Source organism: Panthera tigris, chromosome B4 (assembly GCF_018350195.1).
Source record: "Panthera tigris isolate Pti1 chromosome B4, P.tigris_Pti1_mat1.1, whole genome shotgun sequence".
In the NCBI taxonomy this organism is placed as follows: Eukaryota; Metazoa; Chordata; class Mammalia; order Carnivora; family Felidae; genus Panthera; species Panthera tigris.
Window position 1 is genome coordinate 61,426,737 of NC_056666.1, and position 60,948 is coordinate 61,487,684.

A 60,948-nucleotide genomic window follows, 5' to 3' on the forward strand; every position below is an offset into this window, starting at 1 on the left:
TATGCCAGAGATTTTGGTGGAGGTGATGAAGAGCATTCAAGACAAGGGAAGGGTAGAAATGTCATTTTTCTATTGATCAGGACATGAGTAATGAACAGTTATGTTTCTTTATGTAACTGTGCATGTGCACACACAAGTGTACATGTGGGTACATATACTATGTCCCTATCTTTAGAATTACTGCATAAAAGAACACAACGTTGTAGAAGTAGAGGAGATTGGAATGAGAAATATAATTTTTCTATTTGATTTGTGTTTTATGAAAAACATTCTAATCTGAAGAGTCTATGCAGGTTAATTTTATTATAAATCTGACACATGGTTAGTTACAAGCATGTCGTTAGTTGTTTCTTGGCAGTTTCCTTATTTTGACTATAAATTCAGTAAGTTCAAGGCTGTATACCCTACTTCACTTGCTTATCCTATGTGCTAGTATGGTATAGTTTAATGTAAGTCCTTGACAACTATTTGTTGAGTGAATGTGAGAGCTCCCTGCTTTAATCAGAAAAGACTGCACAAAGAAGGAAGGGTTTCAGCCTGGCAATTGTTACAAGTATGGGAAACAGTGAGGGAAAAGACTAAATTTAGGACCTGGGACTTTGACCTTGGATCGTGAGTATGTTTATATGGCTAAGCTGTCAGTCATGCACAGAGGATGGGTGAAAACTAGATGGTGCTTGCATTACAGTGATTAAGGAGACTGTAGCTTATAATAGAATTTAGGACCAATGGTAATGTTATGGAAGCTATAGATGAAGAGATGGTTTTAATAAGAGATTTGTTATATTATGTAGGAGAAGCCAGCAGGATGTATGAACTCTGTGTGAAGTCCTCAGCAGAATTTAAAGACTCCCTGGGTTCACATCTCAGCTCTGCCATTTACCAGCTGTGTACCTTGGGGTAGCTTATGCAAGCTCTATTCCCCAGGCTTCTGATCCATCAGTGGTGATAATCATATTTACCTCACAGTGTTATTGTAAAGGTAAAATGAGTTAATATACTTCAAAATCAAAGGATAATTATTGCACATATGAAGTGCTTAACAAATGTTTACTTATTATTTTATTACATGATTTACAGAGGATCAAATGGCCCTACCAGCCCAGAAATTTCTTCCATGGTTTACTCTTAGCTCCCACCTGGCTTAAAATTCTCACCATGCAAAATTTAAGTGTAGAGAAGGCAAACTCTGAAGAAAGGTTTACAGCCAGCCGCTTTGAAAATGTACATAAATTACTTGAAAAGGGGAAAAATCATTAAATCATTATAAAGTGGGTGCGGTGGTTAGTTTTATGTGTCAACTTAACTGGTCAATGGGTGCCCTGATTTCTAGGTGTCTTGGGGGGTGTTTCTGGATGACATTAGTATTTGCATTGGTGAACTCAGTAAGGTACATTGTCCTCCCCAAAGTGTGTTGGTAGCATCCAATACACTGAGGGTTTGAATGGAACAACAGGTGTAGCAAGGAGGAATTAGCTTCTTTCTTTAGCCCTGCTTTGCTGCTTGAACTGGGATATCTCCTCTCATCGTCTCTGACTCTGAGCCTGAGATTTACAATATTGGTTTTTCTGGTTCTCAGGCCTTTGAACTTGGAGTGAATTATACCACATGTTTTCCTGGGTCTCCAGCTTACAAATGGCAGCTGTGGGACTTTTCAGGCTCCATAATCATGTGAGCCAATTCTTCCTTATAAATCTCTTTCTCATCATTTGACCAATGAGAAAAATAGATCCTCAAGAGGGGAAAGTTACCTCTCAAAACTTATTGATGAACCCAAGATTATCATTCCATGTATCTACCTCTTAGTCACTTTTTTATTCCACATCTACATCAAATCTTCTTCCATTAATATAATCGCAAAGATGACAGCACACTGGTTGACTCTTGAAGGCCTTCAGAGAAGACCCTCAGTAGCTTATGGGCAAGTAGGGAACACCCTACCTTCTAGGCAAGGGGCAAAACAAATATTATCAATCAAGGAGCACCTTCAGATAATGAAGAGGAAGAGAGGAAGAAGGAGGAGGAGGAAAACATTTGCTTAACTCAGAAGGTTTCTTTTAATATGTGAAAAGGTGAGAGGTGCCAGATAGAGGTGATTACTGCATTCCCCAGGGTATGGTTGAGGGGATGAAAAGGAAGAAATGGGAATTAAGAGAGGTTGGGATGGGGAATCTGGGGGCTCAATCAGTTGAGCATTCGATTCTCGATTTCAGCTCAGTTATGATCTCAATGTTCAGGAGTTTGAGCCCCGCATTGTGCTCTATACTGTTAACATGGGGCCTGCTTGGGATTCTCTCTCTCTCTCTCTCTCTCTCTCTCTCTCTCTCTTTCTCTCTCTCTCTCTCTCTCTCTCTGCCCCTCCCCCCACTCAAACTCTCCCCCCCTTTCTCAAAATTAATTAATCAATTAATTGGAAAAAAAAAAAGGTTGGGATAACTGAGTCTGGCTTTCTTTGGAGATTTGCAGAGCATCTATTCCAGAACTTCACACTTGGAGGGAAGTAAATGCCCAAACCCAGTGAATGTTCTAAAAGAAAGCATCCCTTGATAAAGAGTCTAAATATCTGTTACCCTCTCAACAGAAATTGGAATTTAATGGGATTTTTTTCCTTTTTAGCAAGATCGAATGTCATACAAGAAATCTCAAATCATGTGTAGCTTTTCTCCTGAGAAATCTGAGGGTCTTCAAATTTTCATTTCAATAGTTGATGATTGCAGTGTGACCCCAGAATAGCATGACTGTGAGTAATGGTCTAGGACATCACAATGTTTTGACTTGATGCTTTTTTCTTTTCTATAATATGCAAGCAACATGTTTTATTGGTAAAGTGGATTTTAATTTATGTTTATTCTTTGCCACTAACATATTATAAGACTAGTAGTTTTCATAATTTGAGAGTCAGGACACCAGATATTTGCTATGTAATTTTTTTTATATACTCAAATGCCTTTAGACAAAACAAGAACCTAATTTAGCCACCCACTAGCCATGAAAGCATCTGGGGCACATAATATTTTTTCCATGGGGCCTGGATGACTGCTTTCAGTGCTTGTTTATTTGATCTGGGAAAACCCAGCTCACAAACAGCATCTGGATTTCAGAGAAGGTTCCTATATTTGCCCCCAAATTCTCCCTTTCAGTCAATGGTATCCAAGTGACTCATCGGCAAGGTCAGAGAGTTGAGTTGCTTAGCAGAGACTAAAATGCAAAATTCTCTGGCTCATTCCTTGTAACCACCAAGCCCCACGATCTTCTCCATGGACGTGTGGCATGGGAACCTGCATGAGGTTTTGCCAAGACCACCAGAGACTGGGAAGAAAACCAGACCTTGTAGCCAAAAGTGGGCAACACAGTTCTGACAAGGGTAAGAGGGATCCTGGAGAGGTTTTAGAACTTGTTTGCTTTATTTAAAGAGTTCCCTGCTAAGAGCAGAAGCTGGGGGGCAGGAGGGGGAGGATAGAACTTTTTTTTTTTTTCATTAAAAGGTGTGACTGAGAACTTGCAATTTTTGATGACATGTTTCTCCCTGAGAGATCTTCACTACTGGCAGTCCCATTTAAGTCACTGATGAAAAGCTGTGGGGCACCATTTTCTGAGGTCTCCAAGAGAAACCCAACAGTTTTAACTTAATCCAGTTTCAGTGGGGGCAAGCATCTTGCAGTAAATGAAAAAATAAACAGCAAGTAGTGCTTCTTGAACATGTGAGCAAAGGTGAAACAAGGCTAGGCCATGTCAGTGTCAGCTTGACCTGTACAGCCTCTTATCAGCTTGAGGATTACAGCTTCCCTGGTTTTTGCCCAGATCCTTCATTTACTTTATTGAACAACCTCTGGAAACAGGACACCTGTCTAGCTCAAATTCCCTACCACTGTGATTTTTTAGCAACACCAGATTTAACTCCATAGCTGATTTATTGTATTGTTATTGAATCATCAAGACATACTTCAGCAGAAAAGGAATATTCAAGGAACATGGAGACTTCTGTTATTTTAACAAATGCATAATAAAGTTAGACAAAGGGAAGAAATATCTACTCATTTCTCAAACACTCACTAGCTGGTGACCCAAGATAATGTTTAATTCTGGGCTTCTACATTTTTTATCTTTTATTTCTTTCTTTTCTTAAATTTGATTTTTGGCATAAGGAAGAAGACTCCAGTTATTCTACAATGTATGAGGTCAAGCTCTAGTTATACCTACAAAACATTGTAAACCTGCTAAGAACTGAAAAGTATGATTATGTTTAAAAGAATACACAAAATACAGATTAATACTTACACAACAGTAATTACATAGGGTCATATCCTCAAAACAAAAAGAAAAAAAAATCCAGCTTTTCCCTTTATCTTATAAGTGGCACAACGTAATATTTAAATGTTATTAATTTCCTAAAAAGAGAGTCAATATTTAAATCCCTTGACTTCTTCCATAGACATGTGCTGGATTAGATTCCCTTACTATTCTTACTTTTTATTTTTTTTTCTCTCTTTTTTTCTCCATCTTTTCTTTCTTTCCTCCCTTTTTCTCTTTCTTTATCCATGAGTTCACACCTTTTACTCTAGGACATCATTTGGTTTGCTTATAATTTCTTTTGCCTTAAATAACAGTGCTTCTCTTGTCTTCATGTAACATTATATTCTTGAGACTCACAGCTTTCTTTGTCATCTTAAAATGAATTCATTGTTACAGACCAGACCTATGCTTGATTTATGTATCCTACAGTTTTGAAGAAATGTGCATGGCATTCAGAAATCTTTTTAGAATTCCTCTCAAATCTTTCCAATGTTTTTATGGTGAAACACTATCCATCCCCAAACTAGCTATCTCTTGTGACAGCCATGGTCCAACCCTGAAGGATAATACTGGCAATGAAAAGGTAGAGGTGAATGTACCCAATTTTGCCTGTAAAGAAATCCCACACCACATTTCCTTTCCAACATGTTCATAAAGTCTCATGATCAGGGGAGGAAGCATTGTAGATTAGAACAATCATGGTCTTTGGATTAGATAAACCTGACTTCAAACATTGGCTGTGCTACTCACTAGCTCCATAATCATGGTTGAGTTCATCTCTCTCTGCCTCAGTTTCCTTCTAGAGTCTACTAGATAATATTGTGGTAAAGATCAGTAAGAAATGGCATGCATAGTATTAATGTTACATAGTATGTCACACAGTATGTGCCTAGTGGTACTTTAATGTCATAGGCAAATATTTTTCACTGATGGTAAAATCAATACCAAAACTGCCACCTCACATAAGTCACATTAGCTTAAATAGCATAAGAGAACATTTCTACAGTTTCTACAGCTTTAACTCAACGCTGGTATTATGTTTTTCCATGGAGAGAGGGTCTGGATTTGAGTCTTAGCTGAATTAATTTGATTATAGACTCTGACTTTGGGAGGTCTGGTACTTCACTCTGGATGTGAAGCTCTTTTCTAAATAAAGTCCACTCCCTACAGTGGTCACTGGCTGGTTGATGGCAAGGCAACATTAGTCATCATAAGCACATTGTCTTTGTAAAGTGATCATCGACGGGCTCTTTTGTGTTACTTCTGTAACTCCTCGCGAATAATTACCTGAGCTCATTTATAAACCAGGTCTAGTCTAAGTGAGAATATCATAAGTAGAGCCCAGAAATTTGTATTTCTCCTGTTTTTCTAGGGATTGTGAATACATTTAAGAATCATAATGAAAGCTATATGTGATGTGCATCACTTTTCTCATCAGCTCCAGAACCTTCCTGGGTCTGTATTTTTGAAGTCTACACAATTCATGAAATCACAAATGCTGAGTAAAACTAATCTTTACTGGTCATCAGTGCCTTCATGGAAGTGAAGAACATTAGTGAAAAAAATGTCTATTTGTATCTTAGAGGGAAGCTGGGTGGGGGGGATGGGTGAAAGAAGTGATAGGGATTAAAAAGTGCACTTGTGATTAGCACCAGGTGTTGTATGGCAGTGTTGAATCGCTACATTGTACACCTGAAACTAATAGTATACTCTATGTTAATTAATTGGAATTAAAAACTTTAAAAAAAGAAAAATAAAACTGAATGTAAAAGCAATTACCTTGAATTTAAATGGCTTAATGCTCAAAACTTACCGGCTGGATTAAATTAAAACACACCTGACTACTCTTCTGATTTTCAGAGACACGTTTGAATATCATGGCACAGAATAGTTGACACTACAATGATGAGGATATCATATCAAAGAAATACTAACCAAAAGAAAGATGGTACATCAGGCAAATTTATTTAGTATTAAAATAAACTTTAAGAAAAATAAAATATTATAAAAGATTAAAAAGGATGTTCATGGTAAAAAGGTCAATTCACCAGAAATAAACATAAACTATAAATTTCACATATCTAAGAATATAACCTCAAAATATGTAAAGAAAGATTGATAGAAACAAAAAGAAATAAGTGGAGGGAGATAATAGAGGGAGATTTTAACACACCTCAGTAACAGATATAACAAGCAGACAGAAAAACAATCAGGAAGGATGTAGAAGAGTTTAATAACATGATTAACCAATTTAATTAGTTGATATATAGAACACTGTACCTGACCACTGGGAAATTCCCATCTGTCACATATTCCCATGTGGAATATTTAGAAAAATTGACTGTTAGAAATGAGGGGAGACAGGGGCGCCTGGGTGGCCCAGTCGGTTGAGCGTCCGACTTCAGCTCAGGTCGCGATCTCACGGTTCGTGAGTTCGAGCCCCGCGTCAGGCTCTGGGCTGATGGCTCAGAGCCTGGAGACTGCTTCCGATTATGTGTCTCCCTCTCTCTTTGCCCCTCCCCCATTCATGCTCTGTCTCTCTCTGTCTCAAAAATAAATAAACATTAAAAAAATTAAAAAAAAAAAGAAATGAGGGGAGACATGAAACCAATTTCAAAATATTTAAGGCATACAGAGTATAATTCCTCACTGTGCTGCAAGTAAGCTAGGAACCAATGATAAAAAGACAACAGGAAACTCCTCTTATGATTATAAATTAAGAAATACACTTCTAAATAATCCATGGACAAAAGAAATCTCAGTGAATATTAGAAAATATTTTGTTCTAATGGAAAGTCAAAATACAACATTTCAGAATCCGAGTCAAAAAGTTATAATGAAGGGCACCAGGGTGGGTCAGTCGGTTGGGCATCTGACTTCGGCTCAGGTCATGATCTCACAGTTTTGAGTTTGAGCCCTGTGTTGGGCTCTGTGCTGACAGCTCAGAGCCTGGAGCCTGCTTGAGATTTGGTGTCTCCCTCTCTCTAACTTCCCCCACTTGCACTCTGTCTCTTTCTCTGTCTCTCAAAAATAAATAATAAACATTAAAATTTTTAAAATTATAATGAACATTCAGCAATATTTTGATCTGACTGAAAATAAAGCTACATATCAAAATTTGTGAAATGCCCCTAATGCCCTATAATTTTTTAGAAAAGAGGAAAGGCTGAAAATCAATGAGCTAGCATACACGTTAAGAAATTAGGGAAAGAACATCCATTTGAATAAAAAGAAAGTAGAAAGAAGAAAATAATAAAGATAAGAGAAATTAATGAAATAGCAACAAATAATAGAAAAGACTAATAAAGAAGCAAGTTTCATTGAAAAGTGTCATAAAATTAACAAATGCCAGCTGAGACAACACAACCAGGAGAAGAGAGAAGGTCTTTGATAAGCAATATCGAAAATGAAAAAGGGGGACAGCACTGCTAAGGATCCTGCCAATATCTGACAAAATCGTCAGATGCAATGACATGGTGTCCAAATTTGCTTTAAAATAATCCAGGGAAGGGGCACCTGGGTTGCTCAGTGGGTTGAGCATCTGACGTCAGCTCAGGTCACAGTCTCACAGTTCTTGAGTTCGAGACCCGCATCTGGGTCTGTGCTGACAGCTCATAGCCTGGAGCCTGCTTTGGAGTCTGTGTCTCCCTCTCTCTGCCCCTTCCCCAATCATGCTCTGTGTGTGTGTGTCTCTCTCTCAAAAAATAAGTAAACATTTTTTAAAAATTAAATAAATAAACAAACAAAAACAAAAAACATAATAATAATCCAGGGGAAGAAGGTAAAGGGAAGAATATAGATTAAATTATTTGGCATGTGTTAAAAATTGTTGAAGCTGAGAGATCAGTACAGTCCTTTCTAATTTGGTATATGCTTAACATTTTCCAGGGTGGGTAATGAAAGGAAGGAAGAAGGGGAAGAAGGAAGGGACTGAGGGAGGAAGGGAGGAAAGTAGGAGAGAATTTAGCAGAGTACTATTTGTAGAATGACTGCATGTCTAATTTATAGCTTTTGACCTGGTATCCCAACTACTTCCTATTTCACCTGAGTTGCCTTTTGTAATGAAGTATTAATACTTGTAATAAAATAATCCTGGATGGACTGCGTAGATCTCTTCTTTGTACTTTCACCTTCTGCTGTGGCATTATCTAGTGGCATATGAAATGTATGTTCAGTGAACAAAGTTCTCACTATCAAACTAAAGATACTAACTGATAAACTGTCATTCTTGTTAATCTTAACTAGACACAGCATGGCAGACACCTCCCTTCACAGGCAGCAAGCAAGGTACCCACTGATTAAATTAGTGCATTCTGTAGAACGGCAGCAGTAGCTGATGCTGGGCTCCAGGGAAGATAGAGACTGGTCATCTGACTGTCCCTGTTAGCTACTTGGTGTTCTAATGCCATGATTCATGCTAAGACTATAGGATGCATGAACCCACTAGGGTGTTAGAGGTGAAGTCTGTGAGCAAAGTGAAAATGTGCAGGTTACATGAGGAATTTATGTGGGAAGATAGCTGTGTAGTCCTGCTAGAAGGGGTATGGACTAGAAGAATCTAAATTCTCTTGCTATAATGGTTTTGTCATTCATTGAATGCAGTAAAATGTATAACTATATGCTTCTTTTACTGCTAGGTAATGCTTTTTTATTTTTTTTTTAAGCTTATTATTTTGAGAGAGAGAGAGAGAGAGAGAGAGAGAGAGAGAGAGGAATGGAGGGAGAGGCAGTGAGAGAGGGAGAGAGAGAGAATCCCAAGCAGGCTCCACATTGTCAGGGCAGAGCCTGATGCATGGCTCGAACTCATGAACTGTGAGACCATGACCTGAGCCAGAATCAACAGTTGGATGCTTAACCAGGCACCCCTGGTTTTTTTTTCTAAAGAACATTTTTGAATTTTAAAAAAGCATATTTGGTAAAAAGTACCTGAATTTCACTTTATCAAGGATGCCACTGATAAACATGGTAACTACACAAAATATTTGTTTACATTATCAGTTATCATGGGAGTCCAACTGTTATTCCTGACTAGACACAAAAAAGACAGAGACACAAATTTGCTAACGTATCACAATCTTACTTAAAAATTAATATTTACTTTGAGATTATTTCTGAAGACAAAAGTTAGCAAAAGCAGCTGCAGAAGGTACATTTATATATTATTCTGTGAAGCATGACTTTTCATTTAGATCAAATGACTGTTCTAAATTAATTTCACTCATTTTGTTAATATAAGATTTCTTGTACACATATGAAAGTGAAGTAACAGCTATGAATATATTGCCTCCTTAATATTTTGGCTCTTTAATAACTCCTTAATAATTCAACCTCAATGACCTATAATGCTTTTGAAGTTCTTCAAAAACATGACTTCTAAAGTCTGGTTGTATTTTTCTCAAAATCAGTTGTAAATCTTTAATGAATATATTCAAGAAATGGAGCAACAGAAAGCTTCAGCTCTTAAGATTTATTAATTACAATTAAGTAAAAAAAATACTTTCAGGGAAAGAAATACAAATGCATCCCTTCAAAAATGAGGAGGAACTGGAGAAATCAACTACGAGAACTTAAATGGTGTGCAAGATTTAACATTAAAATGTTATCATTCAGATTTGTGATATGTTAACTTGTCATGAGAATCTTTTGATAGGCCTACTATTTGTAATTGGGTAAATTTACATTCTGAATGAGGGTAGAATGAAATTGAAAAGGCCCACAATTTTTCAGCTTCTAAATTTCATGAATGCACAAAGAATCATAATTGTAGACCACTTGCTTAATGAATTTTGCCTTGCAAAAAATGTTTTTCAGAGAAATTTACTTTGAATTGAACCAAAGAGACATAATCTATGAAAATATATGGACTGAAATATTTATATATTTCATTATGAAAAAATAATGAAATTTATTCTAGGAAATTACTATGAGCTTTAAGGTACCTCAACACCTGGAGAGAAAGTATGCTCTCAATTAAAAATATCTTGATCAAGTTGTAGGGGCACCTGGGTGACTCAGTCAGTTAAGCATCAGACTTCGGCTCAGGTTATGATCTCATGGTTTGTGAGTTCAAGCCCTGCATAGGGCTCTGTGCTGACAGCTCAGAGCCTAGAGCCTGCTTTGGATTCAGTGTCTCCCTCTCTCTCTCTGCCCCTCCCCCACTCACATTCTGTCTCTCTCTCTCTCAAAAATAAATAAACATTAAAAAGCAATTTTTTAAATATAAAAAAAATCTTGATCTACAAAGAAACATCAATTGAGATTGTCAACAATTGCAAATTTATAAAGATAAAATTCAATTTTGAAAACACTGCAGGAAATTATATGAAAAAAATTAAAAATAGTAAGACAATAGTATAAAAAATATATTCTTCAGAAAAATATCAGTGATACAATAATATCAATGATAAATACATCCAAGAAACTAATTAAGTGACATAAGTATTTACTAAAAACAAATATGTCATTTTATAATGGTTAGGTAACCAGTATCAAACTTTTGTTGTATTAATAAAAATAAGTAAACTATAGAAAGACTTTTATCTTTGAAAATAGATATAACAGCAAAATAACAAAGTCAGTTTCAGGTAAAGAAATAAGTACTTCAAAAATTACCCAATTTTAATCATATGCACTTCCTTTCTCCCTCTCAAAAGTGTTCCAGTAGGATTACAAATTATATGGTCACTATAATCATAAGCAACTTAAAGAAAATGAACTTGGAAATTTACATAAGTGAACTTCGAAAAGAAATTCAACTTACTAAAAAATATATTATTACCAGAAATGAAAGAAGAAATCAAAGACATAAACAACACTATAAGCATTAAGTAAATAAACTCAGTGGGTAAATATCTTTACTTGAAGAAAACTCCGGGCCGAAAAGGTTACCAATAAATTTTAGCAAACATTCAGGAAGGAATAATGCCATTTTTACACAAACAGAGAAAAAAAAGAGGGGCAGTGGAAGAGCTTCCTATTTTTATTTTGTAAGACCAGCATAACCTTTTTTTTTTAAATGTTTATTTGTTTTTGAGAGAGAGAGAGAAAGAGAGAGAAGGAGACAGAGCATGAGGGGAGGAGGGGCAGAGAGAGAGTGGGAGACACAGAATCTGAAGCAGGCTCCAGGCTCTGAGCTGTCAGCACAGAGCCGGACATGGGGCTCAAACCCACAAACTGCCAGATCGTGACCTGAGCCGAAGTCAGATGCTTAAACAACTGAGCCACCCAGGTTCCCCAACCAGCATAATCTTTATAACAAAACTTGACAAAGACATTCTGGGAGGGAAAATTACAGACAAATCTAACTCATGAACATAGAAGCAAAATTCTTAAACACCATATTAACAAGCCATGTCAAGTTAATACATCATGATCAATTTAGGTTTAGACCAAAGAAGCAAAGTTGTTTTAACTTTAAAAAATAAGTCAGTATACTTCACCACATTAAAAGGATTGTGGAGGAAAAAAAAATATGGTTATCTCAATTTTTGCAGAAAAACATTTGAAAATATTCAATGTATATTTGTGATTTCTAAAAATTCCTAGTGAGCTTAAGTAAACTTTCTTAATCTGATCAACAATGTCTACAGAAAACCTTCAGTAGACATCTTCCTTTATAGTAATAAATTTTGAAAGCTTTCCCTTTGAGATCAGGAACAAGAATAAGAGGCGCACTCTCACTACTCAAAATCATCATGGAAGTGCTAGAAAGAGAAGTGCTGTCAGAAAAATAAGTAAGAGGTGTAAGGATTGAAAGAGAATAAACAAAATTGTTATTCACAGATAATGTGATCATATAGAAAATGCAAAGTAATAAGCCGTTTTTCAAAATTTCTAGGTAAAAACCAGTATACAAAAAATCAATTGTGTTCAATTGCAACTAACAAAATCGGAAGGTGAATTTTTAAAAATATGTCATTTTCAATAGTATCAAATTACCAAATTTCTAGGAATAAATCTAAAGAAAGCCCTGTAAGGCATCCACACAGAAATTTATAAAGTATACAGCACAAAAATCATAGAAAACCTAAATAAATAAATAGATGGGTATATCATGTTTGTGGAATGGGAGAATTAATATTGTTCAGATGTCAATTATCCCCAAATTGATCTTAATGATTTAATGTAATTTCCTACCCCCCGCAAAAAAAAAATCCTAAAGCATTTTTTAAATAACTGGTGGGTCTTGAAAAGCTGATGCTAAAATTTAGATTAAAAGATTTAAAAAGTGAAGGCTATTAAAGAGCCATTTGAAGGAAAACCAGGTAAAAGGATTTGCTCTCCCAGATGCCAGACACCAAGACGCATTATAAAGTGGAAGTAATGAAGACAATGTGATATAGGCTCAAGGATCACCAAATAGATCTACAGAAAAATGAGACTACATAGGCCCACCCGTATGTAGACATTACAATGAAGACAACAGTGTTACTATACAACCACAGAAAAATAATAATCTTTTCAATAAATAGTGTTGGGACAATTGGACCTACATACAAACTGAAACATCCTCTACCTCAAATTATATGCAAATATCTATTTTCCAGAGATTATAGATCTAAACATGAAAGGCAAAGCAATAATGTTCTGAAGTAAAATATAGGAGAGTATATGCTTTACCTAAGGGAAGGAAAGATTTCTTAACCAGAGCAGAGCAGAAAAAGCATTATCCTGAAGGAAAAAAACACAATAAATTGAACTATATTAAAAATAAAATATTTAATTTTTCAAAAGACATCAAGAGAGTGAGAAAGGCAAGCCACAGAAAGAAAGACAAAACTTACAACCCTCAAACAAAGGGCTCATATCCAGGATATATAGAGAAGTCCTACAAGTCAATAAAAAGATGGTCTATTTGATAGAAAAATGATTGAAGCAATACTTCACAAGTGGCCAATAAACATATAAAAATGCTCAACTTTATTGTCATCAGGGAAGTGCAAATTAAAACCATAAAGCAAAACCATTATGCACTTGCCAGAATAGCTAAAATGAAAGAGATTTAACAATAGCAATTGTTGATAAGGATGTAGACAACTGGAGCTCAGTGCTGGTGTAAGTGTAAAGCATAGAACCACTTAGGAAAACTGGTAGTATCTATTAAAGCTGAACATACACATATCTGTAATCCAACAATTCTATTCCACAGAAATTCAGGCACATATGCACCAAAAGACTGGTACAAGAGTATTGTTACTATCATTATTCACCATAGCTCTAACTGAAAACTTTTCAGATCTCCAGCTATGGTATATTACTCCCTGGGAAATGTATTCCTCATTGAGAACAAATGAGCTACAGTTACTTGCACAACTTAAATGAATTTCACAAGTATATTGTTGAGTGAAAAAAAGTCAGATACAATAGAATATACGCTATAATACTACACTATGCACTGTATTACTATAGTGTAGCATTAACAGGACACTCACAGAGGAAATGAGCAGATAGTTCAAGGTTTTTAAAAGTAACTCAGAAAAAAAAATCAGACTATTTGATCATTGAGTAAAAAACACTATTTCTAATTGATAAATCTGAAGTCGAACTATAGAAGTTTTTACTGGAGGGAATTATGCATGCTTGGTTAGCAGACTTGGAGAAAAAAAGAGTGTAATAATATTTTTGTGTCATAGTGTGTGGGTCCAAATCTTGATTGCACCATTTACCCAGCTGTGGGATTTTAGGCAAGTTACTTACCTTCTCTGTGTCTCAGTTAATTCATCTGTTAAAAAAAGAAAGAAAAAAAGCTGATAATATTTACCTGACAGGATTGATTGTTGAAAGAGTTAAATTATACAATATAGGCAAAATAAGTAAAGATTCTAGTATTTAACAGCCACTTACTGACACTCAATTAGTGGCTGATATAATTGTTATTATATACTTGGGTCTTCTAACAGTTAAGTTCTTGAAAAGGAAGAGAAATAATATTCCCTGAGTCTATTATGCTTCAGGTACTGCATCATCCTATTACTATATTAAAAAAACATTTTTTAATGTTTATTTATTTTTGAGACAGAGAGAGACAGAGCATGAACGGGGGAGGGTCAGAGAGAGGGCGACACAGAATCTGAAACAGGCTCCAGGCTCCAAGCTGTCAGCACAGAGCCGGACGCGGGGCTCGAACTCAAGGACCCCGAGATCATGACCCGAGCCAAAGTCGGCCGCTTAACCGACTGAGCCATCCAGGTGCCCCATTAATTTAATCCATAAAATAATGCTACTGAGTAAAGATAGTTCCTAATAGAGCATTTTAGGGAAACATCATAGGAGAGATTAAATAGCTTGCCCAGGCTCAACCAGCTTATTTTGGAATAAAGGCTTCTTTTTCATAAATATTTTGAATGTCATTTGGCAGTAAACTTGACATCTTCTCCAAGTGTATCTGCCCTTCTGTTTTATGAAGTAGTCTCCCCCCCCCACCTTTTTTCAGAGTCAGAAAAATTCTTAGACTCCATTTCTTTACCTGATATCACATTTCTTGCCTATCTGAGTAGCCAATACCTCCCCAATCTCTAATCATTTCCCTGTGGATCCAGATCTACAATTAGACAAATAGGTAGAAGGTATGAAATGGATAGAAGGGGACATTCTGTCAATGGTTTTTTACATGTGTCCCTCTAAGGGATAACGGTAAATGGATTTACACCTTAGGAGGAAAAGTTAAACTTGTCCAACCCTGATTTACCACCACCACCACCACCCCCTCCTAACATACACCATTTTGCTGTTATTTGGAGATTGATTTAGTCTCTAATTAAAACTTAAAGCTTAAAGAATAATGAGTTTCTAATAACCCCAGGAGCCTACAAGGGAGTCAAATTCAATGAAACAGTAACCAAGAACAAGAAAATGTGGACTGGAGGGTCCTTTCCATTTCTAGCAAGAAAAACAAAGGCAATATTTTGCTTCCATCAGAAGTAAGGGACACAAGCTTGAGGGAACAAATTCTATAAAGTGTTAAGGACCATCCCAGTGGTGAGGTAAAGGAAAACCAATCATGGCAGCCACTCCTTGGCTGAGGCTGCTCTCCAGAAGGGCTGCCCAGTTTTCCTGTGGTAAAAGGGGAAAGGAACTAGCACATATCTTAGGAGCATAACCATTAATGGACACTGACGCAGTGCTCTAAAAATGAATGGGCCAATTCTGACTGATTGAAGTTCCTAAAATTTGTAACCATGGAGAGTCTAAGATGCCAATTGTCTAGACTTCTCTCTCTGTAAAGGAAATTAAATCATGCCATTTATCACCTAAATTATATAATTATTTTTTAATGTAAAATAATAATCAAAGTTGTATTGGTTTTTGGTTTGTTTACTTACTTTAATTCTTTATTTTTATTGAAGTATCGTTGATACACGGTGTTACATGAGTTTCAGGTGTAAGGATGTCTTGTTGATATAGATGTAGGCATGGGAAATGAACTCGTTTTCTCTATAACTAGTTTGGCCACATCATTATAATAAAAACTTATAGATAATCAGGTAGTTTAAACAAATCAGACCCCAAAATCAACATTTTCAAAACAAATAGACCAGTTGGTGATTATTCATCTCACAAAAGTCTGTTTTTCTAAAGCATCCACCATAGGATTTCTTTTTTAAATAGAAGAGCTGTCTGGTGCATTTAAAGTAGGATTAATTTTTTTTTCTTTTTTTTTTTACACCAGGGACTCAAACCAAGTGAAATATCAGGTCGGTCAAGTTGGGTTTGGAGAGTATTTTGATGTTCTGGTTTTGTTCCATTTCAATTGCTTTAGAAAAATTTATAATGTCAGTCATAGCTCGAACTGACTCACAGAGGCTTTTTGGAGGGGGCAGGGTTGAGAGTGGGGAGACCTGTGGTTTGTTCACAATGCCACAGAAAAGAATAATTCAGAGTTTTAATTTCTTTCAGACTTGAATCTATAAATGGAAGTCCTCCTGCTCTTTAGCTCATAGTTTGATTTTGGTAAACACTCTTAATTTACATATAGTTTTTCAGAAAAGAAAACTTATTTGCCTAAAATAAAGTAAATCTGAAACACAAACTAATCCTTCTAACTTCTGTAAAAATAGAAGCCAACAAAAAACCTGCGATTTTTATAATGGTATTAGGTATATGTGAGTGGTACTCGATCTTTTCTGCTAAACTGAACAACTCAAAGGCCATTAACATTTACCTATAATTCCTGTCTTCAGTCTCTTCCACCTTTTGGCAGTTTTTTTCTAAATCATTTTTATCTTTCTATCTTTTTTTTAAGTGTACATCAAATTTGCAGTTAATATGTTAGTAAAGGCTTAACCATTTCTGGGTATATGAAGAAAGCTCATTTTGCCAGTCTCTCTCTGTTCAATTCTATGCCATAGACTGACTTAACTCTTTTCCTCTCTTTTTTAAAAAGGTAATTCACATATATGTTTTACTTCTATATCATTTTCAGATTAGCTTGTGTCAATTAGTCATTCCCTATTTTGTATTTCATTGCTTTGATTAAATACTTGCACTTCTTTCCATTAACCATCATTCCATTATTAATATTATGCATTTCTCTTTTTAAAAAGCAATCTTCTGAGATATTATGATCAATGTCTTAACATAGCATCATTTAGAAGTCTTTTGAGCTAATTTCTACATTTATCCTTCATGTCATTGGAAAGAAGATGGAGTGACAGCAGCCCCAAGATCTATGTGATAACCACCTGTCTTACCCTCACAAGTCACAGATCAGCCTTGTTTGAATAGAAGCGTCCCTGCTGAAGAGCATGGATTCTGGAGCAAACAGACTTTGGTGTGAGTCCCAGTCGTGCTATATTGTCACCATGTGACCTTGGGACATTTACTTAACCTGTCCAAAGCCTCAATTTCTGCCTCTGTGAGGGGATCATTGAATTACTAGGAGGAATAAATGACATAAATGTCATCTCTATGGAAACTGCTAATACGAGGTACATCCTTAACACTATTTTTATTATTTTTACTGTCATCTTCTTTTGCCCTGTGGGTAAAGTGTTATGAGAATATATAAGTCTGGTAGAGAGGAAATTGAGAAATTCTCTGGGGAGCACATGAGCAGAGAAGTCTGACTGTCTGAAATTTCTGGGAGATTTTCAAATCCTCTGCTTCTCCAAGAGATGCATTTGTTGACACTGACTTACCAAAGTGGATGATGTAGAGCATAAGACAGAATCATTATAATTACCATCATTTAAAGTCATTAATTCACAGTCATTTTCAAAAAGTGCCATGCTAGTTCCTACCCTCTCCAAGCACAACTGATATCATATACACTGACAAGAAAAAGAAAAAGAAAAACCAACCAGAGCAGCATTGCTGGAGTAGCTATAGGAGAGAATAATCAATACATACATTCTATCAAGTAGTTTGGGAGGTGGGGGATGAGTATAGCATATGCAAGGAAATCCGTAGGCATCTGTGGTTCAAAAAAAGACAATCTTCTTCTTTATATGAAAAGAGTGTCTTCAAGTTTTCTTAGTGTGATGCTCGAGGGTTGTTGGTGCCAGGAAATCACATTGCTTTATGTTGAATAAAGACTATGTGTGTACAGGACTGTGGGTCCCAATATGAATCGTTATGCCTTAGAATAAAGCCTGACTATTTTCTGCATATTTAACCAGAGCCTCCCATGGAAGCTACTCAACTTTTTGGGAAATGTAGTAGTATTTAGAATTCTATTTAACAAATTTACTAATTACTATGCTAAGCATTCAAGAGCCATGGTAAAAGGGACTTCAATCTAAAGTCTTAGACACTGTGCTTAGTTTCTACTTGCTATCACCAGGTGACTTGCTGGTTATAGTTCTATTTTCTGAGTCTTAGTCATCAGGTGCCAGTCATTCTGATAACGTGTTCCATTTTCCTTGGAACCCACTACCTGCCTTCTCCACTTCAAGATTTCACTCAGAGGGATTTTAATTCAAATTCTGTTTTGGGGTGCCTGGCTGGCTCAGTCAGTAGAGCACATGACTCTTGATCTTGGGGTTGTGACTTTGAGCCCCATGTTGGGTGTAGAGATTACTTAAAAATAAAAACTTTAAAAAAAATCCTGTTTTATTGTTTAATGAAAAGGGAAATAGTATCAACTCTACCTTTGTTCTACTATAAGAAGTAGAATAGTGAGAAAGTAAAAATGCACATCCTATCTTTTATAGTCACAGTTGGCCCTTGTTTTAACTTCCTTCTGTTATTCTTAATACCCTATAATGCTGCTTTTGAGAAATCCCTACTTTATTTTCCTAGACTAGATGTTATGAACTCTTACATTACACGTAAGAGTTTGTCTATACATGTCCATGATCTTGGGATGCCCTTCTCCCCTGTGTTTTGACATCTATTCATGCTTTATATTAAAAAATAAATGTATTCTTTTAGAGAGAGAATTCCATGACCCCTTCACACTCCCCTAGCTAAGTAGAATCAATAGATTCTAGTAGGCATTTCTACTACACTTTTTTTCTTATTTTTAATTTTTTTAATGTTTATTTTTGAAAGAGAGAGAGAGAGTATGGGAGGGGCAGAGAGAGAGGGAGACACAGAATCTGAAGCAGGCATCAGGCTCTGAGCTTTCAGCACAGAGCCCAGTGGAGGGCTCAAACTCACAAACCGCAAGATTGTGGCCTGAGCTGAAGTCGGACACTTAACCAACTGAGCCACCCAGGCATCACTACTACACTTTATTTTTTTAATGAATGTATAGTTGGCACACGAGTGTTACATTAGTCTCAGGTACACAACATAGTGATTCACCATCTCTATAAGTTATGTTATGCTCACCACAAATGTAACTACCATCTTTCCCCAATATCTATTATAGGTATTGCTATTACAATATCATTGAGTATATGCCCTATGCTGTACCTTTCAGTCCCATGACTTACTCATCCCATAACTGGAAGCCTGTACCTCCCACTCCGCTTCACCCATTTTGCTTCCTACACTTTGTATATACACCTGTCTTATTTATTTTATGTTGCTTGGGCTATGCTAATACCAGTAGGAGCACTTATGGGTGGCAGTGTCAGCTCAAGCAGGGACCAGTAGAGGAAGCACCCCTGAAGGCCAGCAGTAACAGGATCTCAGTGGATTTTGACAAAGCCAGGAGACATTACCACAATGAACTGGTATAGAAGCAAACAAAAATTGTGTTTGCAACATGGGGGTCAATGATTTAGTGAGTGGGTCACTCCTGGGTACCAATGATAAATTGAAAGAAAATAGAGCCAATGAAAAACTCTTTTGTAAGAATCATTTTGATCCTATGTTAACCCCTGGAAAACAATAGATGTATTTATGAACTCATTTTTCCCTTTTAAGGTGCAATTCTTAGAGGCCAGGAATGTTTTTTCTTTCCAAGTCTGGGTTGTGGTCTTGCACATAGAAGTTGCTCAGAAAAATCTATATTGAATCACATTATCTCAATCAGCTTTTCTGAGTATTAGATCAGAGTATTACTTGAAAAAATTTTAGGAGTCATTCACCATAAGAAAAAGATCAATGGTGATTTTCAATATTTCTCAGACTTTAAAATATGCTTTGGCTTACATTCTGAACAGACCAGAAGGCAAGAACATTTGAGGTTTGACTTCTCTTTCTTCCTGTGCACTGATAAAACTTAATTTCCTATTGTCAGTTTCTTGTCATTTCTCCCAAAATTGCTTTCAGAAAACATAGCTGTTTTTGGCATAGCTCTTGGTACACAGAACTTTTCTATTCAGCTCTGAGCTTAAGAATCACTTCATTAAATAATAATAATAATAATATACCTAATTTATATATCACTTTACACTTGTAATACACAGACCCATATTCTCTCATATGACTCTCAAACCAACCCTCTTTAAATAAACACGGTAACTATTATTGAATCCATTATCTATGTGGAAGCTGAAATCATTAGAAGCCAGTAAGTCAGAGTTCAAACTAGGTCTTCTGTCTCCATATTTATATTCTTTCCACTGCACTAGAAAACATCACATCCTGGTACTTTTCCTCAAACTTTGCTCTGGGAACATCTAGAAAGCACTTGTGAGCTCAGGTTTCCTATTCACCGCCATCTCTCTTTTGACCACATCCCTTCAAACTCTGCCCTTTGCAGATTTTGACCTCTGAGTGTCTCTGGACTTACATAATGGATTTGTTCTTCCCAGGGTAACCAAGTAAAATATAACAAATACAAGGAACAGAATGGGCAAACACAAGTATGTATTGGCCTATTAAATCATCTATTCCCAAGAACAATGGTTCACAGAAATTGGAGATGGAAAAGACCTATGAGGTCATCTTATCCACCCCCATGCCAAAGCAGGTTCAAGCCCAGAAAACTGACAGCCAAGTTGTCATTTCATTTCCAGCCCTGCCTTTGAGGCTCTAGATTGTATCTGCTGCTGGAATCTTCTGGAGGGGAAACAGCAAAGTGATCTCCAAGTTGGAGCATAACTGGGGTCCCAAGGGCCTTATTGTACTGTGCAGAGGACAGTGCACTTGGAATCTATCAATCCTCCCCTATCAGATGTGGTTCTGATCAGCAATGATTATTGCAGAAGCTTTCACAGGTAACTGGCTGAGAATGGAAGTCCAAACTAATAAAAGGCCCACAGGCTCAAATCCTTTCTGGTCCAAAGTGACCAGTGGGAATGTCATATTGCAGGCAGACAGTTTGAGTGATGAGAAACCCTGCCAAAACCAGTGCTTTGATTTTTTTTCCTCTATCATTTCCTAAATAATGTCTGAGGCAGATCAGTCAGGCAGCTGGAGTGCTGGAAGTTTTGAGAGACCCCTAAGTGTCCCCTAAAAAATCACTATTTGAAGAGCAACATTAACATATAGAAGCATCCTTTATATGGACCTTCTTATTTTAACCCTGTTCTTATTTGAAAGAAAGCAGACACATGTTATGAAAGCACAGGGAGAAGAATACTGTGCTGACAGCTTTACAAAGAAGGATAATAACCAAGCTCAAATCCAGTCATTCACAAGCCATGTGACCAGTGGCAAGGTATTTCCCTCTTCCCTTATAAAATAAGAGTGTCAACCCATGTTGCATCTAAGATGTTTTCTAGGTCTAAACTTGACCTAGAAAAGTCCCAGATAACTATTTATTTTCAACAAAGACTGGGAAAAAATGACTCCCCTTTTTCTCCGATTTCTCAAGATGCCCTCAACCTACCTAGGTGAAGAACTTGGAACATCAAGAAACTGGACCTCCCTTTTATGCTTTGGTTTTCAAAACCCAGTCACATTAGTGCCTTCTATGAAGAGAGATTTTAGAAAACAAACAGTAAGTTTAGAAAAACATGGTGGAGCCCTGTATGTGTTTGAATTCCTACTGAAGCTTTAGGCTGGAATGAGCTCCAAAGTCAGCATCCTGTCTCTATCCCCGCCCCCTCACCGTCCCTTCCTGGGTCCCACAGGCCTGTCTGTGCCACCTTTGGGAAACACTTCTCTCTTTTTTAATTATTATTATTTTTAATGTTTATTTATTTTTGAGACAGAGAGAGGCAGAGCATGAACGGGGGAGGGTCAGAGAGAGAGGGAGATATAGAATCTGAAGCAGGCTCCAGGCTCTGAGCTGTCAGCACAGAGGCCGATGTGGGGCTCGAACTCACAGACCGTGAGATCATGACCTGAGGCAAAGTTGGAAGCTCGGTCGACTGAGCCACCCAGGTGCCCCACCACTTCTCTCTTTTATACCCCAGGCATTCTCAAAGAACTGCTCATCTAAGTACCCGTCTCATTAGAATATTGTTTGTGGCTTCAGTTGCATTAAAGACTTATCTCTTTAAATAATCAATCTTCAGCCAAAATTGTGTATCTAAACTCAGCTTTGTTTGAGGGCCAAGTTGTAAAAGTTCCTTCTTACTTGTCCCATTTCCCTTTTCTTGTCATTTTTAGGTCATTGTTTTCATTACACAAACAATCTTTGTTTCCTTCTCTGAATTGCTTGGCCCTCCCTGAGGACCAGCCTCCACCCCACTTCATCTCTGTTTCCTTTCCTTGTGCCCCACTCCTATGGCCCTACCGTCCCTTGACCATTTGTCAACAGGTGAAATCTTAAATAAACTATCAGGAAACCTCAGGGCTTAAGAATTTCAGGAAAGATTCACCTCAGCCCCCTTCAGGCCCCAACTGATGATCAGGTACAAAGTAGAGTCTGCCTGTCTCTTCACGGGCCAACAATTGATAAAATAATATATTCCATTTGCACAGATTATTTTTTATGTTCTCACTTGTTTTTGTTAATAGGAAAAAGAGGATAGAGTATTGAGAATGAGAAAGAAGATGGAAATGGAAAAACTGAGCAAATGTTTTCTCAGCTCATCTTTGAGCAAATTAAGAAAAGCTGAATCAAAGTATAACTTGCCCTTTACTTGAACCTCTGAATTTGCTCAGGGATAAAAAGGACTGACATAATTGTATCAGAGTGAACTAGTGAATGTTCAAAGTGGACAAAAATAAGGCAATAAAGTTCTGTATGAGAAGCCAGAGTTGGGGAGTGATAGCTCTGGGTACAAAGAGGGTAACCTACTCCAAGTATCTATTGATGTGCATTTAGAAGGTTTGAGGTGGTAGAAGCTAACATCGTTAATGGTGTTGCAGGAGGGAAAATAGCAGAAAAGCATCTGGCTTTTGTGCTCCAAATACCCTCAGTACCTTTGGTGGCTCTGTTAACCTTCTCAGCACCATTTCTTAAGAAAGTGTGAAAGCCCAGTTACCCATTGTTCAGCAGTGAGAATTAAGCTTGATTCTCTTAGGATCCTCTTCCTTACTTGCTGCTTGGTTTGACTGCTTTAATTGAGTGTGTGTTTGGGGATTGGAACTGGGAAAATGAGATTTTCTTTGAACATCAACTTTTAGACCTGAATACTTGAAAAGAGGAGGAAAAATCAGGCAAGTATTATAATCAATAACCATTCACAGATACACAGACAAACAGACACACACGCACAATTTCATCGTGGTCTGGTTGAGGGAGACAAAGGCAAGCTGAGGGCAAAGCACAAGCTAGCAACCCTCCCCTCCCCCACACCCCCAGGTGGGACTTCTGTGATATTCCTCAGGCACTCTGGCTGCCCAAGAACAAAGGAAAGGAAAAAAAAAAACAATGATTAACTAATAGAGGTCATAGTCCTGCAGGACAGGAGTCTCCATTGATGAGGTTTTTGAGGTGATAGTGAGGTTCATGGGGTCCAGAGCTGACAGTCAAGAAAGAATTCTTGAAGACATTTTTGGTGACAAACGGTGATTTTATTAAAGCATGGGGACAGGACCCGTGGGCAGGAAGAGCTGTCCCAGGACCATGAGGAGAGACTGGTTTTATACTATGGAGTTAGGGGGAGGTAAAGTCCAGGGAAAGTTTCTAGTGAGATTTTCATATACTAAAGAAGACTCCCAGGATACTAGAGGCCTAGCTATTGTCAAGCTAAGGTTGTTTTTACCTCTAGCAAAACATTAGCATTAAGACAATAAAGAGTTCCTGGATAGGGGCGCCAGGGTGGCTCAGTTGGTTAAGGGTCCAACTTCAGCTCAGGTCACGATCTCACAGTTCATGGGTTCGAGCTCCGAATCGGGCTCTGTGCTGACAGCTCAGATCCTGGAGCTTGCTTTGGATTCTGTCTCCCCCCTCTCGCTGTCCTTCCCCCACTTGTGCTCTGTCTCTCAAAAATAAATAAACATTTAAAAAGTTTTTTAAAAAAAAGAAAATAAAGAGTTCTTGAAGAAATGTTTTACTCTGCTAGCCTTAATTATTTATCAAGGGTTGCAGGTTATAAGGAAACTGAGTTCTATCTGCCATTTCCTTCTGCCTTTGTTCCCCACATCACTATGGAGGGGTGATAGAGACTTAGGTCCTGCAGGACTATGATCTCTATCAGTTAACCATTTGTATTTCCCCTTTCCTTTGTTTTTGGGCAGCCAAGAGTGCCTGAGGAATATCACGCATATCCCACCTTGGTAGGGTGGGGTGTTTGTAGCCTGTCAGTTTGCCTTATGCTCCCTCATCATCCATCATTTACAAATTACAAATACCTTAGTAAATTATGAGAAAAAATCAATCTTATCAATAGCCTAATCTCCAGAAACCCATAGATCCAGTTTCCTAGAGCCCTAACATCACCCTCCCCTCCAAAGTGATGTTGGGAACAAAGGCAAGAATGAAATGGTAAATAAAATTAAATTTCTTTATAACCTGCAGCCCAGTGACAAATACTTGAAACAGAATAAAACCTTCCTCCAGGAACTCCCCACTGTCTTAGTGTTAATGACTTACTAGAAGAAAAATAACTTTAGCTCAGCAATAACAAGGCCTCCAGGATCTTATAAGCCATCTTTAATGTATGAAAATCTTTTTGGAAGCCTCCCTTTTGCCTTTACTTCCTCTAACTCCATAGTGTATAGCCTCTCACTCCTCACAACCCCAGTGCTGCCGTTTCTGCCCATGGGCCCTGTCCCATGCTTTAATAAAATCACCTTTTTGCACCAGGACATCTCAAGAATTCTTTCTTGGCCATTGGCTCCTGATCCCCATCACTCCAAAACCACATCAGTCTACTTGATATTCAAAGGGTGATGCCTGGACCAGAAGCATGAGCTTCACTGGGCACTTGTTAGAAATGCAGAATCTTGGGCGCCCGTGTGGCTCAGTCAGTTGAGCATTCTACTCTTGATTTCAGCTCAGGTCCTGATCCCAGGGTTGTGGGCCCACATCAGAGCATGAAGCCAGCTTGAGATTCTCTCTCTCTCTCTGTCTCTCCCTCTCTCCCTCTCCGTCTTTCCCTCTGCCCCTCCGCTCTCTAAAGAAAGAAAGAAAGAAAGAAAGAAAGAAAGAAAGAAAGAAAGAAAGAAAGAAAGGCTCCACCCTAGACCTATGGGCTCAGAAACTACATTTTTTTTTTGAGAAGCACAGTCCTACAGCCATCCGTAAAAGGAGAAAGAGGGGCACAATATAATGACACAGAAGGGAGACGTGTGATTGGGGAGACTATCCGGTGAACGCTGAAGAACATTTGCCTAACCCTATTTTCAGCCTGTCTCGAGAATAAAGTAGGACAGCAATTAACACATTGCTCTTTGCTGTTTTTAAGGCAAGTCTGAATATGTCATTATCATCCTAAAAGTTCAATCTGAAATTCCAATAGTGCCTCCAGCAGACAATGGTGTTTCACACACACAATTGTAAAAATCACCCAGGGAGGCTTTCCTCAAGCAATATAACTGGGTCTCACATCATGGCACCCAGTCCAATCAATGTTGTTTTTCTAAGAATAAAATAAACATTTAATTAAACATAAGCATAAGCATAAACACACATCTGCTCTCTAGTTGCTAACTGAAGCAATAATACATGATTTCGTGTAAAATGAAAAGAAATGACATTGGTATCTCTTTCAGTAAATAGTTTTCAATTGCTGTTTAAGCTAATTGCTTTATTTCCATAGAAACAAAACTTACCACAAGCCTTTCCTTAAAGTCAAAATAGCCTTCCAGAACTCCATGGCTTCAGCAGCACTTTGAAGCTCGAGGGCTGTCTGGCAGAACCTCTCTTCTTCTTGCTAGTGATACCATTCAGTTTACACTCTTCTGTGCTCCAGATACCCCCACGGCTCCCTTATGCTCCACTGGGGCTTTGCTAGTTGGAGAGTAAGCTTTCACATACCAGCCCCTATCATAAAAGCCCCCTCTCCACCTTCGCCTATTCTGCAGGCAGCTAGTTCCTCTGATGAAACCAGACATTCCAGCTTTCTTTTTCTCCCTCCAAGACTCCAAGCTCACCTTGAGATTTTCCTCAGAATTGATTTCTGCATTTCCCTTGCTTTTCCAGAGACTTCAGAAATTGGCTTTTAATTAAAGGAGACGGATCATTTTCCCCTCATGAACATTTTTTAAATAGGTTTTTATATCAACCTACAGACTAGTTTCTCTACATGATGATACAAACCATGCTTGCTTGAAGTAGTCTCCATTGGCACTGCATATTGAAATGGCAAATTATAGGGAAATGTTTTTGTGTGCGTTTTGCTTTATTTCAACATAATTATTTGCTCGTAAAATACATGAGAGGGAGAAAAATTTCATGAGCGTATTTTCAAGATCAGAGAGCTCAGCAGCAGGATTGGGATCATCTGGCCTGAAGATAAAATTTCTTATCCCTACAGAGGTTAATAATATGTGCCTTGGGGGCACCTGGGTGGCTCAGTCCATTGAGCATCTGACTTCAGCTCAGGTCTTACAGTTCTTGGGTCAGGCACCACGTTGGGCAGTACAGAACCTGCTTCAGATTCTCTGTCTCCCTCTCTCTCTGCCCCTCCTCTGCTTGTTCTCTCTTTCTCTCCCTCTTTCTCTCTTTCTCTCTCATAAATAAATAAATATTAAATAATTTAAAAAAAAAAAAAAAGAATATGTGCCCTGGAGTTTATGTCATGGTTCAAAGCCTGACTTTGCCAAACTATGTTGGCAAATTGGGCAAATTACTTACATGTGTCTTGGTTTCCCCATGAGGACAATAAAAGAACCAAGTTATTAGTGTCATTGTGAAGGCTGAGTTAATACACATGAAACACCCTGAATACCTAGCATATAGCAAGCACCACATAAATAATTACTATTATTAGGTGCAGACTACCAGGGGGAAAGAATGAAGCAATTCTCCCAATATGTTCAGTGCTATACTTGAATTCACCATAATTCTAGGCTTTCCATAATGTAATTTCTTACTTTTTTTAAATTATCTGGCAGCCTTGCCCTCAAGAAGTTTGAAGCATTTCATGTTATCCCCCTACCAATTATCAAGGTAATATATGCATACATCCTTTCTGGAATATGGCAAACCTGAGGAACAAATACTATAGCTCACTTAATTATAGAAAAAAAATGAAGGCCAGCCCCTGCCCATCTCTTTTGATGCCCAGCCAAATATTCTTTCAATTAAAAGACAGAACTTTAAAGCTAGTTCAAATCTGTTTTAACATTGGAAGGGTGGAGAACTTCTGGTTTCTAGCTTTTCTATTATTTGAACTTGCCTACCAATAAATAGTCCCACTGCTGGAAATCCCCTAAAAGGCTAAAAGAGAGATGACAGAGGCCTGCATGTGACTCAGAGGGCCTGAGCTAAGCCCATCCTGCACGACAGAAATCGGAAACATGCCCAGCCTCGTATTTCCCTACTTACCCACATAAAGGGGGCCAGGTCTTAGGTAACTGGGTGCATAGTATATGGCTGAAAACAGAAATATTTAAGAAACAGAAGAGAACCTACATCATCTTCTAAAAAAGCAAACAGGATGAGAGAAAAAAGAGAAATGTCTTTACTCTCTCTGGGAATTCTTGGTTTACTGGAAAAACTGAACTGCTCGGAGGCCGCATTGCTTTGGGTCCCTTATTCCCTTTCCAAGGCAATTGTTCTGTGCAGTGTGATCCACGTGCCCCAGAGTCAACCTTAACAAGTAGGCGATTCCCAGGAAAGGTTTTTGCCCCCCACTCCTTGCAAACCCTCCAGATTGTGGTGCTTCTGTGAACTGCATTCAAACTTCTGCCTTCAGTGAATGGAGCTGGAAATCTTTTGAGAACATGTTCCCTGGAGGGTGATTCTGAGACTCCTTGCTTCTGGTGTCAGCCAAGACCAGAGAAACAAAGCAGGAGCTGCATTGGAGAAGGAAAGAGACTGACGTATAGTTGGGGAACTGTCTCCATTACTAGCAATTGGTCCAGTTAACATCGGGAGTAGAGGCTTCAGTTGGTTCTCATTTAATCTGAGTCTGTTTTATTGCAATATCCTGCACAAGCAATGGTGCTTTGTAATCAGACCCCCCAAAGCACAGCCAATTGTTCTTCCTTATGCTTTGCTCAGAGCTGAAATACTCCGGCAGGGAGGTGAGGCATGTGCCCCAGTCGGGGTTTGGACAACCCCTGCTTTGGTTCTGGGTTGCAGCATGCCCCATGTGCTTCTTGCTTCCTCGCCTATGCAAACACCACCACAGTCTGGGAAATGGGTGTCTGCCTGGCTGTGAGTCTGCTGTTGCCATCCCAGGTGGGCCAGCACTGTAGGTTTGGACTCACTCAAACACCTCAGAGCACTTCTCAACTGTTTTGGGTTCGGTGAAACCCTAAAGTGTGTTTGGCCTGCTCATTCCCCTCCTTTTCTCAAACCCCTGCGTGCTTCGAGGGAAATTTAATCCATATGTTTCTGATACATTTACACTTAACTCATCAAAATATTGTTTTGTGAAAACCACTGGATGTCCAGGGCACTTTAGGAGTGCTTTCAATGGAACTTTTGAAAGCTTTTTTTTCTTAGAAACAGGAAGTCACATTTGTGCCAAGAGTGAAAAGAACTCGAACCTCAAAAAAAAAAAAAATGGAATTCTATCTGGAGTTCCAAATCCACAGGTTTCCAGGGGGTTCTAAACTTGGCAAACCATTGCCTGGTTTGCGAGCCGAGGGCCTATAAACAGAACCTAGCTAGCATTAGGTTCCACATTCTACCCGTTGAGCACACCCACTTCCCTGCTACAGTATGTGAAATATAAAATGTTCTCGGGAAGGGGACCACGGTGACAGTGCTCCACAGAAAAGAAACCCTTAAGTGTTTTGGTAGGACCAGCAAAACCAGTGCAGGAAGATCTGAGCTGCATCCGTGCCTTGGGGTGAATTTGATTGTTGCAAGTGCTGGGTAAATTATAGGTTCCCCTGTCTGCCTAAATCCTTGCTTTTTAAAAATAGAAAGTGAGAGATTTGGGCCAAAGGTGCTTTGTTGCTGCAGAGCCCAAAATGAAAACCAGGGCCAGGAGCTTCAGTTGTAAAACCAGGAGTTTATAGCTGCAGGAGAGAACAAGGCTTTCCCCTCCCAGGGCTATAATTACTATTACTTTGCATCAAGGTCTTGCCAAGGGGACAGCTCGCAGGCTCTGCCCTCTCACCCTGCCTGCTAAGGGTTTCATTTTCCTGCCCAGGGTCTCAAACTGAAGCCCATTAGAGACAAGGTTAGTCATCTGGTTTCTCCCAAAATTCATCAGTCCTCTGCCAGCTTTGTACTTTAAGAATCTCATAAAAGCTATCTCACTATTACTGTCCTGACATGATTCTCTACAACCACTCCAAATTAAATACTTTTCATCACAGTGAAACACAACTACATTTTTTTGCTCAGATCTGGGACAGATCTAGCTATTTTCCTCTAAGACCCAAGGTGAAGGAGAGCTTATATCCCATGTTTGCACCCCTCTTCTTGCAGACTGGCTTCCCAACCCAATGCCTCAATAAAGAAGCTTCATGGCAATCTGCCTTCATCCGGAGCCACCTGAGAGTGACCAGAGAGGCCTCAAAAGTTCCTATGAGCTCATTCCACTGAACTTTCCTATAGTTTAATGGACTGGATGCTTGTGTCCCCCCAAAATCCATAGGTTGAAACTCTAATCCCAAGGTGATGGTTTTTGGAGATGGGACCTTTGGGAGGCCATTAGGTCGTTGAGGGTGGAGCCTTCACAACTGGTATTAGTGCCTTTATAAAAGGGACCCAGAGAGATCCCTCACTCTCTTTCCACCATGTGAGGATGTACTGAGAAGTCAGCAGTCTGCAACCAGAAGGAGGGATCTCTCCAGCACCTGCCCATGACTATGCTGGCACTCTGATCTCGGACTTCCAGCCTCCAGAAATGGCAGAAATTTATTCTTACAGTGTAGAAGCTGCCAGCACTTCATTATAGCGGCGTGAACCAAGACACATGGCATGAGAGGCAGGTCTTCCCCAAGCAGCAGAGTACTATCCTCTATCTTTATGATACAGCTGCCAGCCCCTTCTGACAGGAAGCAACTTCTTCTTTGTTGTGTCTCGTCCCCACCCCATGCGTGCATTCAGATATATATGCATTGTCCACAGATGCTTTGCCACCCATCAAAAACTGTAACATTCCACATGTGTCTCCCTCATTCAGAGCATGGCCAGAGGAGCTCTTTGTCAACATCATTCCCCATGTCTCCTTCTCCAAAATTTGGACACTTTAATGACTCTGGCACCACATGCATGCACTGAGTTCTCATTTAGGGATGTGCATGTATTAAACTACACACACACACACACACACACACACACACACACATGGTGTGCCTACTTACAAACAATATACATGCTATGACCACATCTGGACTGGGAAAGCAGCTGGCTAGATGGAGATGCTGGAGATGCTGGAGAAGGTCCTCAGTTTGCTTCAGTCTTGGCTTCATCCCCCATACACAGGGCCCCAGTGAGTGCACATGGAGAGGAAAGGCCCCGTCTAGGACTCCAGGCACCTTCCTGTTTGCTTGGCTGCATTTGCACAATCTCTCTAAAAAATCAACTGTCTCCCCTTTCAGCCTCCCCCGGGGGAAGGTTCTGGCAGTCCATGGGAGTACTGTGTACAAGGTCTGTGAAATGAAAAAATTCCCAGGAAAACAGTTTTGGCCCAAGCCACTTTCTGTTAACCTTGGGTATGCACTTTTGATTTGAAAGCAGGAAAAAAGAAATGCCATATTGTTTCCTCTCAACTTCTCTTACCTTGCTTGGCATGCCATTTGCCAGTTCAGACCACCTATCAAGCAGACCTGCCTTGGAAGAAAAGGCTCTCTGATGACAAGAAAATCCAGAAATTTGTGAAGCAAGAATGCCCTCTAATGGAAATGCAAAGGACACCATATAATTCACAAACTTATTTATCTTACCTGGTGCCTATTTTTAATCGAACTGGCAATAGCACTGCTCCAGACTTTAGATCTTGGGCTCACAGTAACATTTATTTGCACATGATTCTAAAAGAATGAATACTTCAGATGATCATAATAATGTCTATCTCTAAACCCTGGGATCTCATACACAATGTTTTGAGAAGCTCTTTGGTGTTATTCTGGTCTTCTATGCCCTTCCAGCCTCTGTATCCAGCAAACTATCCAGTCATGCTATGGTAAAGTAGTGCCAAAAAACCAACAAAAACTATTCTACAAGTGTCTAAGTGTGTATAGGTTTTGTATAAAGATAGTTCCTCTTAACAATTTCGCTTATATTTCCATTTAAAAATGTTTCCCTTACTCCGCATCCATGATGGTTGAGAAGTGTACATCCATGCTTAGTTTCTTCAAGTTCAAGATGGAGTACCCAATTCTTTCAGACTCATATCCATCTGGTAAATGTCTATTTTCTTTCATAAAGGCATATGTTTGCCATTGAGACAATATCACTTGGCCCAGAGCACCTCAAAGGCCCTCTTGGTCATACAGTGTTGGAGGATATGAGTCTAAACATAGCTGTGTCAGGCAGCATAGGAAGGTTTTGTTCAGACTTGCTGACTGCACTTACTGAGAAAAACCCACATAGGCATTTCCCAGAAAGACTGATGATTAGCTCAAATTGAACCTAGGATAAGGCTAAATCCTTCTGGGTATTACATATCTATTTCCTCTCTTAGCCAATTAAATAATTAATACTAAGTGGTGCAAGGGCAGTATTCTTGGCACTTAGCAGCCCATGTCTTAAAGGACTTCCTATCTAGAGTTATTTAGCCATGATGATGGCTCAGGCAGTAGACAGGATCTAGCCAAGGTAGGACTTACTCTACATACCACCCAATCAGAATCCCAGAATCCAGGCCATGGGTGGAAATGCTGACCATGGACTTCTGAGGATGGAGTTTTCTGAGATAAAAGCTGCAGAGATCAGTGTTGGCAATTTAATGTCATCAGAATCAAACCACATAGACACTGCTGCCTTCCCCCAGTAGGGCAGAAAATTGCTGTGAGGCTTATGGGTTGGTGGGTATTCACTTGACTTCTGACTGGACTAGTCAAACCTGAGCCAGTAGGAGTGTCTGCTCTACTCTCAGGTTTTGATTACTGGTCTGGTCTCTAACTTTTGTGATTCAGAACATCAAACAGCTTGGGTAGGGGGCTTCTTTGGAAAGATTACTATCTAATCTTTCCTGTAAAGATAGATCTCTTGCCAAAAGTCTTAGGCATCTAAAGCCATTGCTGGAGGAGGTAAGGATGAAGACTACAGTATCAGTGGGACCTAGTTACTTAACATTAGTGCACATGAGCAGAAAACATGAACTAAGCCACTGCCATTAGTACACATGAACTAAGCCACTGCCATTACCATAACTACATCTTGGCTGACCTGAGGCAATTGCTTGCCTGCCATATGCTTCGGTCCTTCCAGCTCTAAAATGAAAACAATGACTTCAACTCATGGGTGTACCAAATGGTTAAGGAGACCAATTGCCTCCAAATGAGTAGACAATTTGCATTTTGTTGGTCAACTTAGAGAGCTTTGGTCTTGAAACATAATAATGAACATGATATTCCATCATTCTCAATTCTGCTGTTGTTGATTTACACAATAGGGAGGCACATAACTAACTAGTTCTTGTGTCTACCTAAGTCTCTCGGGAAGGACATTACCCTCTCTGGTTTCTTCTGTTGAAAATCACTCAAGTTGGAGTGATTTGCTTTTGAATCAAATAATTCTTGTTTAAACACTGGCAGTGTTTTTCACTGAGAAGACCCTATTTCAAGTTCCACTTTACTTTCCAAACACCTTTCTAGCAGGATAGGTCCTCTAAAATCATTATCCAAAAGTTGAAGTATCCATGAACAGCCAACACCACAGTCTGTCATTTGTTCTGGTGTATTTTAGAGGGCTCTGAGTCTTTGCTGAAAAATTTCATCTTGTTGTGATATGAAATTCTGCCATCAGAACACATTTCACTGAACTCAACATTACATTCTCTCTCTGTATTTTAAACTGTAAATGCACCAGGCAGGGTGATATATCAACCAGCAGGGTAAAGTTGTAGAGAGGAGAGAATGCATTTTGTTTGACAGCAAACTAGAACCTCCTTGGTCCCTTCTTATAGGCCTCCCCTTGCTTTAAGATAGCACAGGGGCAAAGGGCCTGGAGGCCCAGATGGAAAAATATCCTAAGGCTCCAGCAGTGAACAAATTACATCTTTGCCCTGGCTGAGGCCTTAGCCCCCAGGGCAGAGTCCAACATGGAAGACAGTGAGAAGCTGGTCATCGACAAAGAAGGCATAACATAGATGCAGTGCTGTAGGTGAGGACTGCAGGTGATTGTTTGAATACAATGCAGGCTTGGGACTTAAGAAGCAAAATGTAGGTGGCCTGGCCTCAGAAGTACATAAAGAACCATGTGGCAAGATCCTTAGATGACCTCTGCCCAAAGTTAACTCAATATGGATCCAGCAAAATGTTATTCATCCCTCATTTTTAAGAGTGACATAGTCACTCACCGACTCCCAAAGGCCTGGAATTAATCAAACATCAGAGAGAACAACAAAAAATTGTGTTTAAGTAATACCTGGTGATGGTCTATAAAGCTTACAGTGGGGAGCCCTCCAGTGGCCATTGGAAAAATTGAACCTTGATCAGTTTGGGCATGAGAAAGTCTCTTAGAAAAGATTCAATCAACATCACAGACTTGCCTATTAATTATCCCCAGTCATGTAACAGCATCTAAGACTAAGCTGAAAGAGATCTCAGAAGAGGAAAGAGAGTCTTGCTATCCTGAGGATATGGGTCACAGCCAGGAAAGAAAGTTGACATTGATATTGGCTGCTGAAGTTTGTTCTGGTTTGTCCACTTGCAAAGTGCATAGCTTTGGGTTCTTTATGCCCCTCTCTGCTCCATCAGCTCCCTGCATTGTTTCTTTCCTGTGGCCCTGTTATGAAGATTCAGTGAAATCAGGACTCAACCACTAGCACACAGAAGGTATCCTAAGAATGCCAGTTCTGTCCACTTTCCCCAAGATTATAATTTATGGTTGTACCACTAACGTTGGACCTTACAGAACATAACTGTTTTCTTAGTTGTCTACTTCTTTGATTAAGAGATGTCTTCTCAGCTAGCTTGATGACTGGATCTTCACACTTCGTTGCATCCACTAAGTGGTGTCTATCTGGTACGTGGTGAGCACCAGGTGAATGTTGGTTATGTTTATATATATAACAAATATTACCTCAGAATCTACTGCATAAGGTACTTTTATTTGGATTGACCTGCATCCCCAGCAAAAAGAGGCACTCTCTTGCTCTCTTTTTTCATTGACCTAAAAACAAAATCTCATTTAAGGAATTTTGGGCTAAGATAATGATTCTTTCCAAGGACCAGTGTGGACACTGAGGGATTAAAATTAACCTTCTGCTACAATGGATGAAATATTTCTATTCATCAAAAATCCCTTGCTTCAGAGACAAGAAGATGAAGATACTCTGAGAATGCCAATAAAGAGGAATAGAGCATATAGAACCAGCTCTATAAAAGGTTGACAGAACAAGTAAAAGTAGTAAAAAGATGAGAAAGAAAGAAGGATGGAACAGCAGGACAGATAATCTCAAAGTTCTGAGCATTATTGCCCACTCTCTGCATATTAGTATATTATGCCATAGACCTTGAGCGTGACTCATTGGGTAAGTGTCAGGCCTGGCATAGAACTGAATAGGTTAGGGGCACCTGGGTGGCTCAGTCAGTTAAGTGTCTGATTTCAACTCATGTCCTGATCTCGCAGTTCTTGAGTTCAAGCCCCATGTCAGTCTCTGTGCTAACAGCTCAGAGCCTGGAGCCTGTTTTGGATTCTGTGTCTCCCTCTCTCTCTGCCCCTCCCCCATTTGCACTCAGTCTCTCTCTCTCTCATAAATAAATAAACATTAAAAATTTTTTAAAAAAGAACTGAATAGGTCAAAGTTCAGAAGGTGATATGATTAAAAAAAAAAAAGAAGAAGGTACAATATGAATGAAAATGTCCATAAGTCTCTGGGGTCGAGCGTGTTTTCACATTATTATTTGTATGTGGCAGATTGTATTTTCTAAATATTGTCACAACAATATCTCCCATCTCATTTGTTCTTCTGCAATGTGACCTTGCTGTACCCATCAAGGGGTATAGTCTAATTACCCTTCCTTTGAATCTGGGTGACTTGTGGACACTTATAGTGATACATTATAACAGAAGTAACACAATAAACTTTCAAGGCCAGGTCACAGAAGACAATGCAGCTTCCATTTTGTTTGGTTAAACCTTGCACTTGGAACCCTAAACTTTCATATAAGAAAGCTGATTACACTCCCAGCTCCACCCTGAAGAGGCCACATATTGGTGCTCTGGTCAACTGCCAGTCCTGTAAGAGTGAGCCATCTTGGACATCCAGCCCAACTGAGCTTTTTTAAGATGACAGAAGCCCCAACCAACATATACCTGCATAAGTGATTCCAAATAAGAGCTTACCCAGATGAACCCTGTCTAAATTCCTAACCCACAAGTCATGAGCACAGTAAAATCATTGTTTTAAACTGCTAAGTTCTGGGATATTTTGTTATGCAGCAACAGTATCCAGAACAATATGTGAAGTGGGTGGCTGATCATTCCCATTTTAAAAGTGAGAATGGCTTCAGATCATTAACATGCACTAAGTACTGGGAATTGGTACAAAGAGACTTAAGATGTAAGCCCTGTATTAATGACCTCTCAGACTACTAGAGAAGATGACTTGTAACGAATATGGTATGTGGAGTCATGAATAATATGATCAAAGCACTACAGAGATGAGGAGAACAAGATTGTTTTAATTCGTATGATCAGAGAAGGATTCTTACAGGTGGTGACATTTGAGCTTGACTTTGAATGATATGATAGACCTCTCTTGAAGAAGAAATAATATAAACCAAGATCTAGAGATTGGGAGTAGGAAGTGTTTTTGTGATAGTGAAGTCTTCAAGCAACTGAACATTAGCCCTTTGACTTCCCACTCCCTTTCTGATTATTGTTTACTAATATCTAAAGTTAAGTTGCCTATCAGGAAACCATCTGAACAATTTATTTCACCAGGAACAGCAGCAAGACTTTGAAAATGCCCAGAACTACCAAGAGACACTCCTTACAACATCTCTAAAGTGAGGTTTTTAGGGTTTTAAAAAGAAATTGTGTGTGATATGTTAGAAAAAGTCTTTGCAGTTGTCCTTGGAACATTCAAAAGAGAGCTAAAAAATTCCCATTGCTCTACTCTGTTCAGTATTTTATACGCTAAGTGTTTATTTAAAAAGTAGCATAAGTCAACCTCGAACCAATGGCAAATATTCCTTATATCCCAAGACTTGATATCTGAGATATTCCAACTGTTTGTTGTTGTTTTAAGACCATGGTTTTAGGCGGCGGCGGAGCTGCAGGCCGGGAGCCGGCGCGGGTCTCTTGGTAAGTGAAGAGCCGCGCATGGCTGAGCCCGCCACCCGCCGTGGAGCCATGGAGATGGGCGCCGAGATTAGCCACAAGATCCGGAGTGCCATTAAGGGGTAATTGCAAGAATTAGGAGTTTATGTTAGCTTCACGGTGTATTAGATAAACTTCGTTCTGTTACAACTGATCCCTCCAGTCTCAAGTCTTCTGATACCAACATCTTTGATAATAACGTGTCTTCAAACAAGAGCAGTTTCGGTCGGGGAGACAAGAGAAGGCCTGAAGCTGCAGTGCCACCCCTCGCAGTTGCTAGCACAAGATCTGAGAAAAGAGATTCCAGGGTTTCTACTAGTTCACAGGAGCAGAAAACCACTAATGTTAGACAGAGTTATGATGATGGAGCTGCAACCCGTTTAATGTCAACTGTGAAGCCTCTGAGGGAGCCAGCACCCTCTGAAAATGTGATTGATATTAAGCCAGAACCAGATGATCTCAATTTTGTGCAGGAGAATCCCTTATCTCAGAAAAAACCGACAGTGACACTTATGTATGGTTCTTCTCGCCCTTCTATTGAAATTGATCCACCACCTGCAAGTGGAAATGCAAATAGTGGTGCTCATTTAAACAGGTTGCAATTTCAGCAGCAACAAAACAGTATTCATGCTGCCAAGCAACCTGATATACAGAACAGCCGGGTATATGAAACAGGACGTTTGTGTGAACAGGAAGTGATTAACAGCTTAGAAGAGACTTCTAGTCCCTTATTCAGAAACAACTCAGAAAAAATGAGTATTGAGGAAGAAAACTTTTGGAGGAGAAAGTTGCCTGTGGTAAGTTCAGTTGTTAAAGTAAAAAAATTCAATCATGATGGAGAAGAGGAGGAGGAAGATGATGATTGTGGGTCTCATACAGGAAGCATCTCCAGCAGTGTGTCAGTGCCAGCAAAGCCTGAAAGGAGACCTTCACTTCCACCTTCTAAACAAGCTAACAAGAATCTAATTTTGAAGGCTATATCTGAAGCTCAAGAATCTGTAAGAAAAACAACTAACTATTCTACAATCTCACAGAAACAGATACTTCCAGTTGCTCCCAGAACTCAAACTTCTCAAGAAGAATTGCTGGCAGAAATGGTCCAGGCGCAAAGCAGGACCCCCAGGATAAGTCCTCCCATTAAAGAAGAGGAAACAAAAGGAGATAATATAGAAAAAAGTCAAGGAGCTCCACAGAGGCAGTTGTTATCCCGACTACAAGTCGACCAAGTAATGGCAGAAACTCTGCAGATCAGTCAAGATTACCATGACATGGAATCCATGGTCCATGCAGACACAAGATCATTTATTATGAAGAAGCCAAAGCTGTCTGAGGAAATAGTAGTGGCACCAAACCAGGAGTTGGGGATGAAGACTGCGGATACCCTTCGGGTACTTTCGGGACCCCTTATGCAGACACGAGATCTTGTACAACTAGATAAACCTGCAAGTCCCAAGCTTATAGTGATGCTGGATGGTGTCCCCAGCCCCCCAGGATACATGTCAGATCAAGAGGAGGACATGTGCTTTGAAGGAATGAAACCTGTAAACCAAACTGCAGCCTCGAGCAAGGGACTCAAAGGTCTCCTCCACCCACAGCAGTTGCAGTTGATGAGCAGGCAGCTTGATGACCCAAATGGTAGCTTTGCAAATGCTGAGATGAGTGAACTGAGTGTGGCCCAGAAACCAGAAAAACTTCTGGAGCGTTGCAAGTATTGGCCTGCCTGTAAAAATGGGAATGAGTGTGCTTACCATCATCCTGTTTCACCTTGCAAAGCCTTCCCCAATTGTAAATTTGCTGAGAAGTGTTTGTTTATCCAAATTGTAAATATGATACAAAATGTACTAAACCAGATTGTCCCTTCACTCATGTGAGTAGAAGAATTCCAGTACTGCCTCTAAAACCAGTTACAACACCAGCACCACCTCTCGTAGTCAGCTGTGCCGTTATTTCCCTGCTTGTAAGAAAATGGAATGTCCCTTCTATCATCCAAAACACTGCAGATTTAACACTCAGTGTCCCAGACCTGACTGAGCATTTTATCATCCCACCATCACTGTACCGCCGCGACATGCCTTGAAATGGATTCGACCTCAAACCAGTGAATGACACGCAGTGCTACTTGGGAGAAGATTGTGGAGTTTGAAAGTTTCCATCTACTGATGAAAGATACTCAGCAGAACTTGTCAAACCCTTGAAACTTGGAATATATATTGCTTTCATAATATGAAGTTTATTGCCTATCTGAAGTGTCTAATTTTTCTAGTTTGTAAGTTTATTAAGTGGTTTTAACATTGGGTGTTTTTTGTTGTTTGTTTTGACTGTGAAAAGACAGTTTAAAGGAAAAGCTAAATTCCATTAAAACATTTGAGGCTGGTTTGTAAAAAAAAAAAAAAAAAAAAAAAAAAGACCATGGTTTTAAAACTCAAGCCAATCTTTATTACGTATGTGACCTTTTAACTTTGAAAAATAAGTAATTCCTTCTCTTCCCTTTTTCCTCTGCCACCCTTGAAAATACCCCCTTTACTACTTATGAACTTACAGCCATATCCTAGATGTAAGGGTTTTATTTTTAGTATTGAAGGAAACATTATAAAATAAAACTGGAAAATGCATGAGAAATAAGCAAAGGCCATTAGTTTTTTAAAAACTATTTAAATGTCATGGCCTTTAATGCCTATATTATAACGAAAATTGTTTTTTTATGCAGTGACAGCAATTTGGGGAAAAAACACATTTGGGAAGAAAAAAATCTAAACAAAGCTAATATGTCTCAGAACACAGTGACTAAGAGGCAAGGGTATCTGAGGGTCCATCAGCTAGAGCTGTTCCAGTTTGGCAGCTACTAGCGACATATAATTATTTACATTTCAATAATTAAAGATAATTAAAGATAAATAAAATAAACAATTCAGTTCCTCTGTTACACTAGCTTCACTTCAAGTGCTCAGTAGCCACCTGTAGCTAGTGACTACCATGTTAGATGGGCAAATATCAAACATTATATCATTGTGGAAAGTTCTATTGAACAGCACTGCTCCAGAGAGTCAGCCATTTTCTTTCATCGATATTCAGACAGAGTGTGGAAATGATTTGGAATGGAAAGGATCTAATAATTTTTGAATCACAAAGCACTACGTTTCTGCTGGAAGACCACATTAACATCACAACAAAAAGCCTTATTTGTACACTAACTTTTGAAGAGGAGTTGATAAGTCTGAAATACGACTATAAAAATTTATTCATTTTGAAAATTTTCATCAATTTTTAGCTTGTAAGAATCCAAATAGGTGCTAAGTCAAGAAGCCAGTTTGAATTTTGAGGGCAGTTAGAAACTATAACTTTATAATATGTATGTTGAGTAAGATGAATATTTGTTCAGCTTCCCATATATCTACCCAGACACTAAGTGAAAAAAAAATTGAAAAACAGATTTGTTTTTTTCTGAAATTAGTAGTAATATTCAATACATAGACCAAGTTATATGCTTTATTTTATATTTCAGCTTTCCTCAGCAATACATTTCATTTATTAATTTATTCATTTACTTATCAACAAATGTTTGACCATTACCTGTAAGTTTATATAATAAATTTTCTCTTCTCAAAAGATTTCAGCACATCCAAGAGACAGCAACCAGAATGGGGAAACCATGGCAAGAGGGAACAATTGAAAGAACTAGGAGTGTTTTCTCTTACAAAAAGAATTCTCAGAGAGCATACTGCTTTCTTAATACATGAAAAGGATTTTCCTGTGGAAAAGGCTTGAGACTAGTTCTGTGTAATCCTGGTGGAGAAGTGAAATCAGTGTGAGAAAGCTACAGAGAAACTGATTTGGAATCGATGTTAGTTCAAAACTAGCTAAAGACAGAATGGACTGCTTTAAAAGAAGTGAGTTAAAAGTCATTGATGACATTCAATCCAAGCTGGGTTTGTCAGGGATGTACTGCAAAGACTCCAAAGATCACAGGTATGATTTTACAAGGTCTTCTTTGAGGTCTTTTTCAATTCTGAACTTCTGTGATGCCAAGACTAATCTGCATCGCAGAAGCCTTTTGAATCATAATAAGTTGTTTTTTGATGTTCACTGTTAATGATTTTTGCCTAAGGCTAATGTATGTAATAGGTAGTATTTGTAGAATGATCTATTTTTTGATGATGTTCACTTTTATAATCTAGTCACTCTATTCATATATCAAATTCAATCAAAATGTCTTCAAAAATATAAATGATAAGCATTAAACATATTGTATTAACTGCAATTTTAAATCAAGAAAATAGAATGAGTCACATAACATTTGACAACTCTGGGAAGTTTACCACACTTGGTCAATTTTTTTAAAGTTGTCAGGTGGCTAACAAAGTGATTAGTTAATAGCGGATAGAAGTTGGTCAGCAAGATGAAAGACAATGTCTAATTTGGGCAGAAGAAAACCTGAAATGTTATCTGAAATACTGATAATGCCACAAATTATTTACTTGGCGTTGCACAGAATGCATGTCTCTCCAACTTCTATATAGCTACTGACTTTATTGAAATCTCTTTCAAAATGTTAATAATTATCTCCATTTGAAAAACTAAATCCAAAACCATTTCTCTTTTAAGTGGCAGACTGAACCAGAAATCGAACTTAAAATTATGGGTAAATTTTGGAATATTCCAAGTTTTGTCAGAATCTGTGAAACCTTTTTTTTTTTAATGTTTATTTATTCATTTTGGGAGTGAGTGAGACGTGAGTTGGAGAGGGGCAGAGAGAGGGAGAGAGAGAATCCAGAGAATCGCAAGCAGTCCCCACACTGCCAGTGCAGAGCCCAATGCAGGCTCAATCCCACAAACTACGAGATCAGAGATCATGACCGGAACCAAGGTCACAAGTCAGGCGCTTAACCGACTAAGCCACCCAGATACTCCTAGAATCTGTGAAACTTTTTAAAAGTTATTTTGAAACAAACACACTGACAGAGGAGAGGAACATGTTAAGCAATCAAACTGAAGCAGAGACTTTCCATTTGACTTATGAGTATTATCAGAGTTCTGTCAGAGTTTCTTAATATCCTTGTCTGTGCAGTGTATTTACTTGGAGTGAGTTTCATTCAATGGTATGAGCCATGAAAAAGTGTAATCTGTGCATTTTAATTATTTCATAATTGCTTAGTGTCATGTTAATAATTCTTATAATTATTAATTCATACTGAAAATGGTCTTTGATATATTCATCAAAAAGAAAGTTTTAATTTTTTTCTTCTTATAAGTACTGGTAAAAGAGAAGTAAAATTAAATACATAAATATCCATCAAAGGAGGAGTTTGATTAAAGGCACCCATGTTTTAAAAAGGAAGCTCCACAAAAATAGTACCCTATCTTAATTGAATAACACACATAAAAAAAATGCCACTAACAACTGTCTTCATTTAAATGATCAGTTTCATCTGAACTTTTATTTGTGTATGGATTTCTTGTCATTCATAGTTCAACAAATGCATCTCCATCTAACTAAAAAGCTTACACAGAGTAAAAGATTCAATCAAAAAAATGAAAAGTTAATTTTGGGGATAGAAGAAAATATTTGCATATATCAAATAAGGGGTTAATATCCAAAATATATAAGGAATTGATGCAACTCAATAAGAATCAAAAAAAAATCTGATTTTAAAATGAGCCAGCATTACTAATCACTAGGGAAATGTAAATCAAAATCACAATAAGATATTACCCTATACCTGTGAAAATAGCTGCCATCACAAAGATGAGAGATAAAAAGTGTTCGGGAGAATGTGAAGAAAAAGGAACCCTTGCGCACTCTGTGGGAATGCAAATTGGTTCACTCACTATGGAAAACAATATGGAGTTTACTTTAAAAATTAACAATAGGACTACCATATGATCCAGAAATTCTACTTCTTGGTGTATATCCAAAGGAAATGAAAACAGCACATTGAAGAGATAAATGGACTTCTGTGTTTATTGCAGCATTATTCATAATAGCAAAGTAAAGGAAACAACTTAAGTGTTTGTCAATAGATGAATAAAGAAGATGTAACATGTTGTGACATGTTCTGACAACATGGATGGACCTTGAGGACAAAGAAAAACAAATATAATATGACATCACTAATACAAATGAATAAACAATTGATATATGCAGCAAAATGTATGCATCTGAAAGTAATCATGCTCATGAGGCATGCAAGATGGGGAAAGAATATGAGTAAGGAATTGCAGTGGGGCCTATGAAACTTTCGATCATGGTAGATATTTTCATTATCTCTACTGTAGTGATTGTTTCACAGGTATATAACATATATTTAAAAACAAAATTGTAGCACCTTAGATATATACATTTATTTTATGTACATTGTACCTCAATAGAGCTTGGAGAAAATCTCACAAATACCAACCCCCACCTCCAGCTATTAACTCCAGCTATTTTGATTTAATCACTTTTCCAAAACTTTTTGAAGCGTTTATTCACTATTCTCTCATCTTGATTACCCTTTCCTTATGTTATTTAGGATTTAAACTTCTTCAAAGATCCAGCTCAAATTTTTTAGTTTTCATAAACTTTACCTATGACAACTAAACTAATTGGTTCTCATAAAGACTGAGTCTTATAAATTATTTTGTATATGCACTGAATGCTTTTTGTTATATAGACTTTTTTTTTTTTTTTACTTTTTTAAATTGACGTATAGTTGACACACAATGTTATAATAGTTTCAGGTGATGCTGAGTGCTTTTTTTTCATGCTAAATAAATCATTCCCATAGTGAACAACACCTTATATTTAAGCTCCTTTTAAAAATATATCTTTTAAACTGAACTGCTTCCTGGCAACAATATGGTTAAATCCCACAGACATAACATTAAGCAAAGAAACTGTACACATAAGAGTGCATACTGCATCATCCAAAAGTTCAAGAAGAGTCAAAACAAATCTATGGCGATAGAGGTCAGAATGATGTTATATTTTGGGGTTACTGACTGGGCAAAGTAAAATGCTATGTCTGGGTTGCTGAAATGTGGGTGTAGTGCATATGTGTGCTTTGATATCATAAATGCACTTTTTCTTTGTTACAGTTGTTTGTACAAGTGTCCAAATAAGAACCACATAACATGAGCCGTTATTTTGTCTTTTAAGTCTCTTCCACTGGATCACTGACCTCTAAATTTTGTACTGAAGAAACCAGACTGTCCTATGGGGTTCCCACAGTCCAGATTTTGCATTGCATCCCCATGATGTCAGTGAACATATTTCTTTTCCTCTGCCTGTCCTATAAATTGATTATTAGCTCTAGGTGTTCCATCAGATGCACTTTCAATTTCTTTGGCAACCTGGGTGGTGATATGTTCCTCCTTCAGGAGTTATAGGAGTTCTGTTTTTCTTTGTTTTTTTGATTTTAGCAGCTGTTGATGATCAATGACTAATTATTGGGGATGGCAAAATGATGACATTCTAACTCTATTATTCCTTCATTATTGAGAATATTATTGAATTTCAACGGGGAAAAATCACCTTTCTTTTTTCTTGGGTTTCCTTTCTTTTCTTTTCTTTTTTTTTTTTTTTTTTGAGAGAGAGAGAGAGAGAGAGAGAGAGAGAGCAGTGGAGGGAGAGAGAAAAATCCAAGTAGGCTCCATGCCCAGTGTGGAGCCCTATGTGAGACTCGATTCCATGACCCAGAGAGGATGAACTGAACCAAAATCAAGAGTTGGATGTTCAACCAACTGAGCCACCCAAGTGCCCCTCTCCTGGTAAATATTCATATATATTTCCCATTCTGATTGCAATCATCCATGGATGGCTTGGATCAGAGCAGACAGGATTTGGTCAGATTCAGGATAATTGCAAAATAGCTAATATTTATTGAACTCTTGCTCTTTTGGGGTCTTAACTCAAAGAATATATATAGCGATAACTATGTGCCAGGCACTATTACCAGCACTAACTTATTTTCAGTTCCTTTAATTTAATTATCACAGTAATCCTACTGAGTCGGTATTTTTGCTGGATACAGATTTCCTTCCTTCTTGCATACTATAAGGAGTCCAGCTCCTGGCCAAAATCCCATGCATGCTATTCAGGCCCAACCATAGGTAATTACAAAGACTTTACCTGGCCGACCTCACTGGGAAAAGTTGCTCTCTCCACACCAGAGTTAGTCGCAGAGTACATTGCGTCTCTGGAAAGAAGTGCAGGCAAGGAAGACCCTGGGCCCCTCTGCTCTTATGCATCTTTGTATTTCTAGTCGTGGCAACTGCGTTTAGAGACGTGTTTATGTGGGGCTCTCAGCCTAGGCCTTCTTCAGGCATTTCTACTTGAGGCCTCCTTACCAAGAGGAGGAAAGACTTGAGGACACTTTTCCCCACTCTGAATCCGTCCTTGGCACTTTTCCTCTCCCAGCCTTCCTCTTGTCCTCCTCCTCCTCCTCCTCCCCCTCCTCGGCCCCTAGGTCCACAAAACTGCAGGAACTTTTTGTTCAGGGATCCCTCCTCAGTGAGACACCCCCCTCATCTGTGCTTATCCACCTACCTTGGACGGGTGCACTGTTCCATGGGGGGGAATGGAATAGGAAAGGGTCAGCACTTTTTCCAGTTTTATACTCTTGCTCTCACCATTGCAGTAAGCGATTAAAGGCTTGACCATGACTTTCATTTTGGTTGGTTTTTAATCAGCTACTCTGACCGCTAATGGTTCCCTTGGCTTTCTTCAGCCTAGCTGAACTGGCACACTACTTTTTAACTGACCAAACTCAGAGGGATGAATCCCATTTTACAGATGAGTGTTGGAGACTCTGAGGGGTGACTTGCAAAAGGTCATTCACCTAATGGTGATCAAAGCAGGATGTGAGCCCAGATCTGTGTGCCATGGCTTTGCTTAGAACACTTTTTTGTTTGTTTGCTTTCAAATTAATGTCATGAATGATTAGTGGCTCTTAAAAATATTTTAATTATTTCAACCAGATGTTTTAAAATAAAACAAAAAAGAAAAGATTAGATTTCGCAGATAGTAATGGTAACTACTGTTTTTTGGACACTTTAGTTTCTAATAGATTATTATGGACGATAATCAAAAACCTTTCAAGGTCACTGGCTTCGAAGGGTTTCTTTCATACAATTCACCCCTACAAAAGTCTAACTGGTCTCCTTGGGGATAATAATATACATTGCATTGGATTTCTGAGAGGGTTAAATAAGGCAATACATGAAAAGCCCCAACACAGTGCCTGACACCTGTAATCCCACAGGCACTGCTTGTATCACTGTGCTGAGCACCTCCTCTCTGTCTGTTTGCCTGCTCAGTACTCCAGCTCTTGTGCTCTGAACCTCCATCCTGTATGCTCTCTCTCGCTCTTTCACTCACTCTCTCAGAGGTCACTGGTGCTGTTTGCAAAGGATGGTCCCTGTCCCCTCTGGATTCTGAATCAGAGGAAAATAAAAGTATTGGTATCTGCTGAATTGAAGGCCACAGCTTGTACCCAAGACTGCAACAGGCTTTTAACTCCTTTGGCCTGAATTGGATTTACCTACTCCTCAGACAGAGCCAATGGCAGCCTCAACTTCTCCTCACCAAGCTTGACCTAGAGGGTTTCCCTGTAGAAGAAAGGAGGATGCTGGCTGCCTGTGGGTCTGAAGAGGGAGCCAGGGAGACTCTTGGGAAGAATCAGTGGGGAGAGTGTGGTGGAAAACAACACAAAAGCTTCCCTCCCACAATCTCCATGGGAGCAGGAATTCCTATTATAATTCCTATGTTTCTTTGGGCTCCCATCATTTTTGTTCTGTAACCTACTATGCTTAAGCATACAAGCCTGCTGTTTATGACTGGTCCTCTAGGGGAGAGATCTCACAGTTTGTCAAGCAGTACTCCTTCCATCCTTCTTCCAGTGTGGTCTTCCTCCAAGTCCAAAGACTGTTCCTCTCTGGACTGTCTGGAGACCTGAGACATACAGTGTTGACTCTGTTCTGAAGTGAATCAGACAAGGGCATACATTAAGCCATCCACAAAGCCACTCTACACCAGAGGTCAAAAATCCTTGATCTTTCTCCTGTTTCAAATAATACCACATTCTCCATTTTATCTCAATAGAAGTTACATCATGAGTCCATATGACTACATAAATTACCCCTATTTACTATTATAAATTATAATAGTATAGTGCAAGCAATATTAAAATGTCTTCAAGGGGTGCCTGACTAGCCCAGTCAGTTAAGCATGTGACACTTGATTTCAGCTGAGGTCATGATCTCATGGTTCATGAGATCTACAGGCTCTGAACTGATCATGGTGCGGAACTTGCTTGGGATTCTCTCTCTCCCTCTCTCTCTGCCCATCCCCGTACACGTACACACATATGTGCATGCTCCCTCTCTTTCTCAAGAATAAATGCACTTTAAAAAATTAAAACGTTCTCAAATTTGAGTATGAGCACCCGTCTAGTAGTAAATTTCTCAAAAAAAATGAAAGTCAAAAGTTAAATTTCTTTCCTCCTCTTATATGTTAAGCACAAAAACTTTAAAAGCAAAAAAACAGCTTTGTTTCCTCATTTCCCTATTCCTTACACTATTCAATCCCAGCCAGAATGACTTTATTTAAATATCTGGGTAGAATTGAGGTTCTTTACATAGCTACTGCCTGGGGTATTTCACCAAAATGGGTAATTTGTTCTGCATCTCTAAAGTTGAATTAATCAAATCCTCAAACCTTTTAAAGAAGTCTAAAGAACAAATCAGATATATGAAATTATTAAAGGGCCAGCTCTATGCTACGAAACTCTAAAAAGCTTAACAAATGCTTATTATAGCAAAACAATATTTTCCAAACCACACATAGTGCAACTTTTAACCACATGAGTTATGCCGGTCAAACATTGTAGTAGATACTTGTTGGACTCCTGAGGACACAGGCGTAATCAATCCATCTCAATTCATCAGTCTATAAGTAGGGAGTGGTGCTGCATATTTTCAACAATCATTACCATCTTTGCTTTGTCCAGATCTTACCCTAATGGGTAACGAGCCTACTTAAACTTTACAATTCTTTCCTATGTTTCATGTCAGTCCAATTCAATGACCTTTTTTCCCTAGCTTTATTGAGATATAATTGACAAATAAAACTGCAATCTAATGACTTTTTTAAAAAATCTTATTAAGATCTCAGTCTTATTTTGGTACAAAATCTCCTTCTTCTATTCAATACCTATAAAGCTTTCCCTCCCCTCCATTCCAGGCTGTTTTGAGCCACAGAATGTTTGTTTTAGAGTATAATTTTCTTTCATCCTCTTTGCCTTTCTTCTCTTTTCTTACCCTTATGAGGGATGGGCCATCTAGGGGCAGCCATTATTGTATATAATTGCCTGTTGAGGCAAGTTTACTCTCCTCTGATTTTTTTAAAAATTACTTTTTGTCTCATATATATTGTACATTTATCTATTTCTTAAGTTTGTTTGTTTGTTTATTTATTTATTTATTTAGAGAGTGTGCAAACATGTGAGTGAGCAGGGGAGGGGCAGAGAGACAGGGTGAGAGAAAGAATCCCAAGCAGGTTCCACACAGTCAGCATGGAGCCCAACTGGGGCTCAAACTCATGAACCATGAAATTATGACCTGAGCTGAAATCAAGAGTAGGCAGCTTAACTGACTGAGCCACCCAGGCACCCCTGTGCATTTAACTATTATCTGTCTCTCTCAATGAATGAAAAGCAGTCTTTGTCTGGTTTATTACTCTTACACTCTATCCCTTTGACAATAACAGCTCTTGACAAATAGTAGGTACTCGGTAAATATTTTGTAAGTGAAAGACTCCCTGCTCATCTAGCTCAGCTGGTGGATACTATATGTATAGGTGAGGTAGTCCCTCAAAGGTTTCTTGTCATGAGTAATCCTCTTGAAAGATATAATTGGAAGTTCTATCTGGCCACTGGATGGAGGTGTCTATATTCCTCTGTTTTGTGTGCCTTTACCCCTGTACTGTGACAATTCCTGGCAAGCCTGCAGAGTATTAATCCCTATCCTCTCTATCCCTACATTGGGACCTGTGGACATAGGGTGGAGCCACCTTCCCCATGGAGGCTTGGGCAGGATGAGGGGGGAACTCCATCCTCTCTCCTTATGGGTCTTCTCTTTTACTGTGGCAGTTGCGCAGACCACCATGTCCTTTTAGTCAGCAGTCATCCTGCTAGAAAACATAAGGCTAAGTCTTTGTTTCCTACAGACACCTGCCATCTTCACAAGAAGGGTTCTTGGGGGCTCCCTGGCACTCTACCCCATAGGATAGTTATTGTTTTCTGAATTATTCTCTCCTTAAGGTGATATCACCTCCACTGTCTCCAGCTTTTTTTTTTTTTTTTTTTTTTTTTGTATAAACTAGAAGGAACAGAGTTTGCTATGCTGATTCTTCTAGAACTTCTCTAGGAGTTCGGTAACTCTGAGAGACCAGGAAAAGATTATGATAAGTAATTCATAACTTTATAATACATTGGAGAAGGAAGGCAGACAAACAATATGACAGTAGAGATAAGTCAGCGTTTTTAGCTGTGGCAGTCAATCTGTACCAGTTTTGAAGAGCTCATGTGTGGCCACCGCCCCCCCCCCGCCCCCACCCTTGCTGCCCCTGGAGTTTCCCTAAGAATTCCAATGAGAAGCAGAAACCCAGTCCATGTTCTTATCCCCAAATCTTGCTTTTTCAGCATTTAATCATTAGACATCAAATAAACATTCCCTGTGGCCATCTGAAACTCCCTTTCTACCACATGTGACCTTCTGCAGCAGAACCAAAATTTCTACGAAGGTCTGTCTCTTAGTACAAGTTGAGAAACAAGAAAAAAAGGGCGGGAGATTAAAAGAAAAAAAAAACAATTACATCTTTACATCTTTTTGCTCAGTACTCCAAAAGTAATGAACAGTAGGGGCACCTGGGTGGCTCAGTCAGTTAAGCCACCTTCTTTGGCTCAGGTCATAATCCCACAGTCCGTGGGTTTGAGCCCTGTGCTGACAGCTCAGAGCCTGGAGCTTGCTTCAGAGTCTGTGTCTCCCTCCCTCTCTGCCCCTCTCCTGCTTGCATTCCATCTCTCTCTCAAAAATAAATAAACATTAAAAAATTTTTTAAAAAGTAATGAACAGTAGAGGTCAGGGGGTATCTGCTCTGGCTCTATGCCCTCCCAGTCCTGGCAGAGACGCCATAAAGCAAGCACTACCTTTTTTGAGGTGAGCATGTTCTCCCTATGCAAGGGTGTCTCTTCTCCCCAAATGATTTTGACATTGTCAACAAATAAGCTTGTTCTCCAGAGTCAAAAGAATCTTTTCTGACTGACGAGAAGAAACCTCAATCTCTTCCTGAGAATCTACTCACTCAGTTGAAGGCCCTAATGATCCCAGTCCCTAAACTGAATCCCTTTTCTTCCTAAACCCAGATAGGAATCCACACTTGAAGATACCAGACAAAAAATTGGGTTAATCCTCCAAATCTGGCAGTGCTTTTAAAAACCAATCACACGCCTGTAAACATCAGCCACAATATAAACTGCTACAGCCCACAAATTTAAAGACTGGCAAGGCCTATGTTTAAAGCCATCCACACAAGCCACTCCAAGACACATTTTCTCTATATTCTACCCCATTTTGTTGGTTTCTTGAGGTTTCCAGACTAATGTACCATGCATTGGGCTTGAGAGAATTAGATGCCTTGTGCTTCCAGATTCTGAACCAGTTAAGATAAAAAGATACAAAACATTTAGCCACCAATATAGCAATAATTGATTTAGTCAAGAATCATCAGTAGAAGCTACACAAATATATCAGTTTGTTGTTTAATGGGATCAAACCATCAAAATAAAGATTGCATGTCAATTACAAAAGGAAAAATGCTTCCTTTATTGCGGCAAAATCACATAACCAATGATCAAAGTTAACATCTTGAATGGGACAAATGTGGTCAGCTGAGAAAGACTGATCACCTTTATAGTATTCCTGACAAAAATACAAAACCTAAATCTAAATCATGACAAAATAATCAGATAACCCAAATTAAGAGGGCATTTGTAAAAAAACTAAATCGTATTCTTCAACAATGTCAGTGTCACAAAAGCCAAATAAAGGCTGAGGAACTATTCCAGATTTGAAGGATACTAAAGACAGAAACGCAATGTCAATCCTGGATTGGAACATGGATCAGGAAAAATAATTACTGTAAAAGACATTTATGGAGCAATTAGTAAAATTTGAATATGGACTGTGTATTAGGTAACAGTATTATGTCAATAATTGAAATCAATAATAAAAGTATTGTGATTATATAGGATAATATCTTTGTTCTCAGCATACACTTACTGAAGTATTTAGGAATGATGGTTCATGATATTGTCAACACTCTCAAATGGTTCTGAGAAGTAGTAATTATATTAATATGTACATATGTATACATAAAGTATGTGAGAAAATGATAAGAATTGCTAAATCTAGATGAAAAGTATTATGTGTATTGATTGCCTTATGCTTGCCACTTTTTATAGGTTAAAATTCTTCCTAATAAGACATTAAAAATAAATTCAAAGTGTATCAAAAAATTAAATAAAAAAATAGGTCTAAAAGTCAGATTAAAAATACAAGCTTTGTGGAGTGCCTGGGTGGCTCAGTTGGTTAAGCCTCTGACTCTTGATTTCTGCTCAGGTCATAATCTCGAGGTTCATGAGATAGCGTCCCACATCAGGATCTGTGCTAACAGTGCAGAGGCTGCTTGGGATTCTTTCTCTCCCTCTCTCTGTGCCTCTCTCCTGCTCACACTCTTCCCCATCTCAAAATAAATAAATAAACATTAAAAAATTCAACTTTATTACTGGTAAAACTGGATTAGAGAACATGAAGAGTAAAGGAAAACAATATGCATCCTACTCCTTTCTGAAGTGACTTACTTGAGAGAAAGCAGCTGGATTTCCCGAAACTACCTCATCACCTTCTCCACCCCTGATAAAAGTATGCTTTTCTAATGGCTTTAGGATGTATTCTGTTGGTTTTTTTTTTTCTTAACTTCTAAACTTCAAGTGTCACTTGAAACATACATACAATAGATTTTATTCCTAGAGTTCCTATTTGGTTTTGAAAGTCTTTCTGTTCATTCTTGGTATTTGTGTTATACCCTTCATTGTAATAGTATACTTAATTGTAGTATATAAAATATGTTCTTACAGAGTTTTTCTGCAAGCTGCCTCTGCCAGTTCTAATATTGTCAGTCTTTTAGTATTTACGTGTTTTTGTATCCTGTTCTTGTTGACGAGCATTCGCCGGAATTGCTTGACTTACCATTTTTTGGCAATCTTGTTTCTGAACTATGTTTATTTCCATCTGTGAGAGTGCTGTCCTGAGCCAGTTCTGAGAAACTCTTCAAATTATTGTCAGCCATATGATCCCCTGTATGGGGACAATCTCACATTTTCAGTTATTTTGGCTCAGAGCAGGTATATCAGACTCAGCTTCCCCTCTCTCTGCTCTTTTGAGAATTGATAAGCCCTCGACTCTGATGCTATAGGAATCTGGCCAGCCGTGGGGAAATTCTCGCTGCCTGCTGGCTCCGAGAGTGTCCGCCATTCTGCTGCGGTAGCTCGATTTCGGCTGGTCCAGCTTTTGCTGCGAGCTTCTGGAACTCTGACTTCATTACATGCTGGTCAGGCTTCCCAATAGTCTCACCTCAGCTCCCGGCCATAAATATCCAGGCCCTGTTCCCTAGAAAATCCAGGCTTGTTTTTGTTACTGGCTTTTTTTTTTTTTTTTTTTTTTTTTAGGTGTTTACTGACTTTAGTGATGTTCCTTCAAAGTGGTATATTTCCTTATGTGTTTAGCTTGGATTATGAACTCATCTTCCCTGTTTTCTTCTCCTGCTGTGAGAGTCCTATAAGCCTTAGGTTGTGAAAATCTTCACTACGCTTTTGAATATTATTCTTCAAAAGACCCTCAAGATTTTAGCTTCTTCTGAGTAATTTTCCAAACTGGATTACTGATGGCTAGGAGAGACTTTGTTTCCTGTGCACATTTCCAGGTGGGTAACAAGCATTCTGTTGTTCCCTGTTGCTGGGTCTGTAGGTGGAGTTATTCTAGGCCCTTTTTTTCCAGAAATACGTGAGACTGAAAGACTCCCAGCTCTATGCAGAAGCTTAGTGTCAGATTCCTCCTTGCATGGACTGAAGACCAAATCTTCTGTCCCGTATCTCATGTCTGGGGCTTGTGTCCTTTAATAATGCTGTGTTATCAGCTCCTGATTGTGCCTCTGCCTTGAATTTCCTCTGAGTTCTGACACCTGAGAAAATATGTCACTTTTTCTTAGAGTTATGTTTATCAATATATTAATAGCATGGGATGGGGAGAAGAAGTTGAAGCTTCCATGATCTCTTTTATTTCAGTCTGGCTGTTCTCATAATACTTTCTCTATAATACCACTTAACAACCTCCCTGACTGCAGTCAGTTGGACAGATACTTTGGTAGGATTTAGTCTACCTTCAGGTCCATGGGTAGGAGTAAATCAGTTAATAAAGTCCATAACCCCAGACAAGGTGATTGGTTTAGAGATGGTAACATTCACTCAGTACAAGTCAATGAGATGACAGAAGACATTTTCTGACATACTTGATAAAATCTGCCAAATTTTGAAAGATACAAGATGGTAGTATGACAACGCTATTGACCACAATACATACTGCAGTTTTTATTTGATGATTTTACATTAAATTATGTTTAATTATGTATAAAAGTCATTCAAAGTAATGTAATTGATTGAGTACAAAAATGTCATATTTGTTTACTTTACACAAATGGGGCATTTGTATAAATGACTGAAAACCCTCTCCAGAGAGGCCCTACCTGTTCCTCAAGATAAAAGATATTCTCCATTATATAACGCAGTTTAATTTTCTTCATACTATGTATCACTAGCTGAAGTTATTTGTTTGATTACTTATTTTGTCTCCTCCATACAATTAATCTCCATGGAACAAATATCTTGTTTCTATCATTAACCATTAAATTTTCAGTGTCTAAAACAGTGTATGACACATAATATAGACTCAGTATTAGTTGAATAAACCCAGCCACAATTCAGGATATTCCTGCTTAGTCTCTTTCCAATCACTTGTTCATGCCCCAAAAGAAGAAAAGATCATCTCTGTTAATAACTCTTTCAGAAGTATAATGTTGCTTCCTTCCAAGAAGTCACCAAAAACAAACAAACAAACAAAAAAACTCTCCTTATCTCATTGGCCTGTATCAGGATGTGTGACCACCCCTAAGCCAATTACATCAGCCAGAATCATGGTCCTCACTGACTGATTTAAGCCAAGCAAGACACATCCACATTACTAAAGGTAGGAAGAATCCACTGAAATCAATTTTCTAAGAATGTGAAAGAGGCAGTTCCCTGAAGAATATTCTGGTGCAGTTACCACGAAAAAGTGAGAGAGAGAGAGAGAGAGAGACTGGTATCTCCAACAACTATCCACTCAACCTTTAAGATAGGATCTTACACATGATAATTTTAGTCCAGGAAGGTCAAATGACTCATATATGTCATTAACAAAGATTTAACATAGAAAAGGATTAACATTGAATTCCCAATGGGCTGAAATTGGAACAAAATCCCTAATTCCTCTGCTTATTATTTAATTATTATTTTAAGTATTTTATTTAATTTCTTGGTACACCATTCATTCACCAGCAAATATTTATTGATCATTTACTATGTGCAATACACATGTTATGTCAGGTCTTGAGGCTAGAGCAGTAAACTGTACAAACAAGTTCCCTCTCCTAATGGGATTTATATTCCATCGTGAAAGACAAATGATAAGCTGATGAATAAGTGCATATCTAACATCATGTCAGGTAGCAATAAATGCTATGAAAAAAGTAAGGAAGAGTAAGTGGATAAAGAATGGGAAAGGGTGATACCTTATGAAATATGGTTAGAGAAAGCTCACCAAGAAGGTACAGTTGAGCAGCAACCTGTGTGAAATAAGAGCGTGAGCCATGTAGGCGGAAGGAACAGCAAAGAGCAAAGGCCTTGTGGTAAAAGCATGCTCAGCTCATTTGTGGAATAGGAAGGAGATAATGTGATATAAAACAAACACAGGTTGTATACTCTTGGACAAATTAATTCACCTCTCCTAACTGTAGTGTCCTCTTTTGTTAGCAGAAGATAACCTACTTTGTCCTACAGATAAAAGGGACCATATATATAAGTCTCTGACACACAGTACGTTTACGGCCAAAGACGATGCCTTTCTTTTAATGCCCTTCACCTTTCCCGTGGGTCCAGTCTTCTCTCCTGAGTCATCCTAGGACACTAACTAAACATATGCTCAATTTGCCTCTATAAACCCTTTTGGTCTTAAGGCAGCTGCTGCTCTGAAGTGTTCTCTGTCCAAACCAAGTGGTTTTGTGATCCTTTTGTTCATGATCCTGTTACACTAACCACAATCCACAAAGGAGACTGAAACAAGCTACCTTCTTCACTCGGGTGGGTTTTTTTTTAAAGCTAAGTGGGTTGTGTGGGTGTCTGATCATATGAGTCAAAGGTTCCAACCAGAATATAAATAAAATCCAGCTCTTGGTCAAAAGAAGCCAGTGTCAGTTGGCGCAAACCAGACCATGCAATGTACCGTAAACCCTTGTAAACTATTAAAATCCATTCTCCATTGACATTTCCAAATGTATCAGGATAATATTTTCTATTCCGTTTCTACGTTGCTAACTTTTTCTAAACGGCCATGTCTCACTCTATGCATAAAATTATACACATGCACACATATATACATGGCATATATGCATACTGTGTGAACGCATGTGGGATGTGTTTGTGCGCATGTGCATGTAAATAAATAGTCTATGAATATTTATTTGCCTAGGCTTTTTATAGATCCCCTTACTACACTGGTTTTTAATCTCAGCTCCACAAATTCCTTCAGAGCTATATGAGGAAAAATGTGGGGAGTGAAAACATAAGCACAGAGATGTGGGCCATACGTCATCACTCTGTCAACTGGAACTTGGGCTCTTTACCTATTTCTCTTTTTTTAAAGTTTACTTATTTATTTTGAGAGAGAGAGAGAGAGAGAGAGAGAGAGAATGAGTGGATGAGGGGCAGAGAGAGAGGGAGAGGGAGAATCCCAAGCAGGCCCTGCATTGTCAGTGCAGAGCCTGACACAGGACTCAATCTCATGAACTGTGAAATCATGACCTGAGCTGAAATCAAGAGTCTGATGCATCACCGACTGAGCCACCCAGATGCCCCTTTTACCTATTTCATAGTAAGATTTCATTTGAATAAAGAGTCTTTCTAATAAAAAAAAATTGAAAATGTCTTAGGATACCAGAACAAAGCCAAAGTGAGATATAACTGGAGATATAATTAGGCAAATTATGTCCTATTATCAGGTGGTGAGGAGAAAAGGCTGTTAGATTTTCCTAACCTCCTTGTCAATGACAAGAAATTATCGTTTTGGGCTTCCCAATTACCATTATTTCTGATTTGCCAGTTGTATTAGCAGGGAAATGACTTTGCATTTAAGAGTATCTCTCATCCTGGGGTGCCTGTGTGGCTCAGTTGGTTAGGTGTCTGACTTCGGCTCAGGTCATGATCTCACGGTCTGTGAGTTCGAGCCCTGAGTCAGGCTCTGTGCTGACAGCTCAGAGCCTGGAGCCTGCTTCAGATTCTGTATCTCCCTCTCTCTCTGCCCCTCCCCTGCTCACGCTCTGTCTCTCTCTGTCTCAAAAATAAATAAAAACATTTAAAAAAAAATCTAAAAAAGAGTATCTCTCATCCCATAAAATTATGGTAGTATTTCAAAGTTTCGGAGTCAAGATTATATAACAAATTTATGTAAACTAAGTGAATAAGATCTTATTAGCAGTCGAATTTTTGTTAAAATTCTGATTAGAGTTACATTTCCATAATGAAATTTATCTATATTTTCCTTTGTAAAGCTATTAGAATTATCACTTTTCTAAATGAAGTTGAAAAAAATTATTTGGTGAGAAATATGCACTTTCCTAATCAGCAATGTTCCAATGTTGGCCTCCTCAGAGCATCCTATTTAAAATAAAGAACTGGTCCATTTGATCTGGGTCCCATCCAGCTCAAAAATGCTATGGTCCTATGAAATGTCTCCTTGTGGAGTTTTCCACATCTCCCATGTTGTTTGTGCTGGAACACATCAACAGAGTGGAGAATTTCCAGCTCTTTTTACTGATTTGTTTTTGCATTTCCTCCCACCTAGATTCTGACAGAAGGGAGGGCAGTTAATTACCATTTTTTTCCTAAAAAACAAAAAATCCTAGTCTTAAAAATGCTTTTTAGAAAGAATACATTCTTATTAGGAGTTTCCTGTTTTCTTACATTCAGTGTTCTCTACCTTAGGTGCCAGTTTTTCAAAGCCATGGAAGAAATGACTGTAAGAGATGGCTGAGGTTCCCAGGTGGACCCAACCTGCTGGTGCTGATAATGATGAGTCTGCTTTGCCTCCATTTCTGGGAATATAGCCGACTGGTGAGTTGAATTGTGCAGCTTCATTATCTACCCTGCTCATATTCCTTCAAAAAGGATATGTACAATTTGGGATGTGTCTAGCATCCTGCATAGACTCCCTGAAAGACTAAAGCTCAGAGAGCTGTCTATTTTATGGGCTTTCAATACTCCTCCCTTGGTGTCATCTACTAACATTCCATGTGCTTTGTCGTATTGACCAAAGACTTCCATTCCCATTTTAAAGTCTTTCTCTCCATCCCAAGTCCTGCCACCATCTTGAATGATGTCATCACTCTGGAAGGGTCCATCCCAGAAATCATCATTTCCAATAATTTAACCATAATTTCCGTTCTTCCATTTTCCCTACCTACTTATTATCATTGCGCCTATGCTTTGATAGTACCTCTGTTTTTCATCATCTAATTTATTTCTGTTTATCCAGATGTTCCGTTTTCTTTTCTTTCTGTACCTAGTTAGATTCTATAAACCACCACTTCTATTAAATCCTTGCAATATCCTCAGTCATCTTGCTGCTTATTCATTTAATCACTGCCTGGTAAAACCTAAGCCCTGGGTGAATTCAGCTAGCTGCTCTCTTTTCAATGTCATAAGCCACCGAGACTGAGTATATCCACAATAGAACTCATCACCCTTTCACCAGCTCCAGCTACTGTGTGTCTTCCTCATGGTATCCTTATGCCCAGCACCACCATCTATTCAGTTGTCTCTCAGAAGGTAAAACATCACACTACATTTACCCACCTCTTCACCAACTCCATTTCCAATCTATCATCAGGCCTTGATGATTGAGTTCCAGCCCTTATTTCTTCATTCTCACTTCCACTCACTTAGTCCACTCTCTCTTGGTTTCCCAGACTTTGGAAAGAGCCTCCAAATTGGTCTCCCTGCATTCAGTTTTGGCCTTGTCCAATTTATTCTGTACACTGAAGCCAGAATATTATTAAAACACAATTCTGATCAAGTTATTCTTCTAATTGAGACCTTCAGTAACTAACCATTGTTCTAAGAATAAAGGCCAAACTAAAATGGACACAAGGTCTTTCAGTACCTGAACCTCTTTCTGCTGCCTTGTATCTAATCCCAAGGAAGTTCCTCCCATAGGCCCTGTTCTTTCTAGCTTCCAAAACATTTGTTTGTTCTCTGCTTAACATCCAGTCATTTCTCTCATTCACTGACCTGGCTAGCTGCCAATATTAATTTAGGTAACATTTAGACCTCCCAAATATAAGAAAGGATGTTTGCTCTATTCTCATAGCACTCTTTACTTCCCTTATTTCCTTTATCATTATCTTATAATTTCCTATTTATTTGTTTGTGCCACCCATGCCCAATGCTAGTGAGACTATAATCCATGACAGGGCAGAAATCTTACCTATGTAATTCAACCCCAGAAGCTAGCATAGCAATAGAACATTGTAGATACACAATTAATACTTGTTGCATTAATAAATTCAATGGGTATGGAATAATGGGTATCCATTAACTGAGTCATTCATTCAAAAATATGTAATGCCGGGGCACCTGGGTGGATCAGTCAGTTAAGCTCAAGTCAGGATCTCACGGTTTGTGAGTTCGAGCCCCACATCAAGCTCTGTGCTGACAGCTCAGAGCCTGCCTGCTTCAGATTCTGTGTCTTCCTCTGCCCCTCCCCTGCTCACACCCTGTCTCTTTCTCCTTCAAAAATAAATAAACATTTAAAAAAGCATACGTATGCCATTCATAGTTACAAGTGCTAGAAATACAAAATGTAATTCTCTGGAAAACATTGGAATATGTTGTTATAATAAAGGTAATGTAATATTAACAACAAACCTTTATCAGATACATACTACGTGCCAGTCATTGTTGGGTAACCTGTCTTGTTAAATCCTTAAAACAGCATGATGAAACAGGTAATACTATCTGCATAATACCAATACACGAACTGAGGCAAATGGAAGCTAAATAACTTCTCTCCATTTAGGAAGCAAGTGGAGAGGCCAGGATTTGAACATAAATAGCCTGATTTAAGAATCTTTGAAGTTCTAGGGGTGCCTGGGTGGCTTGGTCGGTTAAGCGTCCAACTTCAGCTCAGGTCATGATCTCATAGTTTGTGGGTTCTAGCCCCACGTCGGGCTCTATGTGGATGGCTCAGAGCATGGAGCCTGCTTCGGCTTCTGTGTCTCCTTCTCTCTCTCTCTGCCCCTACCCCACTTGTGCTCTGTCTCTCAAAAATAAATAAAGGTAAAAAAAATTTTTTTAAGAATCTGTGAAGTTCTAGTTTTTTATTGGGTTGTAGTCGCTTCTGTATCTATATGTATCTCTAGACCATTAGTTTCCAAAGTGAAGAAACATTACGAAGCTCATTTAAACAAGAGAGGTTGTCCTTAAGGCTTTCACAATCTCTGTGTGGGTGAGAAATTAGCTGTGTGGGAAAGGTAGAGGGCAGACCAGTACACAAAAAATCACGCTTGATGTAATTGGACTGTGAACAGAGCATTCTAAAAGTTCAGAGGAGGTTGTGATTCTCTCTGTGCTTAGGAAGTGGGGAGCCAAGCAAGCCTTTATGAAAACACGTCTGTTTAGCTGGGTTTGGAAGGGTGCATAAACAAAGACTTAGAGGCAAGAGTATGAATGACTTGGAGAAGTGGTCACAGTTCAGGTGAGTTGGAGCATGGGCTGCTTGGAGTATTTCTATAAGCCATGGGGCAGCACAGTAAGTTAAAGATTTATGTACCGTGTTGAGAAAGTTTCAGTATTATTCTGTGGTGTTAGTGGTGAGGAGTTTGACCAGACTCTGTCTCCACCTCTTCCTAGCTTTGAGACTTTAGGTAAGTGACCTCAGCTATCTGCCTCAGTTTCCTCATCATAAAATAGGGTTAATGATGGTGTCTAGTGTATAAGGTTTTGTGATACTTAAATTAGTGTATATATCTAATATATATACATATATATAATTTGTGTGTTCTAGAATACACACACACACACACACACACACACACTAGAAAAGTGTCAGACACATAGTAAGCACTGTGTACCTGTTAACTATAATTATGGTGTAACTTTCAGACACTTTTTAAAATGAAATTTTACATGGAATCCATACATAGAGAACAAATTTAAAGAACAAGAAAAGAAACGAGAGCTGCTGTGTTAAAAGAGCTCCATCCCCTTGAATTTTTCCTCAATTTATTACGTTCTGAGAACCCTATGACTCCAGGAGAAGAGTTTGAAAGCCTCCATGGTAAACATTGGAAAGAAGCCCTAACTGATAGGGAAAGAAAGGTTTTCTCCAGTCTACATGCCACTCTTGAAATTCAGACTCCAAGATTTCATATTTACTAAACCTATCTACAGTGATGTCTAATAGCCATCTGTAACATGTCTAAATAAAACTCTTGATTTCCTTCCCTCTGCCCCCACAACCAGAAAAATCCATTTCTCTCCACCTTCTCTATGTAGAAAATGTTCCCACCATTCAAATGGCTGTGAAGCCAAAATTGTGATTCCTTCCTGTCTCTCACCTCATATTTGTTCTAACCTGCTTAAAAACCTTTCAACCTTATGCTAGTCATATATCATAAAATTCAAACTGGTTAACATGAGCACTCAGAGCTGTAGATGTTTTGGTCTGATCTTTGCCTTTCTCTCTAGCACTGTTTTGTGTCCCTCACTGGTTGCTTTCCTTCCTGGAAAATGTCAACTTGCCTCCTTTCTTGGGGCTTTCATACTTGGTATCCCTTCCCATCTATTTCAGTCAGTGCAGTAGGGTTTTCTATCATTTGCAGTGATGCAAATAATATCTCGATGTCTAGAGCTCCATCACTGGCCTGATATTATGAGAACTATTCTGTCTTACATATTCATGACTGTTCTTTCAACTGGCTCTTATGGCTTATAGATTCCCCTTTCCCTTCACTTTGTAGC

The 60,948-nt window shown here is 38.7% G+C and overlaps 1 pseudogene; it reads left to right on the forward strand.

Moving 5' to 3' along the window:
- The first annotated feature begins 36,559 nt into the window (after window positions 1-36,559).
- LOC102970374 lies at window positions 36,560-38,632 on the forward strand (annotated as a pseudogene).
- The last annotated feature ends 22,316 nt before the right edge of the window (window positions 38,633-60,948 follow it).